Below are 72,089 nucleotides of genomic sequence, written 5' to 3'. Positions count from 1 at the left end.
AATGCCAGTAGGTCCAGAAGAGAGCAATTATATGTCTCCACTCTGCACCTGAGTTTATTTATTGCACAGACACAGGTTAATGGCAAGTTCCCAGTGTTAATGAGGTTACTGTCTCAGGCTCCATCCCTCTATGGAGAAATTTCCTTTGAATTGTTATCCAACCATAGGTCAAACCCCAAATGACCCCTGTAAAAGAGCAGCCAGCACTTTTATGCTCCTGCTGGAGGGCACTTTATTACATTACAGCTAATATTCATTATCAATTCCAATTTTGCAGAAGCAAAAAATAGAACTCGGAGATGTTAAAGAGCTAACAGAGAGCAGAGCTTGGATTTGCACCCAGGTCTGTCTGAGAAGTTGAGTATATATGCATTCTGAATGAACTCTTAAGGGAACAAAAAACCACATTGGTCCATTTCATTCCAGGTTACACTTGCAAGTAGCAGAGTATAGAAGGTTAGTATATATTTCATGGGTTTATGTAACTTGAACTAACTCGCTGTCTTGCCTGCGCCAATTAGCATCTGTTCCAGTCTTTTTTTTTTTTTTTTTTTTTTTTGCGGTACTGGAGATGGAACCCAGGGACATCCTACCTCTGAGCTACACCCCCAGTCCTATTTTTTTATTCTTTATTTTGAAACAGGGTCTCACTCAGTTGCAGAGGGCCTCACTAAGTAGCTGAGACTGGCTGCTAACCTGGACCCTCCAGTCTCAACCTCCCGAATGCTGGGATTACAAGCATGTGCCACCAAGCTCAGCTTGTTCCGGTCATTTCTAAAATATCTCAATGGAAGTCAGTCTGAAACAGTTGAGTCATGGGAGAATTGAAGCATTGAGCCAGGAAAGCTCTTAAGGGTACTTGGTTCAACCTCATGTAGATGATAAAACACGGGCACCCAAGAAAGCGATGTAATTTGACCACTCTCATAGTTAATAAGTGACATCGTCCGCACTGAGCCCAGGTTTCCGAATCCCAGCCAGGGCTCGATTCCGTTACATAACACTGCCTGGAAAGTGCCAAGTCTTGTAAACCCTTTGCCTTAGCCAAAATTACAACTGGCAAGTCCAAAGTACATCGGAAACCTCAGGCACATCCAGAAATGAGTGATAAGAAGATTCCAGCAGTAAGCAGATATCCTGGGTCCTGGGAGGGCCCTCACTTATCTTAAATGGTGTGAAGGCAAAGCAGTTCTCTTCTTCAAAACATAGCACCCCAAACTCTGACCCCTTGCCACAGTTGAGCAAGCAATGTGCTTGGAGCTTTTCACTATTGACCGAGCTCTGTTTTTGTTTTTTTTTTTTTTTTTTTTTTTTTTTATAAGCCATGTGCCTTGGGCCAAACACTTTGGACCTCATTCCCCTCCTTTGTAAATGGGAACTGTATCATTTCCCTCAGAGGCTTAGGAGAATGTCATGAAATCTCAGGTGGGGAGCACATAGTAGGTGCTCAATAAGGGTCGGTTCTCTTTGCCTTCCCAGAGTCTCTCATAGGAAAAAGAACATACTAGGGTAGTTATATCCTTTTGCCCCTAACTTTACTGGAGTCCTTGAATTCTGATAAGGCCGGGACTAGTAACCTTTTGCCTTGAGTCTCACGGATATCTCAACGGAGCAATCCACTTGGAGATTACTAATCTCAGATTGGTTCTAAATAATTGTGCCCAGGCACAATTCCATTTGCTTTCCTCACATCCTGAGGTTTGGTTGCATTATTTGATGGCTTTGGTGTCAGTCATAAACACACACAAAGCTACTAGTGGAGATAACGTGGCCCTCATGTCCCTCTAGACCCTCTTTTCAGGTCTGTAACTTTTCACCCAGAACTTTGCATCTCAAAGCAACTATGTCTCTGCTAGTGAGAAGCTTTTGCTCTCAATTTTGAAGCACCCGGGACTTGTCTGCCCTCATTTCCACAAACTCACTAACTGCAGTATTGAATGTCCCGGATTATGCTTTCTTTTCTTGGTGTCGCATGTTACTGACCCGTGTGTGGACAGGAAAGAGCATAAACGCTGAGTCTCCCCCTTCACCCTCAGCACTTGATAACCACCCTGGCCTAAATTGCACCTCTGGGAAGCCGTTGGTTATGTTCCTCTCCCCGGAGGCTCAACTTGATCTTGTGGCACTTGCTGCCAGGTGCAGCGTTGGTTGGTTGGTTGGTTGGTTTATTTTTTTATTTTTTATTGGTACTAGATATCAAACCCAGGGGCTTTCTGCTTTTAAGCTAAAACCCCAGCCCTTTTCTTTGCTTCCTTCCTTTCTTTCTTTCCTTTTTTTCTTTTTTCTTTTTTGACAAGATATTGCTAATTTGTTGAGACTAACCTTAAACTTATGATCCTCCTTTTTCAGCCTTTAAAGTACTGGGATTACAGGCGTGCCCCACCGTGCCCAGCTCTGTTTAGGGCTTTTGGAGTCAAGTCTTTGACAACACATCCTATTGGTCACATATCGGAAGGAAATTTACGGTCGTGATTTTTTTTCTTACCGGTACCTGTTTTCCTTCCTTCCTTCCTTTCTTTCTTTCTTTCTTTCTTTCTTTCTTTCTTTCTTTCTTTCTTTCTTTTTTTATTAATAGCCAAGCATTCTCAAACATCTTTATTTTCCTGGTGGCACAATTTCCCACAGTATTTGGCAAATGTATATGGCATGATGTACGTGCTCTCCTTTGTGGTTAGGGTTAGCAATTGTGTGTTCTCCCCAGTGCCATGAAGTGGCTGAATTGGGGCTAGGTACATCAATTACTACACTGTCCCTGACCTCATTACTGATCTTATATTGGTGCTAAATAAGCAGTTAATTAGTTTTGAAGTAGTGTTCAAACCTTATTGATATACATGCAACGAGAGTGGGCATCTTGTCCAAAGGCCGATTGTGACTGAGGAGTTCTGATGGGACCTGAGGGTAGAGGTTCCTCACAAGAACCCCATTGCTTCCAGTGCTGCTGGTCTGTAGACGGTGAACAGAGAGGTCCTAAACTAGTCCTGCCTTTATGCTGAAACCAAGCTCTACGCTAGACTAGACGCTAAAGCTCTAGGCTAAACTAGACTCTTCCCTTATTCTGTTTGCTGATTTCTTTCTTTTTTTCTTTTTTTCTTTTTTTTTTTTTTTGGTGGTAATGGAGTTGGAACCCAGGGAGCTTTTCTACCGCCGGGCTATACTCCCAGACCTGTTTTATACTTTATTTGGAAACAGGGTCTCAGTAAGTTCCTGAGAGCCTCACTAAATAGCCGAGGCCGGCTTCAAACCTGTGGGATCCTCCTGTCTCTGCCTCCCAAGCGCTGGGATTACAAGCGTGCGCCACCACGCCCGGCATCTGCTTATTTCTTTAATCTTACCAGAGAGAGAATCATGGAATCTTAAACATGGGAGGAGTATAGATTATGGTATGTTGGGGTAAAAAAGAAAGCATATATGTACATACTCACATTGCTTATAAATGCTAGTGGGGGCTAGGTGTAGAGCGCAGTGGTAGAGTGTGTATTTATCCTGCGTAAGGCCCTGTGTCTGACAGCCAGCCTCTAAGTAAATAAGTAAATGCTACTGACACAAAGACTGTATAGTATACAATTTACAAATGATAATAAAATATGTAGTACTCTTTATTATAAATCCCACGTTGCCAATTGGGTCTCACAGAATGCTCTTGTTGATTTTTGCCAAACTCTTCTCTCGGTAGCCAACATATGGTACAGTTGGCAAAGGCGTATAGTTTCCGTATAAGTGTTGGCTGATGTTTTCTGTTATGTCGATGAGTAAGACTCAAGTGAAACAACAATGACATATGTCAGGACTGTACCTCGTCATCAAGAAGTGAAAGAATGCTTTGCTCAGATGGATAATAGTTTTCAAATTCTGGGAGAGTATTTTCTCAAACGCACCATTCACAATATAACAGCTACACATTCAGCACATTTAAATTTATTTGGCATTATTAAAATGTTTAAATTATTTTCTTAAGTCTTTACAGTCAACAGAACAATACATCAAGGCCTGCTTCATAGTGCTTGCCCATTTCTGTGGTGTAAATACTCGCACCATGGCCAGTTTCGAGCTACTGATGTGACTGAGAGCAGAGGTGAGGAGAGATGGTCACTAGCACACCACTATATAACCACACAGATAAGAGTGGCATAAGTAAAGGCTGAGGCAGGAGGATCGCAGGTTCGAAGCAAGCCTTGGCAACTTAGCAAGATCCTGTTTCAAAATAAAAAGGACTGGGAGGGTCAAAGGTAGAATGCCTCTGGGTTCAATTCCCATTACCGAAAAATAAAATAAAAATTTTGAAAATTAGCATAAATACTTCAAAAATAAAGGTACAATAAAATATAAAATAATATTAAAAAATGTTTGGTTATTTGTTATGTTTTATTATAGTTTAACTTATCTAATGGTGAGTTTATAGAATTTAATTTTTAAAACCAACACTATTTTAACGAGCTTACTAAATTTCCCAAAATTTAGAAACTTGTTCCCATGAGCCAGTAGGGGCTAGCTTCAACACACTGCTGGATACAGATAGGCGGGGCAGCTACTGAGTCTCAGCTCTGGCTGGATGCTGATTAGAGGCCACCAGGAACCCACAGCCTAGTTTTAGTAGAGCTACGTTAGGGCCTGGGGATATGAACTTCAAATATTTTTAAGCCAGGCCTGGTGGCACTCACCTGTAATCTCAGTGCTTGGGAGGCTAAGAGAGGAGGATTGCAGCTTCAAGCCCAGTCTCAACAATTTAGCAAGGCTCTCAGAAACTTAGCAAAATCCTGTTTCAAAATAAAAAATAAAATAAAATAAAATAGCGCTGAACATGTAGCTCAGAAGTAGAATGCCCCTGGCTTCAATACCCAGTACCACAATATATATAAATAAAAATATATAAATCATAAGTCTATAATAAAGAATTTTCACAAAACTGAGCACACCCACATAACCAGCACAGAACCTTACCAGCTTTAGAAGCCCTCCTCACTTTCTTGACTTCTAACACCATAGATGAGTTTCACCTGCTTCTGTACATGATATAAGTAAAATGATGCTGTAATATACTCTTTTGTGTCTGGCTTCTTTTTCTAAATATTTTGTTTATAAGATTCATCCATAATACATGTAGCGGTTGTGCATCCATTTTAGTGGTATATAGTATTCCACTATATATAGAACTCCATTTATTATTTATCTATTCCACTGTTGATGTGTTGTTTCTAGTGTCTGATTGCTGTGAGTAGAGCTGCCAAAAGAATTCTTCAAAACATTCAAGACAAACCCCCCACGATTATAATGAGCAGCCAATCTCTTGACAGCCTTCTTCTCTAAGACCTCTCTTCTCTCTCCCTTGTCATACAACATGATCAAAGCCACCAGATTTTTTTTTTTTTTTTTGGTGGTACTGGGGTTCCTGGAAGCCCCTCTACCTCCGGGCTACACTCCCAGACCTATTTTATACTTTTTTTTTTTTTGAAACAGGGTCTCTTAAGCCAGCGCGGCTGGCTTCCAACCTGCACGAGCCTCCTGTCTCCGCCTCCCAACCACAGGGATTACAAGCGTGCACCACCATGCCCAGCAAGCCACCAGCTTTTTGTGTGAATGAACTTTTCGTTTTCTAAGTCATAAAGCCATGTGTTCCCATTCATAACTATTTGTTCTCATGACTCTTTTTAAGCATAGGCTCCTTATCTCCCCCTTTCATCAAGACACCTGCATGTATGCATTCTAAACTCTAAACGGGTGAGATTTGGCTTCATGTCAATAAGCTGTGGGGAGTAATAGACATTGTGGACGTGGAACCAAAGGCTAAATTTGGCAGCTGATCATTAAGGCCCCTGGAAAGAGGCTTCAGCGAGGGAAATGGTTTTCCTTCGTGTCAAATAGAGGACAACAATGACCTCTTAGACTATTTCAGATTCTGGGCCAAGGGTGTAGCTCTGTGGTAGAACCTGGCATGTGCAGGGCCCTAGGTTCAATCCCAATACCCTCCCACACACACACAAGAACACTTCAGTTTCTAATGCTTTTTGAAGTAGACCTTGCCTCTGAAATCTCTCAGTTTCGACTTGATCTGGAAAATTAGAGCATGTTTTCACATGAGCTAATTAGCAGGAATATCTTGCATTGATGGTCTAACTTAGGTGAAAAATCTTGAAAAAAAAAAGTTTCATCATTTGCCTTAATTAAAGCATAACCTAACCCTAAACAAATTATAGTCTCACAAACGTTAGATTGTTGCTGCAGATGAAGATTTTTGAGCAAGTGGTCTCTAATGCTACAGAAGCGAACCTACTGCAATTTAGAGAACACTTTCCATGCATAACTTATTTCAAAGCACTGTGGAGACTTTTCTTCATAGGGATGGTTCTTTAAGATCTCTAGTCTCCAGATTCGATACTATCTCAAATGAACACTTAAGACCTTGACATCTCTTTAAAGACTTGACCTATACTTTGAGTATTAATTCTTAACAAAGATTCCAGATCCAGCTTTTAGTTAAGGCTCACCCATAGGAGGACTGTCGGGCCTCCAAAATCAATGTGCAAGGTCTTTAATTGCTTTTTTAACTTTAAAAATGCTTTGAAGCATAACGTACATAGAGAAATGTCTGCATATCACAAATATACCGCTTGATACATTTTTGCAAACAGCATACCTATGTAACTAGCAGGCAGCTCAAGTACCAGAATCCCACCATCACCCTGTTTCTGGTCACTGTGCACCCTCAATGTCTGAAAATACTCTTAAGTTCTTCATTTATAGAATTTGATTTTCCACTGAACCATTACTTTATATGAGCTAACTACTGTCAACTTTGATCATAATACCACCGTGTAACTAAAAGTGTGTGAAAATCTGCCCTTCCAAGTAAAAAATTAGGATGCTAAATTTGTACATGAGCACGCACCAATATTTATGCATTTGTGATTTTCAGGTTCATAAATACATACATGGCATGCTTACCAACACGTTTAGAACTACTTTCTTCTTAATGAATGTAAAGCTGAATTAAAGAATATTATTGATTCAAGCTTAAAATATCATAGCTACAATTGATTTCCATGGATCATTTCATGCACTGTTTCCAGTTTCTTTAAATTGCTCATGTCAGTTACTATAAATATTTGTTTTAAATGGTCAGAATGTTAAAGCCAAAAATCTTTCACCTTCTGCTTGCAATAGAATTGTACATTTTTCCTGAGTATCCTCAGCTGTCTTTATTTTAGTTCAATTTCTGTGTATGATATTCAGAAAGATATTATTTAGATTCCTATTTTTTTTTAATTTGAGAGCATGAGTCATAAAAAAAAAACAGATTCAGCCAGCTCTCTGGGCTTTAGATATATGGTTTTGGGAAACAATTTACACACCATCAAAAATTATTTGTTATTATTGGACTATATGAGCGTATATTTGTACAATTAACAATGGTTGTACTAAAGAAGCTATTACTTTTGTAAAATGCTAAAACATATTTCCCATTATGGGAGTAATACATCTAAGAGTATTATTTAGCCATAAAAAGTAATAAAGTACCAATACATGCTACAGCATAGATGAGCTTGAAAATGTTATGCTAAGTGGAAAAAAGACAGATACAAAAAGCTACTGATTGTATGACTTCGTTTATAGGAAATATCCAGAACAGGCCAATCCATTGAGACAGAACATAGATTAATGTTTGCCAGAGCTAGCTCTTGTGGACTGACTGCTAATGGGTCCAAGGTTTCTTTTGGGGGTGATGAAAATGTTGTAGAATCACATAGCAAGCATGATTGCCTGACTTTGTCAGCATAGGAGATGACACCGAGTGGTACATTTTGTTTATTTGTTTGTTTATTTTGGTACTGGGGATTGAACCCAGAAGCATTCTACCTCTGAGCTACACTCCAGCCTAACCCATTTATTTATTTATTTATTTATTTATTTATTTATTTATGTATTTATTTATTTGGTGGTACTGGGGTTCCTGGAAGCCCTTCTACCTCCAGGCTACACTCCCAGACCTATTTTTACATTTTTATTTGGAAACAGGGTCTCTTAAGCCAGTGCGCGCCGCTGGCTTCGAACCTGCGCGATGCTCCTGTCTCTGCCTCCCAAGCACCAGGATTACAAGCGTGCGCCACCACGCCCGGCACTAACCCATTTAAAAAAAAGAAAAGAAAAGAAAAGAAAAAGAGTCTCACTAAGTTGTTGAGAGTTTAGCTAAGTTGCTGATTGACCTCAAGCCTGAGATTCTCCAGTCACAGCCTCCCAAGTACTGGGCTTAAATGCATGCACTGCCCCACCTGGCTAAATGGTACGCTTTAAATGACTGAGTTTTATAACACATAAATTTTGTCTTTTTTTTTTAAAGGTCATGCATGTGCATTCTGGAAAAAAATTGAAAACTAAAGAAAAGTAGAAAAATGTCAGGAATAAGTTATTGCCCCATTATCCAGCAATAATGACTGTTATCTGTTAACTGTATTATAGAGTTACAATTTATATTCCCACCTATTGTCCCAGGAGGAGAGGTTGATGTTGTTCCCTGTTACATTACAGAGATGCAGTTATGTCCTTGTTACATTACACGGACTACATTTTAAGTAGTCACATATTAATACCTATGCCTTCCCTCCAGAAAAGGATTGGTTTCCAGGAAGATCCAGTTAGCTCGCAGCAGGGGTAGTGGATACAATGCTAACAGAGGATGTGCAGGGGGAAGAAGGATCTCATGGGTAAAGAGTGGGGCCTGAGAGGCAGACAGACAAACTTGAGTGGCTGTCAGGGGAAGTGGAACCCTGGGAGAGAACACCGCAGAGATTCTTTGGGAGTTTTGCCACAAGTTGTGTGACACATGATGTAGACTGCACCTCCCCATTCCTATGTCCCCACCCTGCTGTCACAGTGTTCAAAGAGTCATGTCTGTGTTTCTTTTAGCCATGTTGTTGTGCTAAGTTGGCGCTTAAAGTGAGTGAATGAGACCTAATTTTATTTAGGTAACACTTACATGTTTAAGTAGTATCTGCCAACTGTATTCCAGATTACTATTCAGTACTTTCTCCTTATATAATATAAATGTTTCTCTCCATTATTGCCAACTTATTGGAAATGTGACCTTAATGACAATCTAAGTAGATCAGACTTTACTGAGAGTTCTCTTGACACCACACACAGTATCTAAAGTTTATTATACCTGTAACGCCAGTACTTGAGGCTCAAACAGAAGGTCGTGTAAGGAAGTTTGAGACTCTCAGCAACCTAGCAAGACCCTATTTCAAAATAAAAAACAAAAATAAAATAAAATAGGGCTGGGAGTATAGCTCAGAGGTAGAATGCTCCCAAATTCAATCGCCAGTATCATATAAGAAAAAGAAGTTCTTAATTATTCCCCCATTTGCCATAGATTTAGGTTTTTATGTTTTATTCTTTTTGTGTGTGACTGTGTGTGTGTGTGCATGCGTGTGTGTGTGTGTGTGTGTGTGTGTGTGTGTGTGTTGTACTGGGGATGGAACTCAGGGGCCTTCTACCTCCAGGCTACACTCCCAGACCTATTTTATATTTCTTACTTGGAAACAGGGTCTAAGTAGTTAAGATTGGCTTTGAATCCACATGATCCTCCTGTCTCAGCCTCACAAGTACTGGGATTACAAGGGTGCACCACCATGCCCAGAATGTTTTATTCTGAATAAAGATGGAGTAAATATATTTCGTTTTAAAACATTTTTCCACGTGTAAAGTTATTTCCTTAGATGAGTAGATCAGAAAGTATTTTTTTTATTTCTAAGGGTTGAGATTATTTGTTGTTGCTGCTGTTGTAAAACCTTTTCTTTCAATTTTTTCATTTATTTCTCTGTGACCAGAGAATTTGGTTAATTTAATTTATGCTTTGGGAGACTTTTGTCCTTAGGACCCAGTATGTGGCCAGCTTTTGTAAGTGGGCCAAGCACACTTGAAAGAAAGTACACTATTTTTTTAATGAGTTTTAAAACATGTGAACTATCTATTAATTTAATCCTGTGACTTATTATTCAAGTCCACCTGGTGTTATTCATTTTCACTCTTAATCTGACATTGTTTCTATCCTGATTTTTCATCTCATTTTTCTGTTATTTTATAAACTTATCTTTATACTTCAAAAGTTTTCTTTGTTTACTACATGCCTTTTGATCTATTAAGATTTATTGTTACCATGATAGTTTTAAAGCCAATTTCCCTACCTTTTTTATCTTCCAGATTACCTTTTATGGATAATTTTATGCAACTTTGAACCAATTTCAAAATAACTAAGTAGGCTGATTTTATATTTTCAATTGGTTTGGGTTTCCAAGTGCTTTAAAACTGCAATGCCTTTTAAAATTTTTTATATTATCTCTAGGTGTTTGGACTAGTATTTTTAAGCAATTTAATTTACTAGAGAACCTGTGTTTTATATTTCACTTATATATAGCCTTTTATATATAGCCTTTCCCCCTCTTGTCTCATTACATACATAATACACTATTGATTTCTATGTATTGATTATCTTTTACATGGATAAGCCATTTTATATTTTTTCTCTTGTTATTTCTTGTAGAATATCTACTCCAGTGAAGAACCTTTCTTCTGTGCCTTTAGGTAATTTCCTGACCTTTTCTAGGCTTCAGGAGTTTCAATAGACCATATATTGAATGGCCTTTGCTTACTCCATCCATATATATAAGAGGATTCCTGCTGGTTAAGGATTGAAGTGTATTCTAAATGCTTGGCTAATCTTACGCTCCATCAGAGACCTAGGTATGGGACTCTAATGTTAGAGTCCAAGAAACCACTCAGTTCTAGAGCAGACAAGATGCTGATCAATGTGGTGAGGGCGAAGAGAACCTCTGAGGGTGAGCTGAGGACTGGCGTGAGGAACGTCACCAGCACAGAAAGCACACCAGGGAGTGTGCCCTCTCTCTCTACCCCTCAATTCCACTTCCTTCACTGCATCAAAACTGAAAGGGGCAACTTAGCCTGACTCCCAGCAACCTAGAGACACCCTGTTTCGAAACAAAAAATAATGAAAATGGTTGGGAGTATAGCTCAGAGGTAGAATGCCCCTGAGTTCAATCCCCAGTACCAAAACAAAACAAAACAGAAAACCCCGAAAGGCCTGGTTGAACAAACTAGGAGAAGCCAAAACAGAGAAAAGAGTCTTCTCCGTGCTCAGTTCTCTGTCCCTGGTCCATCCAGGGGAATAGCTGGAATTCCTCCACACTAATGTCAGGAATGTCCTGACATTCCAAAGCCTAGTGGCTTTGGAATGGCTCCACAGCCTCCCTTTCCCACCTTCATTGCACATCAGCCCAGCCTCAGGACTCCAGATTACTATGAGCTTCTGTGGCCAAGAGCACAGTGATTGCTCCTGGACCGGGTTCCTTCCCGGGGAAAATGGACAGCCTGCTGGGCTCCATTTACCTTCTTGCTGGGCTCCAGGGGGGATGTGAATTTGGCAGAAATCCTTCCAAATTTTGGTGTATAATTACTTCTTATCCTTGGTTTCTGGTACTGTGGTGGAGTCTGCTAACTGTAGACAGCAAAGCTAATTCCACTGCACTGGTAGAGGCTTCTGTCCTTTCTTTGTTGTTGCGCCTTAAAGTCCAGTCATTTCATTTTATGACATGGCTCTTTAAGGCAAATAATGAACTCCTTTCCAGACTCACTCTCATTATCAGTTATAAATCATTCTCCATACAGAGTTTATCCACACACCTCCTTCTTATCTTTTCCAGCCTAGTAGTGACTCACCAAAAAGGGCTTGGAATCCCTTGAATCAGGATGATAAAAAGTCTAACAGTGGATGAGAACCTTATGATACCCTTTTATGTAAATATCATTCACATTCATAAGTTGGTTCTAGGTACTAGGGCACATTTTTTTTTTCTAAACCACATCCATCCGGGCCTTATACCGCACCTGACTGCATTTATTTATCAGAGTTTTGTTTTTGCCCCCTGCCTGCCCATTGGGTGGATAGGCCTGGTCCTTGGCCCCTGGTGGTTCCCATGGTTACTGATGCTCTTCCTGCTGGGGAGCAATGGTTGATGCACTGCCATCTGTCACACCCTGCTCTCATGACAGGCCGCAGAGATGTCCCTCACGGTGTGCCTCGCACCAACTGCAGGCTCAGCCCCGTGCTGCAGCTCAAGGCCACAAGGCTTATGGATCAGACATCAGAAAGAGCCGCATGCAAGGTCTCCTAAGGAAGGTGGAATGGCTGTCCTTCCACACCCCATTCAACAAACATTTATTGAAATCTGTGTGTGGGCAAGGCACTGTGAAAATATTGGGGGATTTCGAAATGAGTAAGTTTCCATTTTTCAATTTATCATCTTGGTAGGGGGTAGGCAGAATGCATATAAACATAACTATCTGTCTTACAGATCAGGATTCAATAAATACCCTAGAAGACAATGTTGAGGAAGGATGTTTAAAGTGCCTCTTTCTCCAGAATGTAATTTGAATCTGTCCGCTTTGCTCCATCTCTGGTGGTCCCACCCTGGATGAGGCTACCATCTCACCTTCCCTGGAAAACTTAGGAGCTTCCCTCACTGGTCCCCCTGTGCTTGCTCATTCTCGCCCACAACCTGATCTTTACACCACGGTCTCAACGATGTCAGTGATGCTTTTAAAAAGCAAATCAGGCTGGGCGTGGTGGCGCACGCTTATAATCCCCGCGCTCGGGAGGCAGAGACAGGAGGATCACGCAGGTTCGAAGCCAGCCGCGTGCACTGGCTTAAGAGACCCTGTTTCCAAATAAAATATAATATAGGTCTGGGAGTGTAGCCCGGAGGTAAAAGAGTTCCATCCCCAGTACCACCAAAACAGAAAAAAAAAATAGCAAATCAGAAGCCCTCATGCCTCCGCTTTAAACACTTCAGCAGCTTCTCACTGCGTTTGGAATGGAATCCAAACTCCTGACTGTGACGTAGAAGGCGGCGTGTGACCTGGCCCTACATGCCTTTCTAACTTTGCCTCTCCCCAGCTCCTCCTGCTGGAGCACCCTGGCCTGCGGCTCCCCCTGCCTCATGATTGAGCCCTTCTGGTTCTAGAGAGAGCAAGAGAGGGGGATCTCCTCATAGATGCCGCCCGGTCAGCCCTGCAGGACTCCCACCCAGGGTTTTCTCTCTTCACATCTTTTTGGTTTTCTCCGAGGAATGTATTAAATTTGTGATTATGTATTTATCCACCTGTTTAATATTTTTCCCCATCCAACTCTGAAGTCCACGAGGGTGAGACACACAACTGGCTCGTTGGCCACTCTACATGGCTGGGCCTGCCACCCAATAGGTGTCCCACAAATATTTCTTTATGTCTGATCCCAAAGGTGAAGAACTAATTCAGTGTGTGAATAAGGGTATGAGAAAGGGCATTTGCACAGACGCCACGGCATAAGCAAAGTCGTCAAAGTAGAGGTTACGTGGTGTATTAGTGGAGGAAAGTAGACCAGTGAGTCTAGACTGTAGCACAGTTTACTTACGGTGATTTTGAAAGCTACCCTGCAATTTGTATGTGTCTTTTAAGTTTTTTTATCTGCTCTTTCTTTTTTTAATTAGGGCAGGGCTTAGTAAGGGCAGTAGAGGTAAAAGAGAAAGTTTATTTCTATTCCTGGCTCACAACCCACACTGACCTTGAGTTCTAAAAAAGTACAGAGTGTGACTTTGTATGGGTCCCCTTATCACAGGGCTCTGGAGAGGGTCATGAGTGTTTGTATAAAAAAATATTTCTGAGTTATCATAAAGTGGCTCTGTCCTGCTGGCATCCCTAGATTTCTGTCCTTTCTATTACTTTCCCTTTCTTTTAAATCAAAACATTCAATTGAAAACATTCTGTCCATTAGCGTGATAGTTTTGGTTGACTTAAGGAATGGAAGGCAGTTTAATTCTGGTATCCAGTTCTACAGAATTTGATTTGAGGAAGTCCAGCTTAGCACTCACTGTCTCTTTCCCAGCTCTGGATCCATTCTCCATTCTAGCTGAGATGTTTATTTTGTGTATAAAACGGCTCCCGCCTGCCTACGGCTGGTGATTAAGAGCTCAGGATAATGAAATCTGCAGTTGAAACTTGGCTGTTGTCTACAGTTATTATGCAATCCAACATTTCCCTTTTGTTCCTGTCAATAATATAAAATTCTCAGCTTTTCTTTCAAAGTAAACCCTACAAATACTCCAAAATGTGTTCCACAAGTATGTTTTTAATAACCAAGCTAAATTATTTCACAAAGTCTAGATTGTAGGCTTTTGAAATGAACAACAAAAAAAATGTAGTGGCCGTGCAGCTGCACCATTCCGCCTGTCTGTGAGGGGACTGGACAAAGGCACCTTCAGGGGGCTGAGTCTTCTGTCCCAAGCAGAGTTCTTACTATATCTTCAACAGCAAATAATGCAAGAGACACTACAAATGTGCCAGCAAGAAGTGGCAGGTCAGGAGACCTCTGGTGAGGTGTCTTAGACAAGTTATAAGCCCTCCCTGCCCACCCTCCCTAATTTCTGGATTTCCAGTTAGAGGAGCCTCCCATCCTCACCTGAACTCAATAAGTATCCTTACACTAACAGGCACCTGTCAGAAGCCAGTGGGCACATCTTGGGTCTCATCAGCCACAGTGCCCTGAATGTTGGCTTCTGGGTCCTCAACTCTGAGGATCACCTGGTCATAATGTGTGTGAGGGAGTGGATCCACCCAGTGCTGCCCGGGAGCCTGTTTCATAAGAGAAGGTCCAAACGGCATGAAGGCCATCCACTCAGGGACTGATGGTGGAGGTGGAGTCCTGCCACAGAAAGGGAAATGACCCGATGTGACACCAAGGCAACTGAGGTCACATTTGTCTGTGTCACTGTTTTGCTCATAGTTGGCTCTAGGGGAGAGAGTCACAGTCAAAGTAGGTGGCTGTTAGACCAGAGTGGGCAAAGAAGGCTTTATAGAAGAGGAGGCATCGTATGCACACGTCCCATGCGCGTTAGTCCATACCTGTTCCCCAGAGACATGTCAGGAAGTACACGAGATGCATATTTGAAAAGTAAAACCACCAGAAAAAAAAAAAAAAAAGATGCATACGCTTTTCTTTTAGCAGTTACGGGAGGAGAAAGTAAATTAGTCTGTGGAGAGGGTGGGTAGTTGGGAAAGCTTTTTAGAGATGATAGCTGAACGAGGTTTTAAGGAATAAATAGAATCTGTGAGATGAGAAATGGAGGAGGGTTGATAAAAAGGGAATGATGTGTATAAAGGTACTGAGGTAACAACATTCGAAATTCAAGGAAGCTGTTTTGTGCATCTATAACGTATGCAGTCTTCTTTTCCTATTGCCTCTGGAACAAATCATGAAAACATTTAGTGACACACAGCAACACAAATTTATTAACTTACAGCTTTGGAGATCACAGATCTGCAACGGATCTCATTGGGCTTAAATTAAGGCACTTACAGGCTGTATTCCTCCTGGAGGCTCTAGGGGGAAATCTCTTATCTTTTCTAGCTTTTAGAGGGCACCTGCATTTTTTGGCTTGTAGCCTTTTCCTCCCTCTTCAAAGTCAGCTGTGAGGTGGCTTCACAGTTCTGGCTCTGACATCTTGCCTGCCTCTTCCATAGTTAGAGGGCCCTTGTGACTACATTGGGCCCAGATAGATAATTCAGGATGACTTCCTAAGGTTCAAGTCAACTGATTAGCAGTCTTAATTCCCTCTTCCCATCAAATTCCCCCATCCCATGGAAAAGACAGGGCCACAGGTGCCAGGGATTCATACATGGACATCAGAGGTCAGTATTCTGACCACTACACATACAGCGTGAATGTTGAAGGTGATGGTAAAGAAAAAAGTTGACATGACCCATCAACCCTGGGTGGAAAGAATCATCACCCAAGAAAGGCTTTTCATCTCATCGTTTATTTTAATGGAGGAGTCAAGGTTCTGGAGACTTTACTAAGGTGTAATGCGTGTGTTTCCCTTATTGCATAACAAACCACCCAAGGCTTGGTGTCTTAGAATAGCAATGATTTTCCTTATTCATTCATCTATCTATCTATCTATCTATCTACCTGTTATCTATGATACTGAGGATTGAAGCCAGGGGCATTCTACCTCTGAGCTATACCTCAGCCTTTATTTATTTATTTTTTGAAACAAATTTTCACTCAGTAGCTGAGGGTCTCACGAGTTGCTGAGGCTGGCCTCAAACCTGTGATCCTCCTGTCTCAACCTCCTACATACTGGGATTAGAGGTGTGCCCCAGCACATCTGGCACAGGTTCTGAGATCCATGGGAATTTGAGTGATTCCTGAGCTGGTTTCACCTGAGCTCATTCATCAGCTACATTCAGCCAGAGGGTCAACCAGGCTCAAAAATCCAAGACAGCCTCCCTTCTCCTAGCATCCGGTGACGGCCATCAGCAGGGCTGCCTCGGTTGTTTCCAGCATGAGTTGCAGCCTCTGCTAGGCTAGGCCAGATTCCTTCATGGAGGCCTCAGGGCACCATTCCAACAGCATGGAGGTGGAACCACAGGGCCCTGGAGGCCTGCGCTCCCGACTCACGCAGCATCACCTCCACCTCCTTCCCCTGAGCCATGCCATCAGAAGGCCAGCCTGAGCCAAGCTGTGGGGAAACCGGGCCTGCTCCAGACAGGAGCTGCCGTGGTGGCCTTATTCCATGTGGCACTACCTACGAAGCATGGTAGGAGTGTTGCTCTGAGAGTGGGATTCTGAAATTCAGTATTTCGGAGGTAAAATGTTTCTGGATGACAACAATATGCAACACTTCTGACTCCAGAGAGTGAGCAGGTAGTGTCTTCTAGGTACATTTTTGCTCTTAGCAGCCATGTCCGTCCATGCTTCTGTTCAAGTGTGAATTGAAGTTCAGGCTGGTTTTGAGTAAGAAGAGGACAAAGCCGCCATAGTAACAGGTTACCAGTGTTTGATCTCTCAAACTTTGTCTTTTCTACCATTCTTGTTTCCTTAGGCATGTGTTTAAAGGTGAAAGGGTATCCTCACAGATCAGTAAGACTTATGGTGGTGAAGTTTATTAACTGTGTTAAATGTGTAATATTTATTGCTCTCATTCTAGGTAAATAAAAGTCAAGAAGCAGATAGTCATTATCCAGATGGTCCTGAGAGCTCACTCAACCATAAGAGTGCTAGATATGAATAAATTAGAGCCCATAACAAGTGGAGAAGGATAAAATTGCATATTTTTATAATTATGACCATAATTTAATGTTTATTTGTTTATGTGTAACAGATGAACAAAGATTTATAACAATACAAGTGAGGCATGAGTTCACATCCTTGGCTGTGACTTTGCATTCTTAAAATGCTTTCTAGATTACCATGAAAAGAAATTTCTACTTCAAAAAAAGATTTTTAGTATTTGGAAATACGGCAGTGCTTCCTGGAAATTCCTGTCTGCCGTGCAGGAACAAGGCTCCGAGTTTTAATTCTGCCCAGCCTCTTGTTTTTCCCTTCTGTGTTATCTCCAGCACATGGGGTTCAGCACCTTGGGCTCCCACTTTGGTCTCGAGCTGACTGACAGGGATTAGGAGGCCCTAGGATGTTATTTTCACTGTTGGCACAGAAATTCTTTTGTAGGCCCACATGAAATGTGTCTAATGGTAAGTGAAATAATATTAGTTTTGATCATCATAGCCTTAATATCAAACTTGAAGGGCTTCTGACCCCTCTCAAAGTAGTCTTCTGTTAAGAAAAAAACTATACAACTGTTTCAGCAGTTCCTCAGTGATTCAAATTATTGGGGAGAATCCTTTCTGGGGACTACTATCAGAGCTAGTTTGTAAGCCAACAAAAAAATTCTATATTTTCAATGTCCTGTCTCCATTCTGACTAAATCCAAATATTAGTGCTCAGCTATCTCTGATGTTTATATGTCCAAAAAAATCAAATTCACCCTCAAAAGACTTAAGACTTTCCACCACTTAGAACATTCAAAATGATGTGTTTCAGGCTCCAAAGTTGTGAGTCTCCAGATGGAGCCTATTCTACTGATTTGGGCTACCTTGGAGGTGCTATCAACAGAAACTTGTCAAGAAATGTTACATTTTAACACTGGCATCTGGAAATGCCCCATTTTTTAAAAAATGTGCTAAATAGCCAGGTGTGGTAGCACACACTTGTAAGCCCAGTACTTGGGAAGCTAAGGCAGGAAGATCGCACAGGTTCAAAGCCAGCCTCAGCTATTTAGTGAGGCTCTCAGCAACTTAGTGAGACCCTATTTCCAAATAAGATATAAAATAGGTCTGGGAGTGTAGCCTAGAGGTAGAACCCAGGTACCCTGGGTTCCATCCCCAGTACCACAGAAAAAGAAAATAAAATTTTAAAATGTGTTTAAATATCTTCCCAACTCAATTATCTTTGGGTTTACCATGACCCTCCTCCCTGTCTCTCTCTTCCTACCCAAGACTTTTTCTGCCTTTTTTTTTTCTTGAGATAAGCTAGGCTGCAGCTTGTGTTGTGTTCTTCAGTCTTCAGTGAACCATCCTTGAGCTAGCTCTCTAAAAGTTATCCTTTTGATAACTTTGTCATTAAATTTATGGCCTCACATCTGACTCGGGCTTCCTGCCTGATGCCTTCTAAAAGGTGTCCATCTTCAGGGTCAGAATTATAATTTTTGAAGCCATCTCAGTGTGTCAGGTACCACAGCAGGAACTTAAACATCAGTTTACTTAATCCTCAAAATAATCTGAGAATATAGATACTATTATAATTCCCATTTAACAGACAAAGACTGCAGAACATATACGCATCTTGCCCAAATTCAAGTTATAGAAAGTCGGGGTATGGGGAGTCAAACTCATATCCATCTAAGGCAGGTTGTTCAGTCTCAGGACTATGGCATTTGGGTTGTGTAGTTCTTGGGGGATGGAGGGCTCTTCTGTGCCTTGAACTATATTTAGTAGCAGCATCTTTGGCCTCTACCCTCTAGAAGCCAGTAGTTTTTAGCCTTCTGATTGTAACAACCAAATATATCTTCAGACATTGTTTCCTGGGGAGTGTTTGACAAACATTGATATAATGCCAAAGTCCTGCTTTAGCCAGATCATGCTATTTAGATGGGTAACCAATAAAGCCATAGAATTTCAAGGCAAAAATATTAAAGAGATCAGTTTTAGAAGCCACTTTAACAGGCTGATCCTTAAGAATTGGTGATTTTTAAAGATTTTCTCCACCCAACATAATCAGAATAAGCATTGCTAAGTAAGGCACAGGTGTCTGTCTATTTTAAGCCTCTTTAGAGTATAGGAACCACAGATCAAATCCAAACCTATCCACACATCTGTTCCTTGGATCAATGGGCTCCAGTTCTGCCAAATCCTTCTACAGCTCCGAGTTTAACACCTTCTGTTCAGGATCCACAGTTCCAGAACCGTCACTTCCAGAAACAATTACATCTTCATGTGAACAAGTATTCTTCTTAATAACTTCCTTTTATCTCTCCATCTAGGCTACTATGATTCAAATTATCATTTTTATCAAATCTGTTAAATTATATCCCAATTATGGCTCTCCTCTGAATAATTTCTCTATTGTGGCTCTTAAAATCACTACCAATTCTTTAAAAATGACTACCTAATCATTTTTTAAGTTTAGTAATAGATTTCCTCACAAGGGCAATTACAACTGATTAAAATCTTAAAATCTTGCAAGGTTGATTTCCCATCTATATGCTCCCTAAGGAGACTGCCACCAGTTGATGGAAGGGCCTGTCTTTGGGAAGATTGGGCTGTGGCAACTTTTTCTCTTCCTCAGTAGCCCTCTTTAGATATTCTTTGGCAGTCTCAGGAAGATTCTAAAGTGGATCCTCTTCCTGATAAAATCATGTTCCAAATTTCTTGATGAACACACTGGGGAGAAGGTATTTTAAAAACAACAACAACATGCTTTATAGTAGGACCTCTTTAAGATCTGTTTTACTTGTTTGATTAATGTAGATAACAAAATAAAAACATAAAAGTTAATTTAGCTAACACATCAGAATTCCAGCTGTCTGTGATGCCATATGCCTGTAATCCTAGTATTTGGGAGGCCAAGAAAGGAAGATAGAAGTCTCAAGGCCAGCCTGGCCAATTCAGTGAGACCCTTTCTCAAAACTAAAAATAAAAAGGGCTGGCGATGTAGCTCAGTGGTAACAGACCCTTGGATTCAGTTCCCAGAACCACATAAATAAGTAAATAGATAAAATATTCAGAATTCAGTCTTTTCCGTTTTCTTTTCTATAAAGTCAGGTAGTCTTTCATCCTGCACTTTTGATTCTAAGTCACCATGGTATTCTTAAGCATAAAGAAACCTGCTTCTCAACAACAGGTGCTGGATGATTAGAAGATGGTGGTGGGGTGGTTGTCAGTATTGCCAAAGGCAGCTTATGCCAGTATCAAAGGTGAATCCTCCAAGTGGCCAGGCTCACTGGCCAGTCAACATGAGTAGCCAGGGAGCTATAAATGCATGCCAGCTGTCCCGACAGTGCCTGGACGGATCTGCAGTAGGCAGGTTATGTTTAGAGAAAACCAAGGAGAAAATAACATGGTAACCAGAATAAACTGTTTGGGGTCAAAATAACAGTCCGGTGTTTGGTTCTCGTGTGAGATATAAAAAGAAAACTTGGGCTTCAATTAGGCTTGGTATCAACTTCTAAACTTCTTGGCTATGCCTGTGCACCTCCAAAGTCATGGCTATACAAAGGCAAAACTACTCTGAACTCCTCACAGCCTAGATTACTCTGGGAAACCTTGGTGTCTTTAATGTGGTGTCCATTCTCTTCTTATAGAGCTTTATAAATGGACACTGACATGGACTACGAAAGACCCAACGTTGAAACCATCAAATGTGTGGTCGTGGGCGACAACGCTGTAGGGAAGACGCGCCTGATCTGTGCCCGAGCGTGTAACACCACACTCACACAGTATCAGCTTCTGGCAACCCACGTACCCACTGTGTGGGCGATTGACCAGTACCGTGTCTGCCAGGAGGTAAGCTGCAGTATCTTTAGAATCCTCAGGCCATCGTTGCTGTTTGCCAGTCTGGTTCAAGATGGAGGAGGAGGATGGTTAACTTGCACATTCAAACCCAAACTAACCTTTTTCAGTGCCAGTGCCATAGCAGAAGACAAAAGCAAAGAACCAACTCAGGAACATGGCTCTGGTATCCTGAGTGAGGGTTGAATCATGTGACTCAGACAGGGACTTAGGACTCGGCTTAAGTTTTGATAGATAATAAACAAGGATAGTAAGTGCAGCTAGGCAGAGGGGCACTGAGAGATGTTGACTTAGATGACCTCCTGAGATCTCTGAATAACACTGAACACGGGAACTCTCTCTCTCTTTCTCTCCTGCAGGTCTTGGAGCGTTCCCGGGATGTGGTTGACGAAGTGAGCGTTTCTCTCAGGCTTTGGGATACTTTTGGCGATCATCACAAAGACAGGCGTTTTGCGTACGGCAGGTAAAGCAAGACCGGTGCGGTTGAGCCCAAGTTCAGTTTCCTTTTCAAACTCATCAGCTGTCTTCACACATCAGCAAAACCCACATCATAGGGCCTTTTGAAATATATTTGGGTTTGCACTGTGTCTAAGAAAAAAAGAAAAGAACAATACTATTTCCTGATGTCAAGAAAAAATGAGTTTGCCTCGCCACTCAGGAAGCCACCCCAGATTAAAACAGCCAGTGCTGATGAAGCTGGGCAGTCTACCCTCCGGCCTCAGTCCACTTTGATTGCTGTTTTCCTGAATAGCACCTCATTACTTGCTTTTCGAATATTTCAAGTTATTTTAGCACTTGGCCGCCCTACTTCAGAAGGTCTCTTTGGTCTTTTTTATGATCATATTAACAAAAGCCTAATGTTATTTGCTCTGTCTTACATTGTTTGGCTCTGTGTTATCTAAAATGCCTCTTTTTCAAATTTGAAGGTTTTTCTTAAAAAGAAAGAAAAATATCTCTGAAATCTTTCACAAGGCATGTTTCCAAAATGAACTGAAATGCTAATGTGTATTTTTCATTTTAAAAAGAGCAGAAAAGCCCAGGGAAAGGAAGATCAATCTAGGCCACTTAACATGGGTAGGAACACAGTCAAAGTGCCTGAAACCATTTAGCAACTTCAGGTCGCTAACATAATGCATCTTCCAAGTAGTGGGTCACAGATCTTAAAATCCAGATGAGGTAGAGAATTTCTTGATCCTTAATTGTAGATGAACACATTGCATTTTAAGATTAGAATTTAGGTTTCAAATTCTAAACTGACAGCTCAGTTGTCCCTTCTTAAAATTGACCACCAGGCTACCTCCCAGGACTGGATCAGATACCCCACACATGTGTGTTGTTCCTTGGAATAGAGACAAGTATTTTAGAAAGTTCTTCTATTTCTTCAAGCCAGTAACTCTCTGAATAAATTTCCATTGGTATTTATCAAATTGGTCTAAAATACTGAGTAAACTACTCAAAGGGTTTGCCTTTCAGCAATTCACATACTGGGGACGGGGGGTGGGGGGGAACACCCTGTGATTATACCATTTTGTTCAATGGACTCAGAAGAGGCGTGTGAAAATTAAACATGATTTTAGTGTCCTCTAGGCAACAAGGACTTTTAAACCTAGTATCCAGCATCACAGATACTTTTCTCCTTTAATATCCTGGGCTATCATTTTTTTCCCATAATGTTGTGGAGTATTATCTTGGTTCAGATGCTTCGTTTCCAGTGTTCTACATTTAAACAATAACAATAAGCGAGCCTGCTTATAGTATTATGTATTAAGTATTATGCAGTCGGGTTTGTAATGTCCGTGTGTTTTAAGAGGCATGATTTTCAAATGATGTCTTTAAGCAAAGCAAGGATACCCGTCAAGGGACTTTGTACAAGTGTCACCCCACTTCTACAAAGTGTTCTGCAAAGATTCATCTGAAGATGAGCTTACTCAAATACTTGGGCTCAGACTCTGTCAACTCTTTCAACAGCTCAGTGGTTTGGTGCCACTTAAAATTTCTGTATTCGAAACAGGGAATCAGCAGGATTCCCTTACGAGTAAAACCTAAACTGGGGTGCTGGAAGAGCTGCTCCATTTCACGTGGGATTCCTGCTCAGGATCTGTTTACTGGCGCCGCCGTGGCCCTCACGGGGCCACGCTGGGCCTCAGCCAGCACCCTGACATGGCTGGAGTCGTTTTACCACATGTCATGCCTGTGTTTGTTCACTCCCACCCAACAAAAATAAGCTGCTCTTTCCTATGACTCCATCGGTTCAAAGCGCATTGTTCTGCTGCCTTGTCTGGAATGTTTGGTTCCATCGGCCACAACCCATTCCCGCTTTGACAGAAACAGGAAGTGCTCCCCAAGCCAAGGTTGACTCTCTGAGCAACACAGAGGGGCTGCCGGAAAACCCCCTTGCATGTTTCTGGACACGTTCTCCTTGGACTCGCTTCGTGTGCATGTCTATACCTGGCCTTTCCTCTGTCCTTTCTGATTCTCTCCCAGCTCCAGATGCCCCGCCACAGACCCCAGTGCTAGTTAAAGAACAAAAACCAGAGCTCCTCTGTCTTAGACTCCAAACCTGTAAATGCTGAATATGTAAGACCACATTGATGGAGCATCAAGAAGTTGTGTTTTGTGGGAAAACCTGGTAGCAGTGGGCTTTTTTATTCGGTGTAGAACTTTGACCAGATTTTTTTTTTCCTTTACCATAAGAAAGCTGAGTCAGTTTGGTTTGCAAATGTGGTTTTTGACTGATATTTTTACTATTTGCGAATTGCAAGTCAATGGGATATGCAACAGACATAAACTTTGATGCCCGTGGACTATATTTCATAGTACCTGGGACCTTTTTGTTTTGTTTTGGTTTTTGGTGGTACTGGGGTTCCTGAAAGCCCTTCTTCCTCCGGGCTACACTCCCAGACCTATTTTTTATACTTTTTTATTTGGAAACAGGGTCTCCTAAGCCAGCGCGTGCGGCTGGCTTCGAACCTGCGCAATCCTCCTGTCTCCGCCTCCCAAGCGCGGGGATTACAAGCGTGCGCCACCACGCCCGGCCTACCTGGGACCTTTTTAAAATACTTCATTAGTCTCTTACAGTGACAGAGAAAACAGACTCATCCCGAGGTGTCTCAGACCTTACTGTCAGTGTCCCTCTTAGCACAAAGGAAGTTAACAAGTAGCCCTGAAGCATTCTTTGGCCTGAACAAGCTCTCAGCTTTTTGAGTGAACCTATATGAGTCAAGGGGTGTTAGTGGTAGGCATCTGCCAGCTTGAATTTGCAAGTTTCTTTGCGTGGTTTAACTTTATCCAGAATGTTCTTGCTGTCTTCAGGACTTCCCAGCAACACTGTGTGTGTGTGTGTGTATGTGTGTGTGTGTGTGTGTGTGTGTGTGTGTCACTAGAGATTGAGCCCAGGGGCATTCTACCTCCAGGCTATACCTCAGCCCTATTTTTTATTCTTTATTTTGAAACAGAGTCTCACTAAATTGTAGAGGGCCTCACTTCAAAGTAGCTGAGGCTGGCAGCAAACTTGCAATCCTTCAGTCTCAGCTTCCCAAGTACTAGGATTACAAGTGTGCACCATTACACCCGGTACCAGCAACTCTTTTTTTTTTTAAGACAACTAGAATAATAGCTCCAATTATGAAAAGCCTGCAGTATGCCAGTCAACATATGCTTTGCCAACATTAGCTTAGTGGGTCCTTTAGGGAGGTAGATATGATGTCCCTGTCACAGTGAGTAAAGTGTTCAGTTCTGCTGCCATAACTTAACTGCTAGTGAGTCTCAGAGGCAAGTTCACACCGCTGGCTCCCACTCTTTTCCACTATGCCAAGATACCTCCGCCTCAGTTTCAATAGGAGGCGACTGAAAACTACCCCACACCAGCGGATGGGGTATCTGTTTGCTCTTCGGTATTGGTGCCAAGGCTTAGAACTAGAATAGATCTCAGAAGCTCATCTGGCTGACCCTTTTCCTCGAGAAAGGGAAGTTGCCAATACAGCTAAGAAAAAGCACCGGTGGGGTCCTTCTACTGGGGTTGATGGAAAGAGCAATGGAGGACTAGATCCCAATACCGCGCGTCCCAGGTCTGCCAGGCCCTCTCCTCTTGGGAGCAAATGGGCCCAAATCTGTTGTAGCCTTTCTTCCTACCCCCCTCTACCTACTTCCAATCTACTTTTGGATGAACTTTTGAAGTTCTTTTCTGGGTCTTTTGAAATGTCAAGTACAAAACTTGTACATAGTAGCCATGACTGTGATCAGCGGCCCTTTTATGGTAAGGAAAGAGCCTCTTCTTAAATGGATGTCACTAAACTCAAGAGCTTTCCTTAAACACTTGTAAGAACGAAAGGTGGGCAGGTAGGATGGGCTCCACCTTCTACCGGACGACAGGCCCCCTCCTCACATAAAGTATACATAATTGCGGATTTTATTGTCCCCTCTCCTTGAAAACCTCAGTCACGGATCAGGATCAGATAACCTTCAGATACTTAATAACGCCGATGGTGCTGAAAGTGATCTCAGCAGCCACAGTTTAGCTAAGGCACCCCCGTGAGCCGGACCGGGAGTAGGAGTTCCTATTCTGTCCCACTTCGTTCTCACGGTGGCCCTGCAAAGTAGGCTCATTTCACAGTTGAGGAAACCAGCACAAAAAGGGTCAAGGTCAGACAGCCAGGACAGACTGTGGCTGAATTTTCTGCTTGGGTCTAATTCCAAAGCCCACATCCTCTCCCTGCTGCTGTGCTGTGTGGCTGACAATGGTGATTGATGACAAACTCACTTTAGCTTTCCTCCTGGTATGGTCTGAGTCCTGCCCTGTCCTGTGCAAACACAAAGACCAAAAGCCACCTCTCTCCCCAGCTCTGATATTCCAGTGCTTCTCTTAATTTCTTTTATTTACAGCAAAAAAAAAAAAAAACTAATTCTTTGTATACATCCTTTAGTTGTCAACCATGATTCCTTTTGCTTTCAATAAAGGTGATACTTCCAAGCAAACTTTTTTAGGGTGAATTAGAATCTCGGGCAATCTATTTGTCATGCTTCCCCAAAACATTTAACTAAGAGATTCAGAACCACTACACTTGCTCTCACTCCCAATAGTGTCCAGACACATTTTCAGCCTGCGTGGAACCCATTCATTTAGATAGTTCATACTTGCACACTGGTTTTTCTTAAATGTAGTTAGTTAGTGTCTTTGGATAGGACAGTATGCATTTTAGATAATAATATTAATCAGTGCTATGGTTTCTGTGTGTCTATTTAAATAAGATGGGTTTGGTTTCATATGTTAAGACCTGTGTAATCAGATATGGCATGAACACACTCCATTCTGAATGCTCAGTCGAGGACCTTTAAAAAATTCAAGACTAGGGGTGACCAGTGTTTGTGTCTTTAATGCATCCAGATAGAGTATTTGGAGTTAGCTCTTATTTTCCATAGCACATTTTAAATGCTGGGCCAGAAATAATGTTCTAACGATTTCAGGATGGTGAACAGCCTGTTGTAACAAGAAATATATCAAGTAGAGGTGGACCAGAGCCAGGACTAGGCAAGGCAAGCAAGTTTCTCACCTTGGGCTTAAAAATGTAAACAGTAATAATTTTAAAAAGACAGGATCATCGTTATTAGTTTTTTTCCCTTTCTGCCTCAGGCTTACTATGGCACTCTTACTGATCCTGACTTTAAGATGTTGATATTTTGTTCAATGTGGCTTTTATTTTGATGTTTTAAGAAAACAATTACTGAGTTGGTGTGTATGTGTGTGTGTGTGTGTGTGCGTGCGTGCGTGCGTGCGTGCGTGTGTGTGTGTGTGTGTGTGTGTGCACGTGAGCATCTCCTTGCATTTTGGAGCAGCAGTGCTCCACTGTTCACCCCGCCCTGGTTCTGGTGGTGGATAGCAAAGTAGCAGAGGGAAGAAAGCCACTCATGCGTGGAAAAGTGAGCGAAACACTTTTCAGTGTGTTCATACCACGGGTTCTAGGGAAATGAGCGCTGCTTTTGTCCTGGAGACGTTCAGTCTTGGGTGCTGCCATAACAAAGACTAGAAGTTCCTCAAGTTACTGTAATAAAGCAGAAAGACAAGGGATAGGACTCTCAGTTCCCTGGGAGTTAATACTAAAATCATTAGTTCTCTTACTTGAGTACACCTAAGCATAACAGTTATTCTGAAATTTAAAAAAAAAAAAAGTTTCTTGGGAGCAGCAAATCAGCCAACTTTAGCCAGCACCTGATTTACTATTGGAGCAGGTCGTCCTCGGGACAAACTGTGGTGAGCATGGTCATGGAGTCATCATGATGCTCTTTACCAAACCTCTAACAAAAGGGAGACATATTTGAAAGGTAGAGTGAGGACACTACACAAAAAAAGACTCATAAGCCAGGCATGGTGATGCACACTTGTATTCCTAGTACTTGCGAAGCTGAGACAGGAGGATCATGGGTTTATAGCCAGCTTCAGCTACTTAATGAGGCTCTCCACAACTTAGTGAGACCCTGTTTCAAAATAAAGAATAAAAAAATAGGGCTCAGAGGTAGAATGCTCCTGGGTTCAATCCCCAATACTGCAAAAAAAAAAAAAAGGCACATACCGTGTATCTCTATTTCTATAAAAGCCAAGGAAATACAATCTAATCTACAGTACAGAGTGATACTCAGTAGATTACTGGTTCCCTAGAGATGATAGAGAAAAAGGTGTATTACCAGGGGACTTGAGAAACTTTGGGTGATGATGGAGATATTTATTATTTGTTATTTGTTCATGATGATGATTTCAAGGGGAACATATATGTCAAACTAATCAAATTAAAAACATTAAATTTAGCCGGGCGTGGTGGCGCACGCTTGTAATCCCCGCGCTTGGGAGGCAGAGACAGGAGGATCGCGCAGGTTCGAAGCTAGCCCCGTGTGCTGGCTTAGGAGACCCTGTTTCCAAATAAAAAAAAAATGCAAAAATAGGTCTGGGAGTGTAGCCCGGAGGTAGAAGGGCTTCCAGGAACCCCAGTACCACCAAAAAAAAAAAAAATTAAATTTATAAAGTATAATGTACTTCAATTATATCTCAAAAGATCTAAAATGAGAAATATCATTATGGACAACAAATTCTATGATATTTGAGAAAAACTTAGTATGATGAGTTATATATGTTTTAACCATTTGTGGAACTTTAAGTCTCATGGAAAACAAATCTTTCATGTAAACTTAGGGGGGAAAATGGAACCATCGTTGAGTAGGAGGGATGGAATGTTTATGGAATCTCAATGCTAATGATGGGACACTACCATACTGTCACACAAAATCATCATACTGTTTCCCTTCTCCCAGAGCTAGAGCCCTCAGCTCAGTGTGATCACATGGCCTATTTCCTTGGCTAGAAGATTCTCTTTACCAAGTACCCTGTGATAGTCAAATAGAGAACACCAAGTTCTTTGAAAGTTTTCTGTCTCTCCATCATATAGTAACAATTCTGCCTTTGTAGCTGGTTCATTCTAGAACTAGAGAAGGTGATGCTCACCTCTGGAGTTTGCACAAGACCTCCACTCTGAACCCAGCCACATCCACCATGGGTGGGTGGCTCCACTCTTGTTCATTTTTCTAATTTGGGTCCCATCTTCCCTCTCCAGCCTTATATCTTGCTCTAGACACAATAAAATATTTTCAGGCCCATGTCCTCTGAAGCCTATAAGCCCAGAGCTATACATTATATCCACCTCAAAAAAATGCCCCACCCTTTCTTTTCTTAAGCCAGCCAATCACTACTAATATTCTGAGAATTGAAACAAGTGTCACATATTTGCAGACATTCTCTCTATACTCTTCTTCTCCTCTCTGTCACCTTGAGAATCCAGGTAAAGTGTCTTGCCTTCATGTTTCAACAGAATACCTTGACAAATTCTGCCTTGTGTCAAAATCGGCTTCTTTATTCTCTCCCCATATCCTATTATTCCAAGTATCTGTAGGACAGTATCACCAGGACCAGTTCTAATATATTATAGAAAAGTAATCGATGTTAGCTAAATGAGTGGATGAGTTTGTTGATCTCTCGTGAATACCAGGTTCTTCTAAGTAATTAATAAGGAAATATTATTATAAAATACTCCAAATTATTTTACTGAATTTTATATGTACATCTTATAGTAAGAATAACAAATGGCAAGCCAACCTGAAGATGATGAAGACGGCAGGCACTGGCGCTTGGCTTCTGCCTAATGAATTAGTACATGGAAGCTGAGCTGGGAGGCCAGCAGAAAAAGGCAGATATACTCAGCCACATCCTCATAACCTCCCTTTGTATTCCCTAAGTTTTTGAATTTGTAATTTTGTGCATGTAATGCTTTACTTGAGTGAATAGAGTAACTTGCATTAGTAATTACACTTTTCCAAATTATAGATTGTTTCTTCTCTGGACATCATTTCCAAAACCTTTATAAAAATAATTTTTTAAAATAATCCTATGTATGTATATGCTTGTATATAGATATGTCATAAAAATTTATATGCTTCATTGGCCCAAATATGGGAGCACTAAGTAGAAAATTGAAGGTGGATATTTACCATTACATGCTTATGCAAAACAAATCATCCATTTTGGTGGATTTTTAAGTCATTATATTTTGTCTGATAATAACTAGGACTTGTACTTCATAGAACATTTTCACAGATATTTTCTTAGTGAACCTTAACAATAATTCTACTGGTAACTGAATATTGGACACTCACTAGATTTCAAAAATTATCCCACCACTTTATTCTCCCCCTAAGAATACCTCTGCCCTCATCCTAGAGAGCACAGTCAGAAGGACAAAGTTCTTTATTTATTTTTTTTTCTTTTTTTTTTTTTTTGGAGTAGAACCCAGGGATATTCTACCTCTGAGCTATACTCCTAGCCTTATTTTTTAATTTTTTTTCTTTTCCCAAAGAATTTATTCACTTATTTATTTTAATTTTATTTTTATGTGGAACATACTGAAAGTTACATACATTTAGACTGTGCTTGGTGCCCTCTGCCCCGCCCCCACCGTTCTTCTTCCCCCAAATTCCAACAATGAGTGTCCTGGTTAACCATGCTATATTCATACTTTTACACATATTCAGATGTAGCTCCTCCATTAATCAACCTCAGCCTTCTTCCTCTCCAATTTTTTTTTTAAACAGTGTCTCACTGAGTTGTAAAGGGCCTCTTGGAGAACTGTGATCCTTCAGTCTCTGCCTCCCAAATGGCTGGAAGGACAAAGTTTGGTTTTTTTTTTTTTTTTTTTTTGGTGGTTCTGGGGTTCCTGGAAACCTTTCTACCTCCGGGCTACGCTCCCAAACCTATTTTATATTTGTATTTGGAAACAGGGTCTCTTAAGCCAGCAAGGCTGACTTCAAACCAGTGCGATCCTCCTGTCTCTGCCTCCCAAGCACGGGGATTACAAGCATGCGCCACCATGCCCGCCCAAAGTTTTGAATTTTAAAAAAAGAAAGCAAGTTAGCGAATCTCTCTTAAATTCATTGCCTTTATATCTTTTCGTGGCTTTTGTTTGGTGCGTATTTTTTTTAAAAAAGCAAGACGGTCTGTAAAATAGAAGGCTTCCTTAAACCTTAATTATGTTCTTACTTACTAAAATTATTTCTAAAAGCAACTTGCCCATTTATTTGCATTTCCTTTGCTTCTGGAGATAATTTAGTTCCTGAAAGAAACATTCTCCATTGTTATTCTGATGTTATGAAAGTATCCAATTAGATGGAGTAAATGGAATTTTTTTTAGATAAATTCAAATAATTTTGAAAAACATATCAGGCGCCTAACTTCTGCCGTATACCAGAGATACTATATGGCAATTTTTCAGCACTAATAGTCTGAAGAACTATAATGGCTCACATTCTATTTTCATTCTTTATTAAAACTCCAACTAATCCTTGCCTGACTTACTCTAAGTCTTAATTCATTTCTTTTAGACCTTGAGTCTACAGATGTATTTGTGGCCTCAGCTTTTACCCACCAATACCTATAAAGCCTTTTTTATTTAATAAACACTCACTGAAAACCTCTTTTGGTACCAACACAATGGGAGGGAAACATATAAGAAAAGGACAAAAATCCTTGAAAATCCTGATAAATGAACTCATAGTGTTAGGGGGGAAAGAGCAACATAAATCACTACGATTCAGCGCTAAAAATACTAACCTAAAGGTGTTGGTTCCAGGAACAGAGAAAAAAGAAATGCTCAGGCCCAAAGCCATTTTAGATCATTCTTGACTCCACTGGTCACATCCTGGATCCTGTCCTTCGGTGTGCCCTGTGGGCTCTCCCTTCTAGAGAATGCAATCACTCAGCGCTGGCTCCCTACCCGTCTCAGGCCAAACACCTGCACAGACCTGCAGGGCCCTCGCAGCCTCGCCCAGCACCACCTCTCCTCGAGTTTTCCTTCTGTTATTTGCCTTCTCACCACTCTGCTCCAACCACGAGACCTCTTCCCTTAGGGAAACATCCCAGGCATGATCAACCTCTGGCCTTGGCACTCTCCGTTTTCTTCTCTGTCCCCACCTCCACAAATCAAGTCACGGTAGCTCCTTTTCTCCCTTCCACTCTTTACTGAAATGTCACCTTCTCCTCAAGGCTGTCCCTGACCGCCTCATTTTCAACAGTAGCATCTACTCCCCAGTATTTTTGTCCCCTTTCCTGGCTTTATTTTCTGGTCAGGACTTATGATCACTAAGCATCCTCCCTATTTTATAGATGTTTCTTTGTTGTTTGTCCTCCACCAGAAGGTAGGCATAGTGAGGATAAGCCTGATGAGGGGATTTGTGTCTTTCCCTAACTGCTCTGTCCCCAATGCCTAGAGAAGTGCCTGCTCCATAGTAGGTTATCTGCTACTATTTCTAGAAGAGATGACTAGATGGCTGCTTGTTGATGTTGGATAAGTGACTCAACAAGTCCTGGCACCTTCACAGTTCAAGAAGGACTGCTAAGAGATCTGGGCCAAGTCCCTTTCTCACTGTAGTGGGATGATCTTGCTTGTCGATGATTTGGTCTCAGAAAGTGCAGAGAGGTCAATCCCAGAAAACCCCAACCTGACATTTGAGCCGACCCACAGGTTTTCTCATATCTGCAGCTAGTCGGGCCCTCTGGAGAAAACACTAAGCTTATAGGAAGGAAATTCCTCTAGCTTCAGGGAAAGCCACAGTGGATGAGAACGAAGGACAGTTTCATCTCCTGCTGCTGATCAGGCCTTCCCTGTGTCAGCACATCCCTGCATCCCCTGGCCAGGAGTGAAATGAGGTTGTTCAAACTATTCCTTTTAATAAATTTATCATGCTTCATCCAGTTTCACGTGCTTGCCACTCCTGATTCCGTGAAGTGTAAGAACACACTAAAGGGAACCTAGTTTTTCAGGTATAAGAAATGGGATATCAGGGGGGGAAGCCTGTGTCTCTTGGACGATGACCCACAACTTTCTTTGGTAGGGCCATTGCACACCACGGTGTTCCTACCGTCATTGGTAGGGCCAACCTTTGTAAGACTCGAGTGCTGCCCCCATCAGGGTCCGGTGGCTGGTGGGATGTTGCTGTGGCTCACCTGCACGTAAGAGCGTGCATTGCTTTGCCCCTGTGTTTGGAGGGTGGGGGAAGAGTGGTCTAAAATGTCACTTCCTACTAAAAAATGCGGTTGCAAGCTTGAAAGAAATAGTCGCGCATGCTAACCACTCCCAAATCTGAATGTATTTCAGGGTGTTTTGACAGTTCCCCCCACATAACATCTGTACTTAAGAAGCTTCACTGCTGTTGGTAAAGTATGGACTTGATTTCTCTGCTCCCCTCAAGGGCGCTGCATGGTCCTGCCCTGCTCTCCCCAGAGCTCCTGCCAGGCGCTCCCTACAGGCCTCTCCATCTTCCGTGAGTGTGAGCTTACACAGCCATCCATCTCCAGGCGGTCCTGTGCACCATCACTGACAACTCCCTCCGCATCTCATACACACTGGGCTGCTCCCCTACTAAAACTTCCCAAGCCACGTGTTCCACGTTTCTTTTCTCTGCCATGCTCCCAGCTGTTCTGTACTGTTTTGATGTGTCTGTTTGCATAGCATTGTCAGACTATATGCATGAAAGGTATGTTGTCGACATAAATGGTTTTGAAAATGTTTCTGCAAAGAACCTACCTCACTAATCAGCAGGGAGAAGGATGCCTGAAGCCCCAGAGGCGGAGGTCAGGAACTCCTGCTGGAATCTGTGCCAGAGGAGGAATTACTCATATTGACAAAGAAAAGAAGCGTATTAAGATGTTGTGTGGTCTCTACCAATATGGGGGATATGGAATTCTCTCCTAAAAAATTAAATAATAGCAGTGGTGACAAAAAGAGGCATGATCCTATCATAGAATAAAAGGCTTAAAAGTACAAATAGACTTTAAAAAAGAGATACTTTCATGCAAAACTCAGGTAAATATAACCATTAGCCTTTCCTTGGTTACCAAGTGTTAGTCTAGCGAGAGACCCAATCGCCCAGTCAGAATGGAGCTCACTGGACAAAGTGTCCTGGCTCACTGCTTTCTGGAGCACAGACAGGGTAGAATCTGCTATTCTTTGCATCGCTCACCAAATTGGCCTGATCTGATCATCTTAGATAAAAGATAATTTCACAATTATCCTTTCACTGAACCAGATTAGAAAACCTAAGATCCACATCTCTTCAGCTGGACAATAGTGGGCAAAGTAGATGAGACCAGAAAAAGGAAGGAAAGAGTTTGAAATGGAGCCTGAACCGAGAGACAAAGAGCACTTCTGTAATGGAAAATTCATTCTTTTTTTTTTTTTTTTGCAGTACTGGGGATGGAACCCAGGAGCATTCTCTCTCTTAGCTACAACCCTAGCCCTATTTTTTATTCTTTATTTTGAAACAGGGTCTCACTGAGTTGCAAAGAGCCTCACTAAGTAGCTGAGGCTGTCCGCGAACCACGATCCTCCTGTCTCAGCCTCCCAAGTGCTGGGATTACAAGTGTGCGTCACCACGCCTGGTTGGGAAATTCATTCTTAACAGTACAAGTGTGGTCCAGCTTATCTACCCTTTTCCAACCATTTCTTCAAAGGATGGATTTGGTACTTAAGGCTGGAGCAACAGTTTAACTTCTGGTTGCTTCTCTGGCTTTTCCCACTGTATTTGACTGTAGATATTGTAAAGACAGTCTGAGAACTGTCTTTGCTGAGAACTGTCTTTGCTGTCTTTGTTGAGAACGTATTTGCTGTTCAAACACTGGATAGAGCCAAGACATGTGGACAAGATGCACTCTTCTCACTTTTTTAAATTTAATCCTCCAAAAATGATTGGTCCCAACTTTGCATGCACCCCTCATGTTATCCAAGCATCTTTGCCAATCCTTCACATGCTGTCTTTGGCCAGTGTTTCCCCTTCCAAGATAACTGAAAAAATATGCTTTCTGGCTTGTTTAATATCTACAGCAAAATGATACAACAGAGGTTGGCTTTATCAACTCAAGAATTTTTGGATGACTTGGTCTCTCTCTGATCCCTTCACACTCTTCTATGAAACTGGAGATTCCCGATTGTTGCAACACACTGATTTATTTTGGATCGCTTTTTAGTTAACTAATCAAAATATTATTTCACAGGCATTATTTGATGTGCTCGTACCCAAGTGAAACTTTTATATTGACATTTCCCCCTTAGGACCAAGAAATCATATTTTTCCCTAAAAGATAAACATTCCATGGGCAAGCAACTTAGATCATATACCTCTAAGTCCTTTGTGATTTCTGGCTTTGTCTAGTAAAGCCATTTAGCTCAGTCATAAATTTGTCTAAATAAAAATAAATAAAATGAACATTCCAAATCTCTTCCTACCCTTTCTTAATATTCACATCCTGGGATTTAGAGTCTTGTTCACCCTGTGCTTTGCCTCCCCATTCTCAAATTCTTGTGATTTCTATTCTAACTAGCTGTAGGATCCCATTTAAATCCAATTTATTTAAATCCTATCAGATTCCCTTTACAGCTCAAACAGGACCCCCAGGTCATTTCTAGGTTACCCTTACTGCCTAAAATGTGAAGACGTCTTCATCATATCCTCTAAGTATTTTGAAACTCACTCCACAAAGCAAAATAAAGTAACAGAGCCACAGAAATAGAAATGTTAGGACCTGCTCTTTTCTTTTTAATCTTTCATAGGAATGACATTTTTAAACACAAGCTTGTGTCAGATATTAAACAGTCTCCACACAGGAATGAATGTTTTCATTAAAAGTTACTTAATATCTCTAGTCCTTGAAATTCTGCCAAAAGCTAGAGATATTCTTGAGCGTAGGTCTTGTGCCTTCTTTGATAAAATAGAGAATGCCATCATCTTCAAAGTAGTTACTGGATTGTATAGGTGTTTCTGGCACAGAGGGTACTGACATGTCGCAAGTCAGGAAGAAATGCTGGGAAGGAGAAAATGTGTTGTCAGCACAGCATCTTTCTACAGCTCAATTGCTGTGTCACACATTGAAGCTCAGCCTTTAGGTTGAAATCAGGTTTAAAATCTTTCATTTATACGGCAGAGCATATATAGAATTCTGGGTAATCTATATACATCAGGTTTTTCTAACTTGCATTTGTATTTAGATCAACATGGGTTAAACGAAAGACATATAAGCATCTGAGTGGCTAAAATGTGATCTTATTTTTTTGACTGCTTTCAACATAAAATAAGAGACAGATTCTCATGGCGTCTAAATGGGAATACAAAAGGAGAAAGGAAAAAAGAAAAACCGAATTCCAAGATACAAATAAAATTTTGACACAGTAAGCTACTGTAGTTTCAGTGGTAATATTTTGTTCAGTACAACCTCTTTAACTATCATCATTTTGAGGCAAAATATTTACCGAACGTTAAGCTATTTTTCCAGCTTTCCCACGGCTTTTCATGCGTTTAGATATTGACGTAGCATAGTTTGAAGTCGGACCCTCCGGTCATGGATTGTGTGATGGCACTGCGCTGCTATCATCACAAGATTCTATTTTTTCCAACCCCCAAGGTCCTGTCTGTACTGGCAAGCAGGTCAATCCGGATAGTAACTTCTGTGCATTCAATGGTATGAGTGGTATCACAGTAACCTTGGCAACCAAGCGAGCTCTGATTTCAAAACCTCACATGCTGCATCACAAAATTAGATAAAAGAATTGACATTTAGCTACATGTCTGTCATATAATTAAGCTCTGAGAATGATTTTCTTTACAGTTGTGCATGCCTCGATATGTAAATAGAAGGTGCCAATTAAAACAATTTTATAGCGTGCATACTATTCCATAGTTAGGTACTGGATATATTTCCTCAATTCTTTTGCTATGATATTAGACCTCACATGCTGTCATATTATTCTCTCTGTGCCAAATTTCATGGTGGCTTTATTTTATGATCAGGAGGAAGCTTATAGCAGAGCTTTATCAGATACCTGATATAAATAGGATTATGAATAATAGAAAACTCAGCCTGTAAAAAAATGTAAAATTCAAAGCATCCGTAGCTTTACTGGCTACTGTTATTTATGCTGATTTGAAATAAGACTGAGCACAGAATATTCCACTAACTAAATCAGAATCCCAAAAACAAGACATGCTTCCCTTTCATTTATATATTTATGCATATTTTACACATTACTTCAGCATCTAAGAATCTTTGATAATATCTTTATTTCAAGAAGATGCCAAACATGCAGACTAATATATTCATCTACTTTGAATCCTAGGTTTTTTTTTATAATTTAGAAATATTTTAAACTCAAGACCTTCCCCTATATTTGCTGTGGTCTGGTGCAATTTTTCTTAGATATAAATTTAAACACTCAACTTGTGAATTACATTTAATATAAGCACCCTGCAGTCTTCTGCATTGCAAATGATTATTTTTAGAAATTTTATGGTTGCCTGCATATATTTAGATGTCCTCATTGATATGTAGGGGGGGAAGCTCATTAATGATTTAAAAAGGAGGTATTTTGATTCATTGACTTGATTCTTCTCATTATATAAACAATAAAGGCAATAAATTAACATCTAATAAAATTATAAGAGTTTATTTCTAAACTTAGCTGTAAGATAGTCTTGAATCCTTGTGCATAACTCTTCCTATTTTATATTCTTCTGCCTCGCTGTTTTGAAAGTCAACGTTGAGCATATTTTAACCTAGAACGATGGTTTGTAATTCCTGTTTAGCAGCTATCCATCAAACACTGTTTTTGAACAACTTTTTGTAAAATGGTTCTTTGACTTCTAGACTGGTAAGTTGTTTATATATATTAAAAAAAAAAAGAAAGAACAGAAGATCCTGAAGTCAAAATAGACTACCAACCAATTTTTATTTTCCCTTTATACTAGACATGTATCATATGTAACATTTGAGGACTCTGCTTCCAAGATTTTCTCATCTTACTAGACCTCCTTCTAATTCTTGCTGGTTGTGTATTAAACACCTACTATACCTTGTTAAAAAAAAATCAAATTTCTTGCAAATTCAGGATTTTTCTTTTTTGGAAATAGAGAAGTGGTTGAGGTCTGTCCATGTGCATAAGTGAGAAGAAGGGCAGAAATCCTTCTGTGTATTTGCTGACCCTGTGCAGCAAATACCTGTTACATTTTCAGCCACCTTGAAACTGTTTGCTTTCTCTCATCGGGTTGAATCATTGTCACCTTTTGGTTCAAAATGGTAAAGGGTCATTTTTATTGCTTTCTTTTATCTTGAAACTATTTCTTGTGATTAGAAATAGTTAAGCATGCTGTGGTTCCAGGACTGAGTTAAGTCTGGTTCACCTTGTCTATGGGAAAATAACATCATTGGGGAACTTCAGCGCATAAACATTCTGCAGTGCGTTATGGAAATGGACTATCGGGCTGGATCGGTGCTGGAATGTGGGGGCTTATTGGGCTGTTTGCATGACTCAGAGAAGTGTTTATATCTGGTCTTTTTTTTTTTTTTTTGACTGTGACATGATATGGCATTCGATAGGGGGAGGGGGAGGGGGAGGGGAGGGGCCGTAATGGTAAAAGGGAAAAGCTAAAAGGCAATGCAAGCTTCTTCTGTGCTTTCCTTTTAGGTCTGATGTTGTGGTCCTCTGTTTTTCGATCGCTAATCCTAATTCCCTAAATCATGTGAAAACCATGTGGTATCAAGAAATCAAGCACTTTTGCCCTCGAACACCTGTCGTCCTTGTTGGCTGCCAGCTCGATCTCCGCTATGCCGATCTGGAGGCTGTTAATCGAGCCAGACGCCCGTTAGCAAGGTAAGCTAAGGACTCCGCGTCTGGACGCACACAAGGGCGCTAGCAGGTGGCCGTGCAGCCCAGCGTCGTGTGGTGCAGCGGTTCTGGGACCCCATCAGTCAGCCATGTGCTTCAAGCCAGACCCCTCATCCTGAAGGGGTGTGCCCTCACCCCTTCCCATGCCCACAGCATCTCTCATGTCAGAACTCATTTGTGTAAAATAGTTGGCCAGTACCTGAAATGAACTCTTTAAGTTTGAAATGGCTTGTTTTCAATGGCTTTCAAGTGTGTTAAGCTGCCTATAGCAATGTCATCCTGTTTTGTTTTGTTTTGTTTTGTTTTGTTTTTTACATCACTGGGGATGGAACCCAGGAGCATTCTACCTCCAAGATGCACCCCCAGCCCTATTTTTTATTCTTTATTTGGAAACAGGGTCTCACTGAGTTGCAGAGGGCCTCACTAAGTAGCTGAGGCTGTCCACGAACCCTCATCCTTCTGTTTCAGCCTCCCAAATGCTGGGATTACAAACGTGCACCACCACGCCCAGCTAGCAATGCCATTCTTGACATTTTGGTGATTGTAATAAAATTAATTAATGCTCAGAGCGATGGCTGCAATTCTTAACCCCAGGAATATCAGATTCATACAAACATGCACTTGCAAGTGTATTTTAACCTTCCTCATTGTCCTCATTCCAGCCTGTGAGATTTCACTGCCAAGATGACAATGTCCAGAGTCTCAAAAACAACACAAACACTACTTTTTCGGGGAGAGAGTAGTGCCAGGGATAGAACCCAGGGGCATTCTACCTCTGAGCTCTCCTCCCAACCCAATTTTTTATTCTTTGTTTTGAAGCAGGGTCTCACTAAGTTATCGAGAGCTTCACAAGTTGCTGAGGCTGGCCATGAACCTGCAATCCTCCTGTCTCAACCTCCCAAGTACTAGAATTACAAGCCTCTGCTACCACACCCAGCCCACAAACACTACTTTTTAAGTGTCTCTAGTCCTTATATTTCTAATGTGTCACAAATTTTAAAAGCCATTTGTTTTTAACTATAAAATTTGTTTCTCCTGGCATGGTGTCGCATGCCTGTAATCCAAGAGTTTGAGTGGCTGAGACAAGAGGATTGCAGGTTTGAGGCCAGCCTCAACAATTTAGCCAGGCCCTTAGCAACTTAGTGAAACTCTGTTTCAAACTAAAATTCAAGATAGGGCTAGCAGTGTAGCTCAGAGGTAGAACCCCCTGGGTTTGATCCCCAGAACATCAACAAAAAACAAAAACTTGTTTTATTCTATATGAAATGTAGATTCTGATTTAGGGGAGAAATAAGAGTTTTTAAAAGCCCATGCTTCCTCAGTACAAAGCAATTTTATATTTCTTTCATATTTATTTTTTCAACAGTAATGCTTTTCAAAAATGTTTGATATGAGCTGGGCCCACGTGGTGGCGCACACTTGTAATCCCTGCGCTTGGGAGGCTGAGACAGGAGGATCGCGCAGGTTCAAAGCCAGCCTCTGCTGGCTTAAGAGACCCTGTTTCCAAATAAAAAATATAAAATAGGTCTGGGAGTGTAGCCCGGAAGTAAAGGCCCCTGGGTTCCATCCCCAGTACCACAAAAAAAAAAAAGTTTGATATGAATATCTTACTGTGATGTTTGCCTAATAGCCTTGTCACGAAATTTTATACACGGGCACAACTTGATATGCTCTCAAAGTGAAAGCAAATGATTCTTTCTTTAGATAATTTCTGACATACTAAGTACATTTCGAATAAAATTTCTGAAAACATTTCCTGTTCAATGTTAATGATCCCTCTCTTCTTAAATGCATGGGTTAGGAATTGAGTATTAAGAGTGACATGTGTGTGCAGAAGGCTGGGGGAGGGTCACACAGCTGCAGAAGACAGCAGAGGGGACAGTCCCTTCCGTAGAGCAGTTGTGAGGAGATTTCGTGAAAGAGGGGTATTTGATGAAAGCCTGGGAGAATTTCATCAGTTAACAAGTTAGCCACGTTTAGGAGCAAGGAATCCAGGTTTAAGAACAAAGCCAGCCAAGAGCTGGTCTTAGAATCAGACCTTCTTCCCCAAACCTCCCTTCCGCCTCTGCCAACACCCTACCGTGTTTGTTCTTTGCCATCCAGGTCTTCTAATCCAAGCTTCATCCAGTGTCATCTTTTTTCTCCTGAGACCAGTATGTGTCATACATAAAATACCTTTGGTGTCAGAGACCAAATATTTGTTCAAAAGATTAGTTCCTAAGAGCATGTCCCGGAATGAAGCAAGGGTTTGGGGAGAGCTGTGGCAACAGATTGCATCTTGTCTAGGTTCTTGAATCTATCAGGACCTCAACTGTGACTACGCCATCACCACTACATGACTCTGCTGATATTGGCCTTTCTGGATTTGATCAGATTCTTAATGGACCTTGTGTGCCAGAGTAAAGGGTGTGGGCTTCATTCCATGGGCTTTGTGGAATTAGAGGAAATGAACACAGAATTGCTGCCAAATCATACTTATGTTATTTAAGGACTTTTCTTGAGGCAATGAGGACTGTGAGCTAAAATAAAAAATTCTGAAGACCGGTAAAAAGGCTAATGTACCAGTCTAGGAAAAAGATGATGGGGACTGGGCGTGGTGGTGCACACCTGTAATCCCAGTACATGGAAGGCTGAGACAGGAGGATCATTGGTTCACAGTCACCCTCAGCAAATTAGTGAGGTCTTCAGCAACTTAGTGAGACCCTGTTGCAAAATAAAAAACAAAAGGGCTGGAGGTGTATCTCAGAGGTAGAAAGCCCCTGGATTCAATCCCCAGTGCCACTATTAAAAAAAAAAAAATCATGGGGACCTGATGAAGGGAGTGAACAAAAAGAGAAGAGAAAGGATAAAGAGGCCTCATGAATCTAACAGAGGAATCTTAATGAGCTCTAGGATGAGAATCGTTTAACTAGACTAGGAAAATCTAGACTCTAATTGCTTAGTCTCTCAACTAATTGAAAATGTGACCCAAGCCAAGAAACTAAACTTTCAGCTGGGCGTGGTGGCGCACGCTTGTAATCCCAGCATTTGGGAGGCTGAGACTGGAGGATCACGGTTAGCGAACAGCCTCAGCTACTTACTGAGGCCCTCTGCAACTCAGTGAGACCCTGTTTCAAAATAATGAATAAGGAAATAGGGCAGGGTATGTAGCTCAGAGGTAGAATGTCCCTGGGATCTATTCCCAGTACCACAAAAAAAAAAAAAAAGAAACTAAACTTTCTACCTCAGTTTCCTCAGAATGTAGAACAAAAATAATACCTCAAGGATTTGTCGTGAGGCTCTAATTTCAAAACTTAAAAGGATTTATTTTGGGCCAGGGGTGGTGGCGCACGCTTGTAATCCCCGTGCTTGGGAGGCGGGGACAGGAGGATTGTGAAGGTTCAAAGTTCGAAGCCATCCGCGCTGGCTTAAGAGACTCTGTTTCCAAATTAAAGTATAAAAATAGGTCTGGGAGTGTAGCCCGGAGGTAGAACAGTTTCCAGGAACTCTAGTACCACCACCACCAAAAAACAAAGGATTTATTTTAATGTAAGTATAAGATTAGATGATGATGACTACAAAGATGAAGATAATGGTGACAGTGAAAATAATGGCAATATTTATGGAGCGTTTACTGTGAACCAAGTACTCTCATTAGCATAGAAGCTCAATGGTGCTTTCAATAGTTCTTCCAGATAGAGGTAATCATTATTATCATACCTGTTTTACAGATAAGAAAACCCAGGCTTAGGGAGGTTAGATATGTTGTGTGCATTTATGAATGTATCACTTTAAATCTCACTATGATGTATAATTATATGGCATCAATAAACTTTATATACATATATGCATAAAAACTAAAAATAAAATCAAAAAATTAAAAAAGAGGTTACTTGTCCAAGACTAAATAGTTAGTAAAAGGCAGTATTTTACTACTAGAAGCATTATTTTTTCTGCAGTTATAAATCCCTTATACTTGAAAAAAAAAAAAAAAAAAAAACCTGTGTTTGGTAGTAGCTTTTCCAAGAGCCTTATTAAAAGCCTGGAAAGGAATTAAGTATATAATTTAATCAAGTGCTTAGATAGGCACTGGTTCCTATTTTTTTTCTTCAACAGTAAGGCTAGTTAAATATTTTTAAAATATTTTATTTCAGGCCCATAAAGAGAGGGGATATTTTGCCCCCAGAAAAAGGCCGAGAGGTTGCAAAGGAACTTGGCATCCCGTACTATGAAACAAGCGTGTTTGACCAGTTTGGAATCAAGGATGTATTTGACAACGCCATCCGCGCAGCGCTGATCTCCCGGCGGCACCTGCAGTTCTGGAAGTCCCACTTGAAAAAAGTCCAGAAACCTTTGCTTCAGGCGCCCTTCCTACCTCCGAAAGCCCCTCCACCAGTCATCAAAATTCCAGAGTGCCCTTCCATGGGGACGAATGAAGCTGCCTGTTTACTGGACAACCCTCTCTGTGCTGATGTCCTATTCATCCTCCAAAACCAGGAGCACGTCTTTGCACATCGAATTTACCTTGCTACCTCTTCTTCCAAATTTTATGATCTTTTTTTAATGGAGTGTGAAGAGTCCCCAAATGGGGGCGAAGGAGTTTGTGAGAAAGAGGGGCAAAGCAGGGATTTCCAGGGGCGGACGCTGAGTCTCGACCCAGGTGAGGGCGGGGAGGAAGGCCCCCCTAGGACGCCGCAGGGGATGCCGTCAAGCAAGAACCTGCTGGAGGCTGCTCCAGGGCTGGAGGCTGAGGACCCAGTTGTGGAGATGCAGACTCTGTCGGACTGGAGTAAGGGGTTTGTTGGCATGCACAAGGAAATGCAGGTCAATCCCATTTCGAAGAGGGTGGGCCCGGTGACTGTGGTCAGGATGGACACGTCGGTACAGCCAGGTCCGTTCAGGACCCTGCTCCAGTTTCTTTATACAGGGCAACTGGATGAGAAGGAAAAAGATCTGGTGGGCCTGGCTCAGATCGCAGAGGTCCTAGAGATGTTTGATTTGAGGATGATGGTGGAAAACATCATGAACAAGGAAGCCTTTATGAACCAGGAGATTACGAAAGCCTTTCACGTCAGGAAAGCCAACCGGATAAAGGAGTGTCTCAGCAAAGGGACGTTCTCAGGTGAGCAGGTCCCACAAGGAGCCACGGAGACTGTTGGTGCTGTGTTATCAAACATCAGCCAGACACCAGCGGAGGGAAGGTAGCCATAGCTAACATTTATAAGTGCCTATTTTTCTCCATGTTCCTTCCTAAGATATAGGTACTAAATTATTTCGTTCTCACCAGTCTTAGGGGTTATTCTTTCAATTTTTCAGAAGGGGAAACGTAAGGACAGTGAGGTTAAGGAGTTCTCACCTGATAACACACGCAGTGAGTGGTAGAGTGAGGACCTAGACCCTCTTGTGGCTGCAGAAATCATTTCCTAAGCCACCATGGCACCACACTGATCTCGGTAGATCAGGTATCTATCTCCCAGGGGCTTGAGGCTCACGCTTCCCTCTCAGCACCCATCTTTTGACCGTTTCTATTCTCCACTGACTCTTCAGCAGTGAGCTCTGTACTCAAGGCCACTGAAGTCCTGGAGGCAAGTCTGGTGGCCCTTGCAGTCCCACCAGGATACCTCATCTGTTCCCACCCCTCACATTTTCTGCCCAACAGTTCTTTGCCCCGGCTTGTCGTAGTTTTCCTGCCCTTCTTTTGTATTTTTATTTTCTTCTTGGTACTAGAGAATTAACCCAGGGGAACCTCTGAGCTATACCTCTAGCCCTTTTTATTTTAGAACAGGGTCTCACTAAGTTGCTGAGTCTGACCTTCAACCTGCAGTCCTCCTGTCTCAGCCTCCCACGTACTGGGATTACACGCATGCTCCACCACAGCCAGCTACCTTTCCTGTGTCTTTGACAATTACTTTTGTGTGCTGCTCGACAGCACCCTGCCATAATTGCCCAGCATACAGGTAGGCTGAGCCCAGTCTGTGGTCCACACTTACACTGTTCCTGTTCTAAAATTGTCCTCTGTCTGTGTGTGGATGTGGGTGGATATTTCCTCATAAAAAGTTGGCTTCCTGACTTCTATTTATATGGGTGCTTCTGTTTTTGCTTTATCTTTCACAATCCCTGCCATAGTACTACCCGTTTAGTAAACGGTTACTGAATCTCTTCATTAATTTTAAAGCTCATGAGTAATATTTACTCTAAACACTGACTTTCATGGTATATAAGCAGTCTGGAAAGTTAATAAAAACAACATTCTATTATTTGGAAATAATTAGGAAAATGTGAATATGCACTAGGTAGTTGATGGCATTAAATAATTATTTTTCATTTTCTTGGGTGAAATAATGGCATAGCTATATAGAAGAATAAATAAAATTTTTATTTCTTATTAGAAAAATCATGATAAATTAGTAGTGAAATGTGATATTATCTGGTAAAAAAAAAAAAACACCTATACACATACAAAAAATATACATGCAACCTGGGCGTGGTGGCACACACTTGTAATCTCAGCATTTGGGAGGCTGAGACAGGAGGATCACAGGTTCAAGGACAGCCTCAGCTATTTAGTGAGGCCCTTTGCAACTCAGTGAGACCTTGTTTCACTGAAAAAAAAATAGGGCTGGGGGTGTAGCTCGGAGGTAGAATGCCCCTGGGTTCCATCCCCAGTACCGCAATACACACACACACACACACACACACGTGTGTGTGTGTGTATGTATATATATATACATATACATATATATATACATATATATATATATGTATATACATATATATATATACATATACATATATATATATATATATATATATACATACATACACACACAAACAGGGCAAAATGTTAGCAATGGATAAATGAAAGATTGCTATATACAGTTCGAGCATCCTCTGTCCAAAAATACAAAATCTAGCCGGGCGTGGTGGCGCACGCTTGTAATCCCCGTGCTTGGGAGGCTGAGACAGGAGGATCGCACAGGTTCGAAGCCAGCCTCAGCTACTTAGTGAGGCTTTCAGCAACTTAGTGAGACCCTGTTTCCAAATAAAATTTTAAAAAAGGTCTGGGAGTATAGCCTGGAGGTAGAAAGCCTCTGGGTTCCACCCCCAGTACCAAAAAAAAAAAAAAAAAAAATACAAAATCTTAAATTCTCCAAAAATCCAAAAGTTTTTGAATGTCACAAATGGAAAAGTCTGTATCTTCCCTCATGTGACAGGTCACAGTCAAAAGGAAGTGCATTAAAATATGGTATAAAATTATCTTCAGTTTATGTATATAAGGTATATGTAAAATATAGGTGAATGTCATGTTTAAAATAGGGTCTATCACCAAGATATTCATTACATAGGTATCCTAAAATCTGAAAGGAAAAAAAAAAATCCAAGACACTTCTGGTCCTAAGCATCTCACATGAAGGAATACTCAGCCTGCATTATTCTTTCCACTGTTGTATATGTTTGAAATTTTTAATAAGGTTCAGAGAATTTCTGTTGTGACCTTATATGTAGTTTTAAATGCTTGCTCCTTAATGAAAGGACAAAGTTTGATCACACCAGAGACCACCTTGTAGCCAAGAGATTTATTGGAGGAGCCAGTATGAAAGGAAGAGAGAGAGAGAGAGAGAGAGAGACAGACAGACAGACAGACAGACAGACAGAGGGGGAGAGAGAAAGAAAAATCCAGGAAGAGAGAGAGCATGTGCTGGGGTCAGGGTTATATAGGGCTTGGGGTTACAGATTGGGGGCCAATAGGATAGGAGAAATGCTCTTTGAACTAATTGGCTAGAGTCCCATGGGAGGGGGTCGTGCGGCCAGGTAATTGGCTAGGGGTCAGCGGGGAATGTCCCTTTCACTGATTGGCCAAGGGCACCAAGAGGGGGCAGGTCTCCCAGGTAAGTGACCAGGTGCGGTCAGAGGGGGATGGTAGCTTAACTGGTCAGACCAGGGCCTTTCAGGACACTTAGCTTATGGGGGTGGGGGGGATCTGAAATAAGAACCGAATTCATCTAACACTTAATATGGGAATTGAATATTCTAAAAGCGGGCTGAATGTGATCAGTGAGCAGCTATGGAAGAGAGAGTAGAAGTATGGATGTGTGTGTGCGTGCGTGCGTGTGTGTGTGTGTGTGTGTGTGTGTGTGTGTGTTAGGGGTGGAACAGAAACCTTGGTTTACGCTTCGGGAAAAGCTGGCTCACGGTGGTGTTCCCTGAATCCTTTGGCAGACGTGACATTCACTTTGGATGATGGAGCCATCCGTGCCCACAAGCCACTGCTGATCTGCAGCTGCGAGTGGATGGCTGCCATGTTCGGGGGCTCGTTTGTGGAAAGCGCCAACAGTGAGGTAGGTGCCTTCTCTACGCCTAGTGGGTCTTCCAGGTGTGAGTGTAGGTTGCGTAAAGTGTTTCACCAGAGGACTTCAGTTATATAACTGCTTCCATGAAGCAGCTTCTGAAGCTAGGAGGTTAGGTCACCCTTTTCTAATTGCGCCAACACTGGGGGCTGTTGGTGATGGCCACTGGTGTGTGAGCGCTGAGTGCTTCATGCCGTGGATCCTTTCCTGCTCACGCCTTGCCTCCACTGTGAAGGCAGGACCGGTTAGACTACTTAGCAAGTGTCACCAAAGGGTGACAAGAGGGACTGAGCTGCCTTCCAGTCAGGAAAGAGTTCCTTGGCCACTGAAGTCTGGCTCTGCCTTGAACCAGGCAAGGAACTGTAATAAACCACCTGCTACACCCCAGGCTCCTCATCTGCAAGGTGAGGGACTCCCTAACTCCCTCAGAAGCTACAGCATGCCAGAGCCCCACCCGGATTTCTCTGCCCTGGTTGAGAGGATATGAAGGTTTGTTAACTATAAGAAAACAGTCATGGAGCCAACCAGTCTCTCCTCTGAACTGGGTCTCCTGGAAGCACCTGGGTCATGTAACCCCAAAAGGATATTATTAGAACAGAACAAGCAGTAGCTCAGAGATGCTATGACTTTATCCTATTACAAACTGTTGGTGGGGGAAATTCCATTCAGGCACTTCTAACTTTAGTCCAGGAATGAGCAAACATTTTTGTTGAGTTTTGCAGCTATTTTTTTAACATGGGGACACCCATCAAGTTTATTGTCCTAAGAGGCTTATTTTGCTTATCTCAGCATCTCTCCAAACTTTCAAAAGAAATACAGAAAACAATAGCTAACTTTTCAAAAGAGGTGCTCACAGGGGAAATCTGAGCACTGCCTTTGTGACCCAGGAGCCTGCATTTGCATCTCCAAATAGGAAAACAGAATCCTAGAATCACAAGCCTGGGATGGCTAGGGCTGAGAAGGTCACCAGGCCACCCTTTTGCTTCCAGAACTAACTGCAGCTGCTCCCCCACCAGCCCCCAGCAAAGTGCTGCCTGCCTGTTTGGGGAAGAGACATCAGAATTACCCCCAGTGACCTCTATAACATCTGGTTTGTAACATCCTTTATAATTGAGAGGTTCTCACTTGTAACCAAAGTCTCCCCTGTGCCGGCGAAGGTTTAGTAGCCTTTATTACTGAGCATCCTACCAAATGCACTGCTAAGGAGTTATGGTGCTCAAAACACAACTCCTTCACTTTCAAGCTGGGTGGCCTTGGGCAAGTGACTTACACTCTCTGAGCTCCAGTTTCCCCATCTGGAAGACACAAAAATAATAACCCACAGTATGGCTGTTAGGTGTGAGTCAATCCTTTGCAAAGCACTTTGTAAACAGCTACCACTAGCCTTCTTCTGATGTTGTTGATAGTAATGGTATTCTTTCCCTCTTACTTTCAAGAAAAATTCGGGGTAGTCGCCGATTAGTGAAACCTCATCCAATTGACATTTTACTGACTTCGGTAATCTCCAGAGATAAAGAGCTCAGAGGGCTTGCTCCTCTTATTTTTCCAGTTCACTCAAATGCATGCTGATTGTGCACCAGAGAGCCTGCTGCTAACTGAGCAGAGAAAAGTTGATCAAGCTCAGGAACCCCAGCACAAAGGGACACTGTCAGCACTGACCTCACGAATGCTAATCCCCTTTATCCCCTCACAGAATGGACTGTAATCTTCTCCAGATTAAAATGGGCAGTAGAGGTGACCAAAACAAGAATTTGGCAGCAAATGTGAATGTATTTAGTAGCCACTCCTGGAGGTGGCCACCTGCTCGGCACACCCTTTTGGAAGGTCTGGGCCACTCACCTTGTAGGACAGCAGCTGAGCCCAAGATGTAATGTAGATTAAACCAGTTTAAGAAACAAAGACCATGGAACCAAGTGACCAGAAATCCTTGCCAAATTCCCACTAGTCAGTATGCTAACGTCATTGGCTGTTAACATTTCTACCCTTTCCTGTCCCTTCTCTTTATTTCCCACATAGACTATGACATCCTAGTTATGCGTTCAGCTTGACCTTGGGTAAATGACCAACCGTCTCTAAACCTGTCTCCTAATCTATAAAATGGGCATAACAAGACATCTTTCTTCAAAGGGTGGATAAGGCATGAGAATACATGTGTACTGCATCAAACTAGGCACCTAGACCGTGCAGACGCCCAATAAATGTTAGCAACTATGACCCCAGAATACTCTTGCTAATTTCTTCCTTTGAGGGGTTAAAGTCTTTATTCCCTAAAATCCTTAAGTAAAAAAGGCCCCTCTAGTTTCTTTTTGAGACCAAGAAAGTAAGGTATGTGGTCCTAGGTATAGGACGAAACGCTTGGTCAAGTGCGTAGTAAACACTCCACGATTAACTTCTCTCCATGTTCACACTTAGGACTTGGCCTGTCTAGGCCATCTTTAACTCTCTGTTATCTTGGGAAAGTCGGCCTTCTCCCATGAAATTCAGCCTATTGGGTGGGGGGGGTGTAGAATTTACATGCACACTTATAAAAGAGGAAATTATGCCCATTAATGTTGCTTTAACTTTTTTGTCATTTAATATTCAAGAAGACACTGTATTTTACTTGTGTTTTTTTCTCATTACTTTTAATGTAGCAGTAAGCATAATTCTCTCCCCTGAGGTACTCAGCAAGTGGTTCATTAAAAATGCATGCCTGGCTTGTAGTAAGCTCTGCTCTGGATCTAGAATATTTTCTTATTCTCTCTGAGACCATCTCTAATTATCAGCCTAATGGTCTGAGCTAATCTTCACAATTAAAACCTTAAACCAACTAAACTGGAATATGGGACATTGTTTAGGATAGCACTATATTCTCTTTCATCACTATTTCTCAAATCTACATTTTGCAGGTAGGATGTAATATTTTGTTTCATTTTCTATGTAGCTTCATGTATAGTATTTTTAAAGTGCTATTAGAAGTCTCTCCATTGTTATATAATTAATTGTAAGTGTAAACATCACAGAAAGAGGCTTTGTTTTAAAAACATCTAAGCCGGGCGTGGTGGCACACTCTTGTAACCCCAGCCTTTGGGAGGCTGAGACAGGAGGATCACGGTTCTCGGCCAGCCTCAGCTACTTAGTGAGGCCCTTTGCCACTCAGTGAGACCCTGTTTCAAAATAAAGAATAGAAAGTAGGGCTGGGGATGTGGCTAGAAGGTAGAATGCCCCTGGGTTTCATCCCCAGTACCACTAAATAAATAAATAAATAAATAAATAAATAAACAAACAAACAAACAAATAAATCAGTCATGAGAGTGGGGGGAAGCATGTTCTGGAAATGTTTTTAGTTTGCTCTCACGTAATGGCTACTCCTAAGGGTCCCTATTATTATTTGCCCCCCCCTAAAAAAAATAGCACTTCAAAAATGTTAATACAATGTAAAGCAAAAAGGAAAGAGCAAGTCATGGGTGATCGCAGGCACCACTCACTGGAATTTGGAATCTGACATCTCCTATTGTCAAATATAACTACTTTTTTTTAGGTTTTTTTTTAATTAATTAATTTATTTTTTAAATTGGTGCATTGCAGTCATATATCAATCACATTGGAGTACAAGACTTGAGAGGATATACAAGCACACATCATCCAATTAGCCCTCCTCCAGCCCCCATCCCTTCCCCTCCCCACCCTCCATCCCACGCTTCTTTGGTGATTAACTTTGATACATTTGTTTATGTACCTCCTGTGTTTTAAAGAGGCTCTGTCCTCCACTATTACATACCCTCTGATTGGTCACATTAGTTGCTTCACTATAGGGCCCTTTCTATAGCTCAACCTCTTCCTGTTGCCCCTTTCCTCCTAATTATTGCTGATTAAGAGAAGCATCTGATTTATATTTTCTGTGATATTTCTCTGTGCATGCTGCATTGCAAGTACCAATCCCACTCTTGACGGTCCCAGTAGTGGCCTGGCTACTCAGTGGACTGATCCAGACCTCTCTGGCTCAAGCAGCGGCCTTGCCTCATGGGAGGCCCCGGTTCTGATCTCGCTGGCCCCTACAGCGGCCTAACCCCTCAGCTGGCTTCGATCCCGGCCTTGGAGGCCACAGGAGTGGCCTTGCCTCACGGCAGGCTCTGATGCTGGCCACTGGCCCCTGCACCGGCGTAACCCCTTGGCAGGATTCCGATCCCGGCCTCGGAGGCCCCAGCACCGGCCTAGCCTCACGGGAGGTTCCGCTCCCGGCCTAGGAGGCCCCAGCACTGGCCATGCCTCATGGCAGGCTCCGATGCCGGCCTCGCTGGCCCCAGCACCGGCCTAACCCCTCGGCAGGCTCTTATCCCGGCCTCGGAGGCCCCAGTACCGGCCTTGCCTCATGGCAGGCTCCGATGCCAACCTCGCTGGCCCCAGCACCGGCCTAACCCCTCGGCAGGCTCTTATCTTGGCCTCGGAGGCCCCAGTACCGGCCTTGCCTCAAGGCAGGCTTCGATCCCAGCCTCGGAGGCCTCACGGCAGGCTCCGATGCCGGCCTCACTGGCCCCAGCTCTTGTCTAACCCCTCGGCAGGCTCCAATCCTGGCCTCGGAGGCCCCAGTACCGGCCTTGCCTCACGGCAGGCTCCAATGCTGGCCTCACTGGCCCCAGCACCGGCCCAACACCTCGGCAGGCTCCAATCCCGGCCTCAAAGGCCCCAGCACTGGCCATGCCTCACGGCAGGCTCCGATGCCGGCCTTGCTGGCCCCAGCACTGGCCTAACCCCTCGGCAGGCTCTTATCCTGGCCTCGGAGGCCCCAGTACCGGCCTTGCCTCAAGGCAGGCTCCGATGCCGGCCTCGCTGGCCCCAGCACCGGCCTAACCCCTCGGCAGGCTCCGATCCCGGCCTTGGAGGCCCCAGCACTGGTCATGCCTCACAGCAGGCTCCGATGTCGGCCTCGCTGGCCCCAGCATCAGTCTAACCCCTCGGCAGGCTCCAATCCCGGCCACGGAGGCCTCAGTGGCCTTGCCTCACAGCAAGCTACAATGTCGGCCACTGGCCCTGGCGCCCGCCTTACCCCTCAGCAGGTTCCGATCACTGTCTCTGGGGTTATTATTTCAAAGGTTCCAGGTGTAATGTATCAGATCTGCCTCCCCTGAGTACTGGCCACTGCCATTGCCACTGCCTCCACCATTTCAAATCCTTCCCAGGCTCTTTTTCCACTCTGAATGTTGTCCAGTGTTCCTAAGCATGCGTGACAGTAGCATTCAACATTTGGTGTAATTTCTCCAAAAAAATAAGGTTGGTAGGATCCGATTTCTGCTTCTCCTGAATACAAGTCTCCACCACCATCGTGGAGAACACTTTCAACACCGCCTTTCTCCTTGGTCTCCGCTAAACTCTCTCCTTACAGGTGATGTCCGAGATTCTTAACAATATAGAGAAATAGCAGTCCTCCTTCACGGGGAATTTTTCCATAAGTTCCAGTGCATTTAGATAAGTTTTGTCTGCATCTCCAGTGTCCTGGCATCCATAACGGCTTTCTTAACTCCTGTCCGATATTTTTCTTTTTCTTTTTCTGTTCCTTTTTTTTTTTTTTTTTTAATAGAGAAGACAGTATATGTGGTTTGAGGAGGTAGTGGGATCAGGCACTCACTCAGTAGCACTGTAACCCAGTCGGTTTCCCCATGGGTCCAGAGTGCTCCGCACTACTCTGCCTGGCGCCCAGGGTCCCACAAACCGGCCCCGGCTGGCGTGCTCCGCGCGACCCCTGCCCGGAACCCAGGGTACTGAGCCCGGTTTCTCCAGGGGTCTGGCTGTTACGCGCAGTTCGGCACGGGGCCCAGAGTCTCACAACACGGGCCCTGGCTGGCGTGCCCCGCCTGACCCCCGCCCAGGTCCCAGGGTACTGGGCCCAGTTTCTCCAGGGGTCTGGCATGCTATGCGTGTTCCGGCCTGGGGCCTGGAGTCCCGCGACCCAGGCCCCAGCTGGCATGCCCCGCACGACCCCCGCCCGGAACCCAGCGTCTTACTGGGCCCGGTTTCTCCAGGGGTCTGGCGTGCTACACGCAATTCAGCCCAGGAAAATATAACTACTTTTAAGATATCCATTTTCACATCTGTGGGGTTTTTTTCTTTTATTTATTTATTTTTTTTTTTTTGCAGTCTTGGGAATGGAACCCAGAGGCATTCTACCTCTGAGCTACATCCCCCAGTCCTAGTTTTATTTTTTATTTTGAAACAGGGTCTCACTAAATTGGGGGGGGGGGGCTCACTCAGTAGCTGAGGCTGGCACAAACCTGTGATCCTTCTGTCCCTGTCTCCCAAGTACTGGGATTACAAGTGTGCTCACATCTGTATTTCTAATGAGCTCTCTTTCTACAAAGAATGATAGAGAACACACTGTTACCAAACAAAGCTAAGGTAATCTGAATATTGTCGAAACTCAGAGTGTCAGTGAAGAAGAAAAAACTTTAAGTAGCATCTATTCCAAAGTCATCCCATATGACAGATGAAAAAAAAAAAAAACTAATGGTCAGAGAGGGTGGGTAATTTTTCAAAGATCATGTAACATTTAGTGGCGTATCCCTGGCCCTGCCCCAGACTCTTACCCTGTCCCTCTAGGGATTCCTTTTCAGAAGCAGTAGATATCCCCAAATCTGAGAGAGTATGAGCTCTGCAGCTTATAGTAACAATTACTAATATCTTATAGAACTAATATTCTTATATCATTTAGCACTCTGTAAATCATGGATAGTTTTATTATGAAATAATTCAAATCTTTAATTTTGAATTAACCTTCAATTATCTAGAAAACTGTTCTAATACAAACAGCATTCTAGAGAAATGAAATTGTGCTGTGTTCATTTGCACTGAAACAAGTTGTCTGGACATCTATAAATAAATTCATTATCTTTTAAGATAAATGTATGTGCATATAAATATTTATGTGTGTAAGCACACACACAAGTATAGCCAGTGTTGGATTCACTTGAATAGCAATTAATTATTCATATGTAGATACAGCTGGTTGAGGGAGGAGTATCTAACATCTGTATATTGTAGATGATGTAGCATATAGGATGACTTCTTTAAGATAATAATCCCGGTCATAGTTTGTACTCCCTAAGTTCTGTTTTGAAGGTTGTGCTCAAAGCTCAGAATTATCATTGAAGAGAATGACTCATGTAATTTATTTATAGACCCATAACTATTATTTTTTGCAGTCTCTGGGGAGGGGCAATAAGTTTCTTACTATTTCTAAGAATTTTCCTGGGTCCTTCTTATCATATGTTGGAGAATGGCTCCACATATCTGAAAGTTTTTTTTTTCTGAGGTGGCTGGAAAATAATATGGAAAGTAGCTATATCTTAATTCTTAAACCATAGGCCATGAGCCCCTTATAGAAGGTGGAAACAATATAAATACAGATATATAGTTATTTGTAGAGAGTGATTTAATTAACATGATTAGATATAATTATGCTTATATAGAGGTGCATATATCTATGCATATGTATGCATGCCTCATGCAGATTTGTTATGTGCCAGAATTAATTTTATAACTGTTCATCCTTTTGAATTAGAAATTCAATTCTTAAAAACTAATAGTGAAAGCCGGGCATGGTGGCGCACGCTTGTAATCCCCATGCTTGGGAGGCTGAGACAGGAGGATCGCACGGGTTCGAAGCCAGTCTCAGCTACTTAGTGAGGCTCTCAGCAACCTAGTGAGACCCTGTTTCCAAATAAAATATAAAAAAGGTCTGGGAGTATAGCCCGGAGGTAGAAAGCCTCTGGGTTCCACCCCCCGTACCACCAAAAAAAAAAAAAAAAAAAAAAAAAAAAACTAATAGTGAAATACAATGCTCTATTGTTCTATAACCTAAACTTGTTTGGTTTTTTGTTTGTTTGTTTGTGGGGTTTTTTTTTTTAGTGGTACTGGGGATGGGCTACACTCTCAGACCTATTTTATATTTTTATTTGGAAGCAGGGTCTCTTAAGCCAGCAAGGCTGGCTTCGAACCTGCGCAATCCTCCTGTCTCCACCTCCCAAGCGCGGGGATTACAAGCGTGCACCACCACGTCCAGCCTAAACTTGTTTTATTGTTTACCATTAAGGGATTCTAGCACAGCAATTAGAAAAATAGACTTTAGAATTAACCTGGGTTTTAGCCCAAATCACTACTTATGAGCTCTATTACCTTGGATATGAGACTTAAACTCTCTGAACTTTAATTTCCTTATCTATGAAATGGCAAAAATTATGTCACTTCTCTTAGGGTAGATTTAAAGACCAAATTGGATAATGTGTGGGAAACTTAACCCAGTGCCTGGGTAGAAGAGGCTTTCTTTGAAGATTATTTTTTAATAATCATCAACATTCCAATAGGAGGTGATGACATTCTATATGGTTCCAGTGTCTGTCTCGTGGAGTTAGTTAAGGACCTAAAAGTAAGAGTAGCTGCTAAAGAGTATTTATCCCTCTTGACCTATGCCCACCTATCTAGAACAGAACCTCCAGGCAGTCTCCACTCCCTAGCAAATGACAGCATGTGTTTATATGGAAAACTCCAGGCACTGGGGAGCAAGATGGGGATCCCTACAAAGGACAAGCCACCGTCTCCCAGATGTCCCAGGGAAGGACTCCCTTGGACTCTCTGAATCTTCTTAATAACATTCCAGTAGTTCCGAAACCATGTGGCTGTAGGAAAAAGTAATAAAGCACATATATGGTGCTAATATAAACTGAAAGGATGTCAAAATCAAGCCAGTCACTGGGGTGGTCGCGCATCCTGTCTTTTGACACCATTGAGAGCTGGGCTGTTGTGTGTCGGGAACAGTGTGGTTCACAGCTCTCCCAGCACCTGTCATGTTGGTAGGAGATTTCTTTCCCACAAAAGACTATTATCAGGTACTTGGCTAGGAGGGCCCATAATGTGATCATACATTTACAGCCCATTTGTGTGATTTATAAGTCCAAATAGCCATTTAAAATCTCCAAATCAGGCTTTGTCAGGCAGCTCCTCTCCTTTGTCATCTACAAATCAAACCGTTATGTTTAAAGCCATAAATACTGGATGACTTCGATGCACAGCCCCAAAGCAGGTGTCCGAGACTTGCCAGTATCAAGTCAGATGGCTGGGATATTTATAAGCAGCATAGCCTGAAAATGTGCCTACTCCCAGCTTTCTCCAGCAGAATTGAGCTTTTCATATGACATTTCAGGTATATCTCCCAAACATAAACAAGATGTCAATGCAAGCGGTGCTGGATTATCTCTATACCAAGCAGTTGTCACCTAACTTGGACCTGGACCCGCTGGAACTAATTGCCTTGGCAAACAGATTCTGCCTGCCACACTTGGTTGCACTCTCAGGTAAGGCTGACGACTTGGGGCCATGTCTTGGCTGACGGTCATATTTATCAAAATCACTTTTAAACAAAAATAAGATTTCCAGGGAATTCAAATTGATCATCGCCTAAAATGAGGACTGAGGACTGTTTTTTGTTTTGGTTTGGTTTGGTTTTTGGTTTTTGTTTTTTGTTTTTTGCCATTCTGGGGATGGAAGCCAGGGGCATTCTACCTCCAAGCTACACCCCCAGCTCTATTTTTTTATTCTTTACTTTGAACAGGGTCTCATTGGGTTGCACAGGGCCTCACTAAGTAGTATCTGAGGCTGTCCACGAACCATGATCCTCCTGTCTCAGCCTCCCAAATGCTAGGATTACAAGCGTGCGCCACCATGCCCGGCAATGAGGACTGTTTTATGCCACTGATATAAACTGATCAAGTTTATCAGACAGCCCAATACAATTCAACAAATAGTTCTTAAGCGCTCATTTTGTAGTATGTGCTGTCCGGTGATACAGATATAAAGGTGAGCCCTGCCCCAGAGGTGGGAGCTGTCTGCAATGCTGAATCATTTGTCAGCCACAGAACTTGAAATAAAAATATCTTGTCAGCGTCATTCCATGATTTGTGCACAGACAATGTTTAAGGAAGAAGCAGTAGGTGCAGTGGCTAAGTATAGACTACAGAGCCAGATTGCCTGATCCCCCCTCCTGGCTGCACCATCTACTGGCGGGGCTGTTTGGTCCTTTATGTAACCTGTAGGTAACCTTGGCCCTCTATCTTACTTAGCTCGGTTTCTCTTAATGGGAATAATGTTATCTACATAGAGAAGATTAAATGAGTTAAAATATATAAAGTCCTTAAACAGTGTCTGGCACATAGTAAGCATTATGTAAGCGGTTTTCTTAAAGCTATTTTAGAAAATGTTCTGACACCGTCAGGTTCATTTTGAGGGGAAAGAAAAGGGAGATGTGGCTTAACTTCAAAACTCTCATCTGTAATTTCTAGTTTCGTTCAGCTGATAGGCTGAAGCAGGTCTATATAGGATATATACACTTAAATGCTTTTTTAAAATTTTTACACCTTCTGTCTCATTTGCCAAAGGCGTCAATTAGCAATCTGGGTGATTATTGCTGTATTTAGTTGATTCCTAAGACAGTGCCTGCTTTGTTCACCGGTCTCTCCCCTACACACAGAAAAGCGTACACACGTATTAGGCTCTCAATAAATATTTATTGAATAATTGAGTGAATAAAAATGAGCAAATGAACAAACCAGCCCATCCTATCTGTGCTTCACCTTCTGGCAATGACTTTAGCTAGAAAATTGATTTCTCTACCCTCCAGCTTCTCCTACACACAAACCAACAGGAGATCAAAGTCCTCTCTTGGCCCTACTTCTTCCCCAATTAAATAGAAAAAGAGTTGATGCATTACACTGAGATTTAAAAAAAAAAAAAAAAAGCTGTTTTAACCAATATACCTGGTCATAGGTCCAGTTTGAGTGAGTTATTTTTCTAATACTTAACTCTAGGAGGCTGCAGTGGGCAATTCCTTTCTTTAGAAATATGAATTCTAATCCGTGTAACTATCCACATGTTTTACAAGTATTTGTCCTTTGAGGATAAATTTTATTTTTGGGGACTGGCTAAAAGCAATTTGAGACCAAAGTCATCAAACAGTGTTTGTGATCAGTCTCAGAGTTGTGCCATTTTGGCTTCAATATTAAGTCTGGCTGTGATAAGATAGGATTGATTTCTCCATGAAATAAAAATTAACTGACCCAAAGAAAACTTCTTATGTGAACTCTAGACTTTTATATACAGTTAATATTGTTGTTAAATCCTCCAGTTACTATAATAATTATTTAATATATGGCTTCCCACAATGATTCCCTTTAATCATTATAGCATTCAGTGGGTGCTTTTCAGTGTAGAGTGTTTTGAATATCTTTATATACTATTTAAAACTCAGTTTCCGGGATGAAAATGCCTTCCAAGCCAGTATTAAGAAATGTTACAAGTTGCTTAAAATTAAATAGCCCAGATAACTTCTCTGGGAAATTTAGTTCCAAATTGTTCTGTTTATCAGTCCAGCTGAAGAGGGTTGTGTCCAAGATTCTGTACCAGATACCACACTGACCAGATAAAAGCATGCTAACAAGGACATAAAGCCGGAGCAGAAAGTCAGCCTGATTTGGGTAGTGCAGAGTGTAGACCAGAAGTAATTCAGGCTTGGTTCCAGACCCACAGACCAATGCCATAGAGCAAATATCATAATAAAGTGAGTCACATGAAAATTTTGGTTTCCCAGTGAATAATAAAGTTATGCTTACACTATCCTGTAGTACATTAAGTGTGAAAGAGCACTGCACCTAAAAAATACGTACCTCATGAAAAAATATTTTATTGCTAAAAAAAATACTATAATCTGAGCCTTCAGCTAGTGATAAACTTTTTGCTGGCAGAAGGTCTTGCCTCAGTTTTAATGGTTGCTGGCTGAGTAAGGTGTGTGGTGCTAAAGGTCAGAGTGGCTGTGGCAGTTGTTTTTTTTAATTTTTAATTTTTTTTCCTGGTCCTATTATTTATTTATTTTATTTTATTTTATTTTTTTATTGGTGCACTGTATTCATACATCATAGTGGGATACAAACTTTGTAGACATACATGCACACATCGCCCAGTCAGCCCCCACCCGATCCCCACCCCATTCTTTCCCCATCCCTCCCTCCCATGCTTGGCTTAGTGGTTGACATCTAGTATTATAGCAATTTATCCAAAATTAAAAATGATAATCTCACATAACAGTTTCATTTGTCTGATACCAAGCTTTTGATGATTAAAGATAACATTTCAATATTTCTTTTTACTTTCTTTCTTACCAGAGAATATTTTTTTCTATTTTTTTAGGGGAAACTATCATATATTTATATATTTATTTTTCAGAAAAAAATCTATCCTAATATGAAATATGGACTCTAGATACCCAAAACGATCTTGAAAAAGAACAAAGCTAGAAGATATATATTTTCTGATTTCAAACCATATAAAGCTACAATAATTGAAACAGTGTAGTACTATTCTAAAGGCAGATATATAAACCATTGGAGTTAAATAAAAGCCTAGAGCTAAATTCTTCCCTATATTGTCAAGTTATTTTTGACAAGGTTTCCACGAACATTTGGTGGTGGAAATAATAATCTTTTAACTAAATATTGTTGAAAAATAATAATTACATGGAAAAGAATAAAATTGGACCCTTACCTAATCCCATATACAAATATTAACTCAAAATAGATAAAAGACCTAAATATAAATCTTAAGACTATAAACTTTTAGGAGAAAATCTGGGTCATAAAACCTCACAACATTAAAATTGGCAGTGATTTCTTGGATATGATTTCAATGGCACAGGCAACAGAAGAGTATACAAACTCCCTAAGAAATAAAAAAATATTGTATATCCAAAGACAATGTAAACAGAGTTAACAGTTACTAATAGAATGGGATAAAATATTTCCAAATGCTATATCTGAAGGTATATTAATATTCCAACTAGAAATCCTAAAAATTAACAACAATAAAGGCAAACAATACCATTTAGAGATAGGTAAAAGACTAACATAAGTAATGAATCTCCACAGATAACCAATCTTAGTTGTCTGTTGGATGGAAAATCTTGTTTCTCTGGTTCTGGTGTGTGTTACCTATTTCTTCTTTGTAGTTAATCTCTTTGAGTATTTTCTCTAGTGCTGGTTTTGAAGACATAAATTCCTTCAGTTTCTGTTTGTCATGGAAGCTTCTTATTTCTCCATCTAATTTGATAGAAAGTTTTGCTGGGTAGGAAATTTTTGGCTGGAAGTTGTTTTCTTTCAGAGTTTTGAATATGTTACTCCAAGCCCTTCTGGCTCTCATGACTTGGTTTGGGAAGTCCGGAGTGATTCTAATTGGTTTGCCTCTGAATGTCACTTGGTCCTTTGTTTTTGTTGCCTTTAAGATTCTCTGCTTGGCTTCCACATTGGTCATTTTGACAATTATGTGGCGTGGGGATCCTCTTCTCCGATCCTGTCTAAAGGGAGTTCTATAAGTTTCCTGGACCTGTGTATCAACCTCTTGCTCTATGTTTGGAAAATTTTCTGCTATTACTTCCTTGAAGAGATTGTTGATCCCTTTGGTTTCACTTTCTTTTCCCTCCTCTATTCCAATTATTTCTTAGGTTAGCTCTCTTAAAATGGGCCCATATTTCTTCAATATCAGATTCCTGCTGTCGGATATTTTTTCCTAGATTAGAAACTATGCGTTCATTTTTGGAATGATCATCTTCTAAGAGCGAGATTCTGTTCTCCATGTGGTCTAATCGGTTGCTTGTGCTTTGAATTGAGGCCTTTACTTCATTAATTGCATCCTTTATCTCTTTTTGGCTCTCTCTGAGTTCTTTTCTAAGCACCTCTATTATTTCTTCATTTATTTTCCTGATTTGATCTCTGATTTTCTGTTTTATCGGGCTCTGATGTTGTGGGGTTGTGGGCATTCATTGCTCCAGTATTATTCCTCTTTCCCATGATTTTGGAAGTTTGTGCCTTCTCTGGGTTCTTCCCTCGGGTCACTATGACTTCGCTTAAGGTGTTCTGGATCTCAAGTCAGTAGTATCTCAGACCCCACTACTCCTTTACTGGGTTGTATCACAGATTCTCTGACCCAGAGAGTCGATAGAGGCTGCTTTAGACTGTGGGGGGTGCCAGGTTGCACGTTCTCCTATAGTGTGATATCTCTGCCACCGCCCCTCCCCCACTGGGTCAAGTCCCAGAGAGTACAGTACTGGGATTTCTCCTCTGTGGCCCGCAATTTGACTCACCGTTCTTGAGTACGCAGATGTAGCTGTACTGGACTCGGTGAATTCTCTGCTGCTGCCACCGGTGGCAATATGGCGCCGCTGCTACACCCTCGGCCGTGAGGCTGGCGTATTTCTTCTTGGTTTTGAGTTCCACTCTGAATCCCTACAGCGTGTGCTGAGCTCAGCCACTCGGAGCTTTATATGCTCCCTGCGCCGAGAAATCCCGCCTGGCTGTTCCGCAGCGGCTCACCTCGGCTTGCTGTAGCCGTCCAGTGAACTCGCCGCTGCCGCCGGCAGTATGGCGCTGCTGCCACATCCTTGGGCGTGAGGCAGTGTATCTCCTCTGTGGCTCTGAGCTCTGTTCTCAGTCCGCTTTCTCTCTGGAGCCTGGTGATTTTTTTTTCTGGTGATGGTGTTTTCTGGCTATGAAAGTCGCTGATTTTGTGGTAATGGATATTGGTTGTTAGCGGGGCTCTTAAGCCCCGCTTTTCTCGGTCGCCATCTTCCCGGAAGTCTCTAATTTTTAATTTTTATTTTTTGTAAGTGGAACATATTGAAAGTGGTATACATTTAGATTGTGCTTCGTGCCCTTCCCCCTCCATTTCCCTTCCCCCCTCCCAATAGAGAGTGTCCAGGTTAACCATGTTGTATTTATACTATTACACATATTCATATGTAGCTCCTCCATTGATCAACCTCAGCTTTCTTCCTCTCCTATCCTTCCATTCTAGCTTTGCTGAGATTTCCCCTCCATCATCTGGAGTCCCTCTTGTATTACCACTACTCCCTAGCTTGGGCATATTAGAGAAAACATATGTCCCTTCTCTTTCTGTGCTTGACTAATCTCACTTAACATAATGTTCTCCAGTTCCTTCCATCTTCTTTCAAATGCTATTATTTTATTCTTCTTTATAGCTGAATAGAATTCCATTGTGTGTATTTCCCATAATTTTGCAATCCATTCGCCTGCTGCATCAATTGACCATTTTGGAAAATATTTTCCTGTAGCATGTGTTGTTGTTTGATAGCCTTTAACCCACAGTAGAACTTCTTCCAGAACTGAAGTCGGTACTCCCAAACCCTAATGCCTCTTTACCACTAAGTTCATGTAGTATTCTAAATATGTTGCCATTTCAGTGATGTGCACAGCACTCTGACTGGTAGTAGTTTCTGTCAAGAAACCACTTTGCTTATCAGTAAGGAGAAACTCACTTTAGATTCTCGTTCTCTTGCTATTTCTACCATGTTTGTAGTTATTTCTTCCACTGAAGTCTCGAACCCCTCAAAGTCATCCATAAAGTTGGAATCAACATCTTCTTTCAAACTGCTGTTGATGTTGCTATTTTAACCTCCTTCCATGAGTCCTGAATGTTCTTAATCACATCTAGAATGAGGAGTCCTTTCTAGAATATTTCAGTTTATTTAGCCTCGATCTATAAGAGGAACCCCATCTATGGCAGCCGTCTGTAGCTTACAAAACACATTTCTTAAATAACATAAAAATTTGCTTTACTCTTTGATCCATAGACTGCAGAATGGATGTTGTGTTGATCATGAAAATGACCATTAATCTGGTTGTTTATGTCCATTAGAGCTCTTTAGTGGCCAGGTACATCGCCAGTGAGCAGTCATACTTTGAAGGAATATTTTTTCTAAATAGTAGGTCTCAACAGCAGTCTCAAAGTACTCAGGAAACTGCTGTGAACAGATGTGCTATCATCCAGGCTTCGCTGTTTCAACTCTAGAGGACAGGCGGAGCAGTTTTAGTACAGTTCCTAAAAGCCTTATAATTTTTGTATTGGCGAGTGAGCACTGGCTTCACTGTAATCACTAGTTGCACTTTAGCTTCTAAGAAGGGTCACCTTGTCCTTTGAAGCTTCGAAGTCAGGCATCCTTGTCTCCTCTTTAGCTATTAAAGTTCTTGATGGCATCTTCGTCTGACATAAAGCCGTCCTAGCTACATTGGAACTCTGTTGTTCAATGGAGCCAACTTTGTGAGTGCTCTCAACTGGCTCCCTCTGGATAACTTGGATAAGTTGCTGCAGTTCCATCGTGCCCTTTTATATTATGGAGATGCCTTCTTTCTATGCTAGCTTCAAACTGCACTTCTGCAGCTTCCTCACCTCTGAGTCTCACAGAGCTGAAGAGTTAGGACCCTGTTTTAGGCTTTGACAAAGGAGAATGTTGAGGCTGGTGAGGTCTTCTCTCCAGACCACTAAAACTCTCCAGATTAGTATTAAGGCTTTGTTCCTTTCTTATCATTCATGCATTCACTGGAGTAGAACTTTCAATTTCCTTCAAAATTTTTTTTTTTCATTCACAACTTGACTATTTGGCAGAGGCCAGCTTTTGGGCTCCCCTAGTTTTTGACACGCCTTCGTCACTAAACTGAGTCATTTCTAGCTTTTGATTTAAAGTGAGAGACATGTTATTTTTCCTTTCACTTGAACGTTTAGAAGCCTTTGTAGGGTTATCAATTGGCCTAATTTTAATATTGCTTTGTCTCAGAGAATAAAGAGAGGGGAAAGAAACTGGTCAGTGGAGCAGTCTGAACACACACATTTATCAATTAGGGTCACCATCTTCTGTGCTCTCAGTCTGAGCTGCCCAAAACAATTACAATAGTAACATCAAAGATGACTGATCACAAATCGCCACAACAGATATAAAAATGAGTTCCATGTAGTGGTGCACACCTGTAATCCTGGTGCTTGGGAGACTGAGACAGGAAGACCCCAGGTTCAAGACCTGCCTCAGTGACTTAGTGAGATTCTCAACAACCTAGCGAGACACTGTTTCAAAAAACTTAATAAAAAGCTGAAGGTGTAGCTCAGAGGTAAAAAAAAAAAAATACCCCTAGATTCAGTCTCCAATACCATACACACACACACACACACACACACACACACACACACACACTAATGATGAAAAATTTGAAACATTCTGAGAATTACCACAGTGAGACGATGCTTTTGGGAAAATGGTACCAATCGACTTGTTTGACACAGGGTGGCCACACACCTTTAATTTGTAAAATTCACAGTATCTGCAAAGGGCCATAAAGTAAAGCACAATCCAATGAGGTATGCCTGTCCACTGGGTTAGAAGAACAAGAACAGTGCTAGACAAGCCATCAGTACCAAGGAGCTAAAGTGCTGGGCCAAGACTGTATGCACACATGGCATCCCAGAGCCAGGAGACGGCCCACCCAGGCAGGAAACAACTCAACCTCAGAAACACAACTTAAACTCAGCTCACAAGATTTGGACATAAGCTCCTGTATTTGTCAGCTTTGTGTTGCCGTGACCAAACAACTTTACATGAAACAACTTAAAAAAGGAGCATTATTTTTGGCTCACGGTTTCAGAGGTCTGGTCCATGGTCATCGGGCTCCATTGCTCTGGGCCTGAGATGAGGCAGGACACATGGCAGAAGGGCTTGGCAGAGGAAAGCCTCTCAGAACCCAGCAGCCAGGAAGCAGAGAGAGCAAGAGGGAAAGGAGCCCCCAAGGGAGATAAGCCCTTCCCAGGCATGTAGCCCCCCACTGAGCTCCCACCTCCAGAAGGCTATTCAGACCTCAATGGATTAGCCCACTGATGATATCACAGCCCATATGATCCAACCACGTCCCAAAAGGAGCACCCCTGAACACACGAGGCTTTGGGGTGAGACATTCCAGGTTCAAACCATAACAGCTCCCAAACAGAAATGACTCCCCAACTGGATTTTGGTTACTTTAAACTGAAGTTCTCCTATGTCTTTATAATCCAAAAGGTTTAACAATATGTCAGTCATCTGCAGCTGTTGAGACAGACATTTGTATTCACATTTTTAATTCCACAAATAGACTGATTCCTCTGTCACTCAGTCTCTTCCCTGCCAGAGGTTATTAAGGGCTACCGCATGTGAGTAGGGAAACTGTCCAACAGCTTCGTGTCTAGAGGTGAGAGACTGTCCAGAGACACACCATCCAGCAGAACTGTCTTGCAGTGATGGAATGTCCTCCGTCTGCATGTCCCATGCAGTGGGCACGCTGAGCTGTTGAGCACTTACTGTGGCTAGTATGGCCGAGGAACTGAACTTTTAATTTTAGTATTAATTAATGTAAGATCATATAGTCTCACATGGCCAGTTACCACCCTGGTCTAGAGGAGTCTGGCTCTTTCCAAAGCACACACACACAAAAAAAAATCCCCAGAGATGTTGGTGCAGTGGTTAGAGCCCAGAACTTAGAATAATGGGAGGCCACATGTCAGAAATGACCCTAGATTCAGTTCAGATGGCAACCCCTAACTGTGTCCCACATTTCCTGGCTTCATAGGTGGCCCCAGATCAAGCCCTTCCAGGTAAGGCATCTGGCTGCAGAGCAGAGTTTAACATTCTCCTGTCCCTCTCTTCCCCAGAGCACCATGCTGTTGAGGAGCTGACCAAGGCGGCAGTGAGCGGCGTGGGCATTGATGGGGAGGTGCTCTCGTGTTTGGAATTGGCCCAGGTTTGCAACAGCTTCCTTCCCACCCCTTAAGTGTGTCCTCCCAGTTCATTTAGCGTTGATCAAACATTCCACTGCTGCATCTGTCTAAATAAAGATGTCACCACCGAGTCACAGAGGCCCCCTGTGTACACGGAGAAGATCTGAGAGTTTTACGTTGCAGGCACCATTCAGCCTGCTGGGTTTGGTTTGATAAAACAACAAGGACCCCGCCCCGCCCCGCCCCCCCACCCACCAGTGCCCTTGTTCCCTAAGGCACTGACTTCACAGAGGACCACAGGGGCAGACGAGATGGGATGCTTTTGCCTCTCTCCCTTCTTCAAATTTATTTAGCCAAGAAGCGTTTCTAGTATTCCACGAAGCCCTGTTATACCCCACCCCCCCTTCAGTGAAGAGCTCACTGAAGCTCTCCTGGACTTTCCACAAATTAATATTTACAATTATCAATACCCACCATCCCGATACACACTGACCCTCTTCTTCCAGGAAAGGCCCCAAATCCAGCATCTGCTCTGTCTTCAAATAACAAGGCACAAAGCTAACTCTGCCTGCTCACCCATCTGAAAGGGGAGTGGTGGCGCCCAACCTCCTAGCCTTACCCATTCTTGTAAAAACCAAGTAGGAGAGAATGTCCAAGAAAAAGGCCCGAGGAATGAGTCCCTGGTGGCGCAAGTCACATGGGCAGCTGGGAGGCACCAGTCCTTGGCACCGGTCCTTGGCCTTGCCCTCCGTGGGGATGAAGAAGGAGCTCCGCAGACTTCTCCTCTTCTTGTCTGCCTTCTTTCTCTCCCTGTCAGCAGGGCAGTGGCTAACTAAGTCGTAGGTCAGGCACTTTATTTTTTTTAATTTTTTAATTTTTTTTTTCATTTTTTGGTGGTACTGGGGTACTGGGGTTCCTGGAAGCCCGTCTACCTCCGGGCTACACCCCCAGACCTATTTTATAGGTTTTTATTTATACAGACCTATTTTATAGGTTTTATTTGGAAACAGGGTCTCTTAAACCAGCTCGGCTGGCTTCGAACCTGCGTGATCTCTGGTCTCCGCCTCCCAAGCGCGGGGATTACAAGCGTGCGCCACCACGCCCGGCCTGGTCAGGCACTTTAAACCCAGCGCAGTCCAGAGGGAGGAAGGGGGCAGCAAAGCAAGTGTTGCTCAGGACATGCAGTTGCGGCCATAGAAGGCGGCTCAGCTTCAAAAGGAAAGAAAGCGGACCTTGAGTAGTAGCCTGTTCATTCTGATACTTGCTATTTTCTCCCCAAGTACCAGGCAGCCCCTTTGGCCCAGGACATGAACCTTACCAGCAGTGGATCCTGTGTCCTCAGGGCAGTCAGGCAGATGAAAGAAATAGACGCAAATGAATTAGGAAAGTCCCTTGTGAAAAACCATCTCATAGAGGTTACAGCACAAACCGAGCGCAAGCATCCACTGCAGTAAGAATTGCTAAGTTCCCATCCAACCCTGTTATCCACAGTTTGAAGTTTGGGTTTTTTTGAAATACTCCCAATTTGGGGGCAGCTTATAGTTTGGGCTCTGTCCAAAGACAAACGAAATGACTCTGTCCTAGATAGAAATGAAATGACTCAGAATAGCATTAGAACCTATCCACTTGAGGTAATAATTTGCACTTGTGTGTATCTGTCTGCTCTGCCTTCCCACCCTGCCCCTGCCCCTGCCCCCCCCCACACACACACCTTGCAAGTAAATAGGACTTTTTCTAAGCCCTGCCGAGCTTTAGCAGAGAGAGTTTAGGACAGTCTCCTTAGCTCGTCCCTTAGACCTTACGCCAGTGAGATGCTGGGAAGTGTTTAGTGGTTAGCTTGGAGGTAAGTGGGATCATGATCCGTTGCATTTCCCAAATCCTGTCATAAGAATATTCCCACCTCTGACCAGTTTTTACAATATGAAGTCACTGGACTCAGAGTAGGGAAGAAATTTGCATGAACACTGACTCTGGAACCGGCACAAGCCAATCTGGCTCTCCACTGTCCCAAACTTATTGTCAGAGAGACACAAAACATTGAGAGAAGCTGAAAACGCATACTGTATGGGGTTGTGATTTTCAGAGGCCCTTGAGGGGGCTTCTAAGAACCCCGACTTTTCTATTGCGCTTCACAATGGAGATACCTGCCACAGGGGAACTGCACTAGAGATTCCTGGACCTCAGCGGATCCCACCTGGCCAAAGAAACATCTGTTTGAGAAACTCAGGAGGTATAGGGTGTTCTGCCATGTCTTATAAGATAAAGAGAGGTAAGCTGTGCATTTGGGAGTGACCGGTCACTTTCAATCTCAGCTGCCTCAGCTGCCACCTCCCTGAGCATTTGCTTAGGAAAAAAATAAAAAGGAAGGGGTAGAAACCAGGCACATGATAGCATACCTGTAATCCCAGTACTTGGGAAGCTGAGTTGGAGAATTTCAGGAGGATCACAGGTTTGAGGACAACCTCAATGACTTAGTAGGACCCTGTCACAAAATAAAAAATAAGACTAGCAGTGTAGTTAAGAAATAGAACACCCCAAGTTCGTTTTCTAGAACACCCCCCATATGCACACAAACACAAGATAAAAAAGAAAGAAAAAGAAAAAGCAGTGGAGTATTTGGTCTCCCCCCCAATACTGCCCATACTCCATACCGCCTGCTCTCCTTACGTAACCAAAGGACAGGTATAGGACAGTCACACACTCTGCAGTCTCCTCTTTCGGGTCCTTGGCCCCAGCAAGCCGAGCTCTGACATGTGACACGGAGAATTCTGTTGCCGTGGCTTCCTTAAACAGGTGACACCGCTGCTGCTGGCTGGTGCCTTCCAGAGGGCACGGCCACTCATCACTCGAGGCCAGGTGGCAGGGGAGGGCAGGCATACTTTAAACTCCCTATGTGTCACAGCGATTATTTTGGGCACGTCTGTCACGGTGGTAGGGAAAGGTAAGGAGGAGTGTGCTGGCATAGGAGCCTGGGCCAAAGTCAAAACTGAGGTCAGAGCAAGAGCTTTACCAAGTTAGGTCTATGGGCCCTTTGGTCTCCACCCACCCCCAATGCGTACATACACACACACACACACACACACACACACGCACAACAGCTTCCAATATTTTTATAGTTTTGCCTTAGAAAATAGTCTGACCCCATTCTGGTTGCTTTTCTGCAGTTCCACAATGCCAACCAGCTGGCTGCCTGGTGTTTACACCATATCTGCACCAACTACAACAGTGTTTGTTCCAAGTTCCGCAAGGAAATCAAATCAAAATCTGCAGGTAAGATGGTCATGGGATCCCCCATTCTTCTAATCCTCACCTCTGATTAATGTATCTTCCCTCCCCACCTAGGGAGGGATCACCCTCCTCAGGCCCCTCAGCTCCTCAAAAGTCCTTTGCCTGGCAGTCACAAGGAGTTGGAGGTTGGGATGGTCTTTGGGGAACGAGTCACCTGGGGGATTGGGTGGGCTGGAGTTCAGGATGCCTTGCTGCAGAGCATGCCAAGGTTGCTGGCTCTCCCTTGTCTAGGGAGACATGCCTGGGAGCAAATGGTCCAGATTTTTTTTGCCCAGCTGCAGGACACACAGGCAAGAGTGTCTACCTCCCACAACTTTAGCATCACCATCTGCAGACAGTCCTACTCTCAGTCTCTGGTGCAAGAAGCTGTTGAGAGGATGTCTGAGATGCATTAAGCACATTTGGTGACGCCGGAGAGGAGTCATCCACCCATCTTTTCTTCCCCAGACAACCAGGAGTACTTTGAGCGGCACCGCTGGCCCCCCGTGTGGTACCTGAAGGAGGAAGACCACTACCAGCGAGTGAAAAGGGAGCGAGAGAAGGAAGACATTGCACTAAATAAACATCACTCTAGGCGAAAGTGGTGCTTCTGGAATTCATCTCCAGCAGTTGCCTGAATAGGAAAAAGAAAAAACAATCAGTAATCTGAGATACCACTTCTAAAGGCACTACTGTAAAATTAGTCTTCTTCTTAGAGATGTGATGCAGTTCAGGTTTCAGGCACTGACCTTCCTCCACTTTTGTGCATTTATCTTTGTTAGGATCAAAGCACAAGCTCACCATCAATGAGCCTGGACAGAAAGGGAAGCTGACTCTCACTGCATTCCTTAAACTGATACCTATATATTTTGTTGTTGTTGTTGTTGTTGGGAGGCTTAATAAACTTTAGTCCGTTATTTTCTTTCTTTTTATACAAAGAAAAAAATCCAGCTTTCATGTTTCAGATTCCAAATTGGAAACTATTTTTATATGGTCTCTTGTATTTTGTTGAAATGAGAATACTATGTATTGCTTTATTTTACAGGCCACACACTGACCATGACGTCGCCCTGTGATTCTCTTGGCCCTCATGACTGCCGAGCATGATTACATGATTAGAGGGTTGTTCTTTTGTTGTGAAGTAAAGGGTTGAACTGAAATATACACACACACACACACACACACACACACACACACACACATACACAGAGTGCAAGTTGAAAGTGCTTAATCTTTGTTCTGCAGAATAACATCGGCATAATTACCAACTCAACTCCAAGAATGTGTATTTACAATATTTGCTGTGTAAGTGCTAGTAATTATATGGTTATATGTGCCATGTAAAATATGGTGATAGCAAATATGCTGTTGTTTAAAATGTCTAGATTCAAGAGGATAATCTTTATAATCATTAGAAGGGCTTATTACATCCCAGCATTCTCCAGGGCAAACTCGCTGGTGGACACGAATACATAAGCTACCATTAGCGCGCTGGTGTTTGGATTGCAGTGTGAGGGTTTGTGTCTCCCAGTATTTCTTGATTTTGCCATGCATCTGCACCAGGCTCTCTGCTGACTTGAATCGAGGTGGGCAAGGGGAAAGGTCCCCTGGCTCTGCCCACCGTCTGCAGGTGTGTTGCATCGCACCACCAGAAACAGGCTTCCTCAGGTCTTTCACCTGTGGCCAACGTCATTTTGTAAGACATATTTTTAACTCTTCCCAGGGAAAATTCACATTGCTGCAGATTTAGCTAAGGCAAACCACCCATTCCTGCCACAGTTGAGCAGGGCCTATGAAAGCACCAAGCTAGAGGTTGGGTTCCTGGTTGCCTTCTCCAACCCAGAAAGGAATCTAATCCCAAGAGTCTAGGAAATGGTGCTATTGTGAGTTAGTTTGACCCTTGGTCCTTCTGAGTTTTCAGTGTTAAACGGAAAGTGTAGAGCAGGGTAGCTTTCGAGAGGCAGGCAATATCGCTTCTCTGTAAATTAAAGCGTTACAGCACTCGCTGAAGAGCATTGTGAGGCCACAGTTCCGTGCCTGCTGTGGACTGTCGTGTGACGGGAACAGGGGCTCATCCGCTCTGGAGGTCAACTGACTGATGCTAAGGGCTGTTGGTTTTGTTTTTAATATTTTCCCTAGCTTTTCTGAAGATTGAAAAGACACAGTTGAGTCCAAACGTCAGTGTTGACAGCCGTGCGCATTTAAAACCCTATCTAGATTACAGGTGGGCAGTGGAAACACACCAGCTGCAAGATCTTAGAGAGGCCCACAAAGGCATCACCCTCTCCCATGAACGAGGGGCAGCGGTGTAGGGATGTTGATAAATGCATCCACCTTAAGTGTTTTAATAGTGTTATAAATCATTAATAGAAGGAGAAAGGAGACTGAAGGAGGGATAAGTGTCAAGGCTCAAGGAGAATTGGCATGCATCCCATCATAGAAAAATAGAGGTTGAGTTTTCAGTGAGTAGTTGTAGTTGAATTTATGCAACCAAAGCTCTATTTGATTGTAATCTTGCCAAAATGTAATGGACATAATAAATGAACATGGGGTATAAGCAATAATATCCACTAGTAGTGTTATCAGCTACTATAACCAACTGGCTGGTTCATTTGGTTGATGCTGATTATGGCCTTTAACCATGGTGGTTTGTTTCATGTTTTTTATTTCACAAAAAAAGCCAATAAAACGGTTTAGTTACAACATGTCTCCAGTTTTGTTTTAAGGATTACCATCGTGTGTGTAATTTAATAGCTTTAAAAAAAAATAGCTGCCAGCACCTTGAAAGTTCTAGATCATGGGAGCTTGCATGCACTCCAATAACACAGCAATCTCGAAGGATTGTCATCTTTGTTTCAGGTGTCATTAGCAGAGATTTCAGGGCCATGTGGTCACTGAGGCAACCAGCCCTTTGCTCTTGGTTAATCCAGCTCTATCACTAGACATGATGCAGCCATGGGGGTTGGGGAGTAGCATTTATATCCTGGTAGAATAATTATATTCTGGATTTGAACAATTCTGCCAGCAGTTAAGTGAAAGGTCTGGATTGATGAAGTCTTTGCTTCAGAAGCAGATCAGAAAAAAACTTAAGGAAAATCTGCAAACAAACAATTCCTGGATGTCTGGGGGGTATAATGTAGATCTTTTTTTAATTTTTTTTTTTTTTTTTTTTTTTTTTTTGCGGGTCTGGGGATGGAACCCAAGGACATTCGACCTCCAAGCTACACTACCTGCCCTGTTTTGTTTGGTTGGTTGGTTGGGTTTTTTTGGTGGTACTGGGGATGGAACCCTTCTACCTCCAGGCTACACTCCCAGACCTATTTTATATTTTATTTGGAAACCGGGTCTCTTAAGCCAGCAAGACTGGCTTTGAACCTGCATGATCCTCCTGTCTCTGCCTCCCAAGTGTGGGGAATTACAAGCGTGCGCCTCCACGCCCAGCTTGCCCTATTTTTTATTCTTTATTTTGAAACAAGGAAGGTCTCACTAAGTTGTGGAGGGCCTCACTAAGTAGCCGAGGCTGTCCACGCACCGAGATCCTCTGGTCTCAGCCTCCCAAATGCTGAGATTACAAGTGTGCGCCACCACGGCCGGCTAACAAAGGTCTTTAATGAGATCTCACTGGGGGACTTTTCTGAGTCGCAGGTTCTCTATGACTCCAGGGGAAGAAGTTGACCACTCTAAGAAATACCTGAAG

General features: G+C 42.4%; 1 protein-coding gene across 1 annotated transcript; it reads left to right on the top strand.

Annotated features, from left to right (window-relative positions):
* Positions 1 to 20,757: 20,757 nt before the first annotated feature.
* On the top strand, positions 20,758 to 69,030 carry RHOBTB1 (Rho related BTB domain containing 1; the record flags this gene model as incomplete). Its single annotated transcript, XM_080693587.1, has 9 exons — positions 20,758 to 20,949; positions 21,315 to 21,418; positions 37,998 to 38,183; positions 42,332 to 43,299; positions 46,398 to 46,516; positions 55,698 to 55,848; positions 65,060 to 65,148; positions 68,290 to 68,395; positions 68,861 to 69,030. The coding sequence occupies 9 exons, from the start codon at positions 20,758 to 20,760 to the stop codon at positions 69,028 to 69,030; spliced, it is 2,085 nt and encodes a 694-aa protein (XP_080549713.1).
* Between the last annotated feature and the right edge of the window lie 3,059 nt (positions 69,031 to 72,089).

Source organism: Muscardinus avellanarius (genome assembly GCF_963383645.1).
Source record: "Muscardinus avellanarius genome assembly, chromosome: 4".
Classification (NCBI taxonomy): domain Eukaryota; kingdom Metazoa; phylum Chordata; class Mammalia; order Rodentia; family Gliridae; genus Muscardinus; species Muscardinus avellanarius.
The sequence above is the reverse complement of the archived record's forward strand: the minus strand, read 5'-3'. Positions and strand labels throughout refer to the sequence as shown.